Raw genomic sequence first — 72,089 nt, forward strand, 5'->3', positions numbered from 1 at the left:
CTTGTAGGCCATGTCTCCAACTCACTAGAATATTTTAAATGGCCCACAATATCTAGGAGATAACTTAGGTGTATGACCAATTTTTAGATTGTGTAAATGGTCTAGAATATGAAAGAATACCCCTGCATATTCCAATGATCTTGGATAAAGTATTTGACTTGCTGGATTATTTTTGTAGTGAACCCCATCATTAATGGTGACTTAGGTGGAACACCGTACATAAGCCTCAACAATTACTTCACTTGTTTTGGCTAAAATGCTTCGTAATTAGTAAAATGAATGAACTTTTGTGCCGCTTTAGATATTCCTTTGCTATACACTAGGGCCCATAGCCCCTAGTGTGCATGCATTAGCAAATACTTATCCGATCTATGACAAGGAACAATGGTGTGCGTGTTGGCATTATTAGGATACAAGTTCGCATTTTTACATATGACAAGGTTAGCTGAAACTTGAATGTATCAACACCATTGTAGCCAAGGACTTATCTTCCTACTCTTTACATGCATGACATACCCATTTGGTGAACTTCATTTCTATACAAGGGCCTTTTTTTTGCTTCCACTATGAAATAATGCATGCTATCAATGACAATTTATTATGATTGTTGTGACAAGGTCTACTCTACTTAAGATATGCTCTATGCACAAGGTGCATCTACTAAGAAGCATGTGGGAATGCTTGTCTTACATCAGTTGAGTCTACATCTCTTGCATGTTTCTTGCTATAGACAAGGCATTATGGAATGCCCATCATTTCTTATTATGGTCATTTGTGACATCAGTTAGTGTTGAGCTAGTGCTAGCAACTGTATGCTAGTATTTTAACATTCATCTTGTTTAAGCTATCATTTAATGTCAATGACATTCTTTGATCTACATATGTATACACTCAGTGTTCTTAGACAAGACAAAATCAAGAATTCTTTTAGTAGAATTATAATAGTATGCTTCTCTCAAGTGTTTCAAGGGAGTTGTACTTGTACACTTTTCTCAAATTTTTATGTGTACTCTATTTTTATTTAGTGCATGTTTCGTAGGTCAAGGTGCAACAATAAATGCATATCTAGTATGATATTGTTGCATAAATTCTCTTGTATGCAAGTGAAATGGTCATAAATAGCTACATGGTAATAGTTATGAGAAGGATTAGAGGTTATCACAATGAGTTCCTCCTCTAATAATTTTCCTTATAATGGAATTGGGGGTCCACTTTAGGTATTAATAATATTTAGGTCTAAGATGATTATATGCACAATAGGTGGGCATCATTCTTTGGCACATGTTGTCAAACACATAGTTACAACATGGTTTGGGAGCTCAAGGAAGCCAGTGTGAATGAAGCTTTAGTAGGGTCTCTCTCACTCTTGTCATTGAGAATTTAAGTTACCTCCACACACAATTACTTCTTGTACTAGCTAGATGTCACATTTATTGACATTGCTATTTGAGACGTATTCCACATGTGGAGATTATGAGTCTGGGATAGAAAATGGCACTGGAAAATGGTGCATTTTTCTTAATTATGTATCTTCATAACAAAGTTCCTACGTGTTGGTCAAATCCATTTATTATGACATTTCAAGCATGGGGTATTAGAAACAATTTGAGTGGCCAAAAATTGTTGGGTATCTAGTAAGACTTGTTGATGTAACAAGCACTGCAAACAACATCAATAGATGGTCGTTTCAAATTTCTTGGTTGGAGTAATGTATACCTATTTTGTACATACCAAAGGCTATTTCATGTCAATGAAAATGTTTCATTTGTTGATCCTAAATATGATTTATGTTCACATTCTATCGTGGTTTGTGCTTCCTTGCATACAAAATTGGCCACTTGGCATCATATAGACCATCTGATGCTTGCAATTAATCATTAAATTAATTAATCATTCATTCTTACAATGTCTACAATGTCATGTCCAGTCAATTGTTCGTTCTTATATTGTCCTTCATTTCATGTATCTTAGATCGTTTCAAGCATTGCATTCCTGACGAATTTCTATACCGTCACCCACCAAGCAAGACTAATTTCCCCCGCCTTGTCGGAACTAGGCCTTAGACGATTGTGGGAATTTTGTTAGAAAACCAACAAATTATCTTCCTCTCTCTTAGGAAACGGCCGGGGTTCGATCTGTCAATTCTTCTCTTCTTCTCCAGATTTACTCGGGAAGAAGCGTCCATGGCGAACTCAATTTCAATCGTCTCGCTATTTCTGTTGATTTGTCATCTTCTGTCAACCTCCAGCGCGTCTCCGACAGCCCCTGCATTTATCTGGTCGAATCACAGGTACATGTCTTCTTGATATTTCAGAGTCAGAGAGAGAGAGAGAGAGAGAGAGAGAGAGAGAGAGAGAGAGAGAGAGAGAGAGAGAGAGAGAGAGAGAAAAGATCTTTTTCTGAAGAGCTTTCAGTGCTTCTGAAGTCATATGGGCTGCAATGCTTTAACATTGGATATGCGCAATGTTGTTATATGAGTTTGCGTGAGGGGCAATCAAACGATATCCATAGCTAAAGCGATGGTTAAACCCTTAGCGGCATCGAATGCAATAGATTTAATCAAATCAAACTTGCATCTGCTAGTAAACACCGGTTGTTCCTTTTATGACCCCAGTTTACATGTTGAATGGCTTGATAGCACAAAAGGATAGAAGTTGAGTTTACATGCACAAATGCAATAGATTTAATCAAATCAAACTTGCATCTGCTAGTAAACACCGGTGATTCCTTTTATGACCCCTGTTTACATGTTGAATGGCTTGATAGCACAAAAGGATAGAAGTTGAGTTTGGGTTTTTATAGTTTGCAATGTTACTTTAGTTTGCAATGCGCTTCTTCCATACTTAACCATAAAAAGCCTGCAGATTTGCTGGTTTGCATACACAGGAAGCGGTTGATTATCATGTTCTCACCCCAAAAGCTTTAGTCAATACACTTATGCAAAAGCTTGAATGGTCTAGCTTGCTGGTAAGAGAATGATCTTTCTTTCAATGCTGATTTCAAATACGAGCAAGGTTTTATATGTTCACAAAAAAGAAGAAAGTGGAAAGCTTCAGTTCAAGGCTTTCATTTTTGAGGAGGGTGTAGGGCCTTAAGTTTTGTACCTGTTGTTAGTGTAATTCTGATTCTGGAGAAAGTGAAAAGTTGGATACAGTGGTGGCATTTGTTGGCAATGAGGTAATAGTTTGATTCATTGTTATGCATTTCTTTGAGATGTTTAAAATAATTACATTTTCTCACAAGCAGCTACAATTGACAGTTTTACTCAGAAGATGTTGCACACGATGCAAGGGTAGACAGCTCACCTGTGTTAAGAATATTGAAGGTATCTGATGGTTTTTTCCTGAAGATTTTACTGGCATATCTATGTGTGTCTTATATGCAACATTGTTTCAGGAGCATTTCATGTCTTCTAGGTACTCTTTGGCATTTCCCTATGTTTCAGTCACTACAGGAGGAGGGGGAATTCTGAACATACTGGTATCCTCTATCAAGGATAGCTGCAACTTGAAATCTAGACCTGGAAAGACATTGATCGTGGGATCATGTGTAAAAGGAACATTTGATCCAAACTCACCAATCTTGACGGAGGGTATTGAACTGGTTGACACAGTTGAAGATGTGGAGGTGCTTTTTGCAAGCTTAGTGTTTGTTGCATCCTATTTTCTGATTAGTTGGCTGGCTGATTTTGATTCTAGCTGGCCTCATGCTGCAGGATTTTATATCCAGACGAAAAACAAGTCGAAAATCCAGTGAAACAGATGTCATCCTCACATGCCCAGTATCAAAACATGGACTGGAAGAGGGAGAGTCTGAAGGTACAAAAACTGGTTAAAAAAGTGTGATTGAGATTTCTTTACCCCTTGAAAGCCTACATGTTGGATATGCAAATGAATGTGAGTCACTCCAAAGTTGACATGACCAGTGCAACCACAGGTGGTTAATTGGATTTCTTCATTCATTCAAATCATGTTGTTAACCCTAAAGTCTATTTGATTTTGTTTCAAATACGTCATTCAGAATTTATTCTGCTCCTTCATTTTAGGGCACTACCATATTCTTTACCTCTATGCATAGAGACTCTTATGTGTACTTCGGGCTATGTAACCGGCTAGCCACTGGCGAGCTGGTGAATCCAAAGCAAAATAAATGACTGTACTTGTAAAGTTGTTAGCACTTGCACTATAGGGAGACTCGGAGTGGTAGAATTTATCTCCCAGATGCACTGCCCGTAAGTCAACTGCCCCTTTAGGTGCTTTTTTTAATATTTTATATTAAGTCAAGTCACAGAGTACAACTGCTAGGGAGTTTGCAAGTGTGCAACCATGCAATGATCTGCCAAAGTGAGCTCCCCCAAGGCTCATAATTAAAGGCATGATGCCTAAAAGCATCATTGCTAAAAACAAGGCGCCCCAAAAATAACACTGCTAAAACCGGCGCTCCAAAGTTTTAAGTAAATTGCTTTTCATAACTAGGTTGAAAAAGTAGCTTGTGTACAGCCATGTCAACACACAAAACGTCGCATCAATAATGTGTGCGATGTGTGTCACAGACTGATGACGTGGCAGCCCCGCCCGCTGATGTTGTCACAAAGTGATGACGTGGCGGACAGCAGAAACCCTAATTTCTGCCAGAAACCCTAATTTCCGGAAATCGCGGAGGCGGAATATATATATATATATATAGGGAAATTTTGAGCGACGCAAATCTCAGCTTTTCGCTTTGATTTGGGAGAAAGAAAGAGAAAAAGAGAACTTGCTTTTTACTAAAACCAGTATGACTTGCTCGACGATGAAAGCAAGAAAGTCCGAGAGTTTAAGGAAGGTGGCCACTTGATCAAGTTTGATACTTTTTCAGGATACTTAGATGCTTCGAAGGCTTTGTCTTTTATACAGCAGTTTGACATCGCTTTCGCGGGAGGACACTATTCAGAGCACTCCAAGATTCGGAGAGCTGCCTCTTACTTTAAGGGGAATGCTCGTACTTGGTGGTCCACGCTTCTTTTAAACAAGACTGCGCCAGTTAAATGGCTGAAATTTAAGAGGCTTTTTATTTCTTCTTGGTTGACTCAAGAGTTTGAGTGAGATATACGAGCTGCTTGGAACCATCTTCGGATGACCAAGAAAGATACAATCAATGCTTATTGTGAAAGATTCTGGAGCTCTTTTCTACTTGCCTCTTCATTCAAGAAGATCTCGTTCAGAGAACAGATTGAGCGGTTTACCTTGGGTCTACCTACAGAGATCCGAGATCACTGCTTGGAACAGAAGTCAGCTTCTATTCAGGAGTTGATGAGTCATGCGAAGCGGGGCTTTGCCATTCACTCTGGTAGTCTGACCTACCCCACAGATGAGGCCATGACACAACGAGCCGAATAGACTTTTGGGAATGAAAGTAGAAAGAAAAAGAGCAACCCAGAGAAAAAAGGATGCACGACCCAAGCTTACTCCTGAGGAGAGAGCTCGCTTCATCAGAGAGGGGAAGTGCTTTGGATGCGGGGAACAGGGACATATCTTTGCGAAGTTGTAACTAAGTCAGACTTTGTAAATAATTAATTTATTTACGAGAACAGAATCATCTAATTAGTTGTGTGTACACCAAAATAGACCTAGCAGTTCTAAGGCCTCAGGTGAGCCTAAATGGGGGCCACAACATCTCAGAGGGACCTTAGCAGAAATTACCCTGAAGCCCTAGTGATTGAGAACTCGGGTCTTCAGAAAGGGGTAAGCAGTAGCCTCAGATTTTAGGCTCAGGAAAAATACGCGCGTCAGTACAAGCACATGAATGAGATGGGGTCCTTAGAACAGTGACCCTAAGGCTAATAAAGCTAATAAAGCCTTAGGGTAAGTTTCGTTAAATTAAATTTAACAGTCCGTGCTCGGGCAGGTGGCCGGACAAGTGTGAACAGGTAAAGGCGGTGCAGTGCCAGTGCGGCATTGCGTCGGCAGACCTTTGGTGTTCTCATAAAAGAATCATTGGTAGCATTTGTTAGTTAGTTGCACATTTTTAATTAATGAGCTAGAAGTTTTTAAAGTCAAAAGTTGAATGGTTTTTAAGTTTTTCAAGTAAGTGTGCCAAGTGGCACACTTACCAATGCAAACTAACTCTCTCTCACTCTCACTCTCACCCTCTCTCTCTTCCTAGCGCCCCCTCTCCCTGATGGCTATTTAGGAGCCTCACCCTCCCCCATTTTCAGGGCTGGCAGTGCACCTACCCCCCCTAATGTGAGCGTGCTCTACGCGGTGGAGCCCTCCATTGAAGCTTGAGAGTAGCCCCTTGCGACATATGTGGTAGCCTTGTGCTCCCATTGTCAAGAACAAGGGATCTCACAGTCATAGACACCTTCTGGTGAAGTTTCATCGCGAGAAGCTGCCGTAGACGCTCTCTTAGCAGAGTGCGGCTGCTGTAATTCTCTGTTTTCAGCCCCTAATCACCTCGATTAGGGCTGTTTTCAGCACATCAGCCATAGAAATTCTCTTCTCTCTCCTTATCCTAAGTCTTCATCAAGTTTGGCGTGATTCCATCGCGAAGAAGACCTCTGTTTCGGCGTAGGGGTGTGCACAGGTAAGAATTTCAGGTTATGTGCAGAAAATTACAGCAAGCATGTGCGTGTGCATTTTGCTTGTTTCTCTTTTGTGTTCGATGCATGAATGAATGAGCATGAAGGCAACACATAACGGAAGATGGACTCTCCTCTGTGAGAGCGTCCGATGAGCTGTTTTGGAAGATAGACTCTCTTTTCGAGAGCTTCCAACCAGTCTCGCAGAAGAGGGGAAATCCCCTAAGCAGAAAGAAAGTGGAAACACTTTCTCAGTCAGTAGTCAGAACATAACAAAAGAAAGAATAGAGGACGGGCGTATGTCCCGTTCCTGTGCTTGTAAAGATTCTCCCTTACTAATAAAGATATTCTCTTCATGGGGGGGGACCAGCCCATCTTCTGGTCCCCAATGGAGTGTCAAGTTTTCTCTCTCCCTCTAATTGTCTTGAGTATTTGAAGTGCAATTAAACGTCAGTTTACGCTTCCGTATTTTTGTGACAGTGGTATCAGAGCAAGGTCCTCTCTCTCTTCCTGAAGGGATTGACGACTCTTGGCAGACTGTAGAAATGGGAGGACGCGAGATAGAGTTCTCTCTCCTTCAACAACAGGTGGAAGAGTTGCAGAAAGCTCTCTCCCATCCAGAAGTCCAAAAGATTCTCCATACTCTTGAAAAAGGGAAGGACAAAGAAGGAGCACCATAAGAAGAAACACCATAGGCAGAAAACATTCAAGTCGGGAGATAAAGATGTGAAATTCGACACCTACAATGGGCGGCGTGATAATGACAGCTTTGGCTTTCATCCGCCAATTTGAAGTTGCATTTGCAGAAGGGAATTTCAAGGAAAGATCCAAGCTTCGCCATGTCAATTTGTACCTGAAAGGCACCGCCAGCAATTGGTGGTTAACCCTTATCCTGGAAGATCGCAAACCCCAAGATTGGACTGCCTTCAAGGAGGAGTTCTACTCACAGTTCCTTCCTCCAGACTATGAGGAAGAGGTAAAGAAAGAATGGGATCGACTTTCACAGTCAGAGAACGAAACTGTTCCACGCTATGTGGATAGGTTTTGGGACGTTCTCTTGAAAGTCACTCCTTTCAAGAAGATTTACGATTCAGAGAAGATGCGTAAGTTTGAAGAAGGTTTGCATGAAGCCTTGCAAAAGGCTATGAAGCTTTATCCTCGAGGTAACTTGCACATACTTATGGAATCAGCCCGCATAGCTGATGGAATACATGACAAGGGTACTCCCAGGAAGATGGAGCAAAGCACTTACCATGCCAAGCAGAAGGCTCTTCATGAGCAGCCTACCTCTTCTACTTCTTCTCAAAAGAAGAAAAGAACCGCCTCCGAAGCAGAAGCAAAGTCAAATCAGCCCAAGAAAGGGAGATATCTCTCTCCTGCTGAGTTGCGAACCTACATTAGTGAAGGAAGATGCTTCAAGTGCGGACAAGTTGGTCATATGAAGGGTGACTGTCCAACCAAACCTCCACAACCACCCTCTTCCAATGCAGTCCCAGATGTACAGGGAAATACAACCAAGGATGGAAAAGAAAGAGCTCTTCTCAAAGCATGGGGTAGTATTATCAACCAGCGGGCTCTTATTTTGTTTGACCCTGGTAGTGCAGACAACTTCATCTCTACCAAGCTAGCTGACGACCTGAACTTGTAACCCAATCGTTTTGGAGTCTCTATTCAAGCGCAATCTGCTTTCAAAGGGCAGGACTCAAACTCTACTCCAATCATAGGGAAGTTGAATCTAAAGGTCGACGACTACAAGGATCAAGAGTCTTTCTTACTAGCTTCACTTGAAGGATGCGATGTTATCTTGGGAATGCCTTGGCACTACAAGATGCATCCCATTCCTGACTATGTTCAGAAAACCTTATCTTTTGCTCATAAAGGAAAGGAGTATCTTGTACTTGCAGATGCAGGTGATTGGCGTATTCCTATCGCCAATCACATTGCCATCAAGAAAGAAATGAAAAAGTGTGTTTTAGCGTACTTGATTTTTGCAAGAGAGAGAGATGTGTCTGTTTCACAACTTTCTTCCTCTTTAGAGCAAAAAAGACTTAAGTTAATAGAAAGATATAAAGATTGTTTTGTAGATGAACTTCCAAATGAACTCCCACCTTCGCGACCTGAGGATCATACAATTGATTTGATCTCCGGAAGTTCTCCTCCAAATCAGCCCCCTTATCGAGTTAGTCTAATGCAGCAAGAGGAAATTCTCATGCAGGTTAACGAACTTTTGGAGAAGGGCTTAATAAGGCCTAGTACTTCTCCATATTGTTCACCTGTCTTGCTAGTACAGAAAAAGGATGGCACATTCCGCACGTGCATAGACTATAGATCTCTAAACAAGATCACAATCAAGAATCGATTTCCAATCCCTCGGATTGACGACATTCTTGATAAGTTACAAGGAGCCAGTGTCTTTAGTCGTATAGACTTGAAGAGCGGTTATCATCAAATCCGCATAGCTCCTCAGGATGTGCATAAGACTTCATTTAGAACAACCTTCGGGTTGTATGAATTTCTAGTGATGCCTTTTGGGCTCACTAATGCACCAGCTACATTCAACAGAATGATGGATAGAATCTTCCACTCATACAGAAGCTTTACAGGCGTTTTCTTTGATGACGTCTTAATCTTCTCAGAGACGGAAGACGAACACTATAAGCATCTCGCCTTAGTGTTTGAAGAATTACGCAAACACAAATTATTTGTGAATGCTAAGAAGAGCGAGTTCTTTCTAAAAGAAATCCACTATTTGGGCCATATAGTATCTCACAACCAGGTGATAATGGACCCTGATAAGATTCAAGGAGTTGTAGAATGGCCTACGGCAACTACAGTACATGATGTACGAAGTTTCCTTGGCCTCTGTTCTTATTATCGGCGTTTCATTCGAGCTTTTGCCGCGATAGCAGGTCTCCTCCATGACCTGACAAAGAAGCGGATTCCATTCCATTGGGGGTCTGGACAAAAACAAGCTTTCGAAAAGCTTAAGTATCTACTCAGTCACGAACCTGTTCTCACCGTCCCTGATCTTCGCAAACCTTTCGAGGTATACTGCGATGCATCTGGAGATTGTGTAGGAGCAGTTTTGAACCAAGAGGGTCACGCGATAGCCTATGAAAGTCGGCGCCTTAAAGATGTAGAGTTGCATGCCTCCATATACGAAAAAGAGCTAATGGCAGTAATTCATGCTCTTTCCATTTGGAAACACTATCTATTAGGAGCTGATTTTATTATCAAGATAGATCATCAAAGTCTTCGCTACTTTCTCACACAGAGAAAGTTATCAGAAAAGCAGATGAGATGGGCCAACTTTCTTTCAATGTTTCATTTCAGATTTTACACACTTCTGGAACAAAGAATGTAGTTGTAGATGCTCTCTCCAAGCGTCCAAAGATCAATGCACTAACAACAATTTATCATGAGGAACTAGAATCTCTCAGCGAGATGTATCCTCAAGATCCAGACTTCGCCACAATTTGGGCAGATCTTCAAGCTGGTCACCCAAAGCCACCTTATTCTATCAGGGATAATACACTCTATCGTCAATAAGCAATATGCATAGCTCAGCCCTTACGACAAAAGGTGATGGATGAAGCGCATAATTCTCCTTATGCCGGGCATCGGGGAATTGCTTCCACCACTAGTGCCCTCGAAAGGTATTTCTTTTGGCCAACACTCCGTGCGGACATTGAAAAACATGTACGTGAGTGTTTAGTCTGCCAAAAGGTAAAATATGACAGACATAAAGTTTATGGCAAGCTTCAGCCGCTCCCTGTGCCTAACACGCCATGGGAAAGTATTGCCATGGATTTTATTACGGATCTTCCTCGATCCAAGAATGGAAATGATGCAATCTGGGCTATAGTAGACAGATTCAGTAAGCAAGGCCATTTTCTTCCAGTAAAGAAGACGATCAAAGCTGATCACATGGCTAGAATATTTCTAGCTCAGATTTTTAAACACCATGGATTGCCAAAGACTATTGTGAGCGACAGAGATCCCCGCATGACTAATCTAGTTTGGCAGGCATTGTTCGAAAACTTGGGAACTAAGCTTGATTTTTCATCAGCTTATCATCCTCAAACAAATGATCAAAGCGAAATCGCTAATGCCACTGTTTTAGATCTCCTCAAGTGCTATGTTTCGAAACGACAATCCGAATGGGAACAGTACTTACCAATAGTTGAGTTTGCGTATAATAATACCATACATTCCTCAACTGGTAAAGCCCCTTTCGAAATTATTTATGGGAAGCCACTCTTACTTCCTATTATGGTGACCAAAGAAAACATCTTCGCCGCAGATGAATTTGTGCGCAATATTAATATTGCCCATCAACAAGTAAAGCAAGCGATTCTTCGTACTCAAGAGCAACAGAAGAGAAAAGCAGACAAGCACAGAAGGAATCTCAATCTTGAAAAAGGACAATATGTCCTGCTTCGGTTTGAGAAAGCTAGATTGAAAAAGCGGGTCGGCAAAGGGAAAGTTGTCAAACTTTTCCATAGATTTTACGGCCCTTTCAAAATTACAGATAAAGTCAATGATGTGACTTTCAGATTGGATTTGCCTTCTAACTGGCGCATCCTCAATGCTTTTCATGTCAGTCTCCTCCGACCATATGTTGGACCTCCTCCAGTGGCGCCCGTACAAGAAGATCCTCCAGAAGTCGAAGAGACTGAGGAAATCCTTCAACCTGAACAGATAATACACCACTCGGAGAGACAACTCAAGTCGGGGAGTCTACATCGAAAGTATTTAGTCAAGTTCAAGAATTACACTCCTTTAGATGCAAAGTGGATGATTGAGTCCGATCTTAAGGACTACACTGACATCTTGCATAGTTATGTTGACGCTCTACAGTTGAGGTCAACTGTTTAGAACCAAGAGGGATGTAACTAAGTCAGACTTTGTAAATAATTAATTTATTTACGAGAACAGAAGCATCTAATTAGTTGTGTGTACACCAGAATAGACCTAGCAGTTCTAAGGCCTCAGGTGAGCCTAAATGCGGGCCACAACACCTCAGAGGGACCTTAGCGGAAATTACCTTGAAGCCCTAGTGATTGGGAAATCGGGTCTTCAGAAAGGGGTAAGCAGTAGCCTCAGATTTTAGGCGTAGGAAAAATACGCGCGTCAGTACAAGCACATGAATGAGATGGGGTCCTTAGAACAGTGACCCTAAGGCTAATAAAGCTAATAAAGCCTTAGGGTAAGTTTCGTTAAATTAAATTTAACGGTCCGTGCCCGGGCAGGCGGCCGGACAAGTGTGAACAGGTAAAGGCGGTGCAGTGCCAGTGCCGCATTGCGTCGGCAGACCTTTGGTGTTCTCATAAAAGAATCATTGGTAGCATTTGTTAGTTAGTTGCACATTTTTAATTAATGAGCTAGAAGTTTTTAAAGTCAAAAGTTGAATGGTTTTTAAGTTTTTCAAGTAAGTGTGCCACTTGGCACACTTACCAATGCAAACTAACTCTCTCACTCTCACTCTCACCCTCTCTCTCTTCCTAGTGCCCCCTCTCCCTGATGGCTATTTAGGAGCCCCCCCCTCCCCCATTTTCAAGGCTGGCAATGCACCTACCCCCCCTAATGTGAGCGTGCTCTACGCGGTGGAGCCCTCCATTGAAGCTTGAGAGTAGCCCCTTGCGACATATGTGGTAGCCTTGTGCTCCCATTGTCAAGAACAAGGGATCTCACAGTCATAGACACCTTCTGGTGAAGTTTCATCGCTAGAAGCTGCCGTAGACGCTCTCTTAGCAGAGTGCGGCTTCTGTAATTCTCTGTTTTCAGTCCCTAATCACCTCGATTAGGGCTGTTTTCAGCACATCAGCCATAGAAATTCTCTTCTCTCTCCTTATCCTAAGTCTATATCAAGTTTGGCGCGATTCCATCGCGAAGAAGACCTCTGTTTCGGCGTAGGGGTGTGCACATGTAAGAATTTCAGGTTATGTGCAGAAAATTACAGCAAGCATGTGCGTGTGCATTTTGCTTGTTTCTCTTTTGTGTTCGATGCATGAATGAATGAGCATGAAGGCAACACATAACGGAAGATGGACTCTCCTCTGTGAGAGCTTCCGATGAGCTGTTTTGGAAGATAGACTCTCTTTTCGAGAGCTTCCAACCAGTCTCGCAGAAGAGGGGAGGAAATCCCCTAAGCAGAAAGAAAGTGGAAACACTTTCTCAGTCAGTAGTCAGAACAGAACAAAAGAAAGAATAGAGGACGGGCGTATGCCCCATTCCTATGCTTGTAATGATTCTCCCTTACTAATAAAGATATTCTCTTTATGGGGGGGGGGACCAGTCCATCTTCTGGTCCCCAATGGAGTGTCAAGTTTTCTCTCTCCCTCTAATTGTCTTGAGTATTTGAAGTGCAATTAAACGTCAGTTTACGCTTTCGTATTTTTGTGACAGAAGTGCCCTAAAAAGGCACAGAAAGAACAACATGATAAAGAGGACGACAGGTCTGAGAGTTCGAGAGCAGCTGAGGAACGTGGCAGATAGAAAAACAGAACTTGTACCACATGGCGTGGGACCTGCACCGAATCTAATGAATGAAAGTACAAACTTTGCCGCTTTTGGGGCAAAGTGAAGGATCAGGAAGCTCTTTTGAAGGAGCCAAGGCCAACTTCTTTTCACTTGGAATTGGCGGCTCGATTTGGAATTACGCCCAACAGACTGACGCCATGGGCGGAGGTAGTTCTACTGGCACCCGGATGGGATGTTGCCATTACACCGAGCATTGGCAAACTTTGTTTGCAATGACAGGGGTGTTCATGGCACGCGAGTGACGTTCTACCCGGGATCCCTTGGTACCACAAGAACTACGGCGTGGTTGACTACCGGGCCGAGAAAGCGACTTTGATAAATGAAGGGCTTAGAGATTGTACTTGATGAACTTCAGTTTCTTACTCATTCTTTTGGAAGAGAACTGAACGATGGATAAAGGTTGAATATGTTTTGACCTAATCAAAAGAACGCCAAGATTTTTCTCCACACTCATGCCCATTGCTTTTCAGATGGCCTGAAGATCAAACCATTGATCTGATACCTGGAAGCACGCCACCGAATCGGCCACCTTATCGTGCGAGCCGAGTACAAAATGAAAAGATTATGAACCCAGTGAAAGACCTCTTGGAAAAGGGTCTTATCCAGCCTAGTACTTCACCGTATTGCTCTCCAGTGTTGTTGGTTTTGAAGAAAGACGGATCTTGGAGAATGTGCATCGATTATAGCACTCTCAAAGAAATCACCATCAAGAACAGATTTCCGATTCCTAGGATCGATGATATACTTGACAGGTTACAGGGATCCTCGTGCTTTAGCAGGATTGACTTGAAGAGTGGATATCATCAGATCAGGATAGCGCCAAGAGATGTCTACAAGACAGCTTTTCGGACGACTTTTGGGTTATTTGAGTTTTTGGTGATACCTTTTGGCTTAACCAATGCTCCTGCGACATTTAACTGGATGATGGATAGGATTTTTCGAGAGTACAGGCTATTTGTTGGCACTTTCTTTGACGACATCATTGTTTTCTCCAAGAATGAGGTAGAACACAGAGATCATCTGCTTCAAGTCTTTCAGGCATTACGAGATCACACGTTAGTGATTAATGCAAAGAAAAGTGAATTTTTCCTACCAGAGATACACTTTTTGGGACACATTGTGTTAGCAGCAGGAGTGCAAATGAACCCGGCCAAGATAGAGACTATCCGTGATTGGCCCGATTTGAGGAATGTCCATGAAGTTAGAAGCTTCTTGGGACTGTGTTTGTACTATAGGCGGTTCATACGAAAGTTTGCAGAGGTTGCTTCCCCTTTGCATACCTTGACACAGAAAGGAGTACCTTTTTTCGTGGGGACCCACAGAGGTGACTGCCTTTTGGACATTGAAAGAGAAATTGACTACGGGACCTATTTTGACTTTGTCGGACTTGCAGAAGTCATTTGAAGTATTTTGTGATGCTTGTGGTCGTAGTCTGGGTGCGGTCTTGATGCAAGAAGGCCATGTCATAGCTTACGAGAGCCGTTTTGTTCTCTAGGCCGGAGATGACAGCACAGATCTCTGAGAAAGAGCTTTTGGCGGTTATCCATGCTCTTACTCAGTGGCGGCATTACCTACTCGGAGCGGATTTTGCTGTCTTTACAGACCATCAGAGTTTGCGCTACTTCTTGTCACAGAAGCAGCTTTCGGAAAAGCAGATGCGGTGGGCGAACATCTTGTCACAGTGCCACTTCCAGATTGTCCATGTGAGGGACAGAAGAATGTGGTGGCAGATGCTTTGTCTCGGAAACCTTTGGTTCTAGCTATTTTCGCGATACATCATAGGAGCTTCGAGGATATGGTCGATCAGTATGCCACAGATACAGATTTTGCAGATATTTTCACACGGATACGGGATGGGGAGACAGTAGCTGGATACTCCCTTCGGGAAGGCTACTTGATGAAAAAGACTATGTTGTGCGTTACACAGTCGTTGAGGGAAAAGGTTATGACTGAATGCCACTGTCCACCTTTTACGGGTCACCGCGGCATTGCTACCACCATGAAGGGGGTAGAGAGATACTTCTTTGGGCCGAGACATCAAAAAGGATGTGGAAGAGTTTGTGCGCAGTTGCTTGGTATGCCAGAAGGTCAAGTTTGACAGGCATAAGGCACAGGGATTGTTACAGCCTTTACCCGTACCCACCCACCCCTGGGAAAATATTGAAATGGAATTCCTGATTATGATACTGATTTGTTCTTGACTTCTTGTGAGTGCAGGAACTGATAGCCGAAATGACTGCAGCATTTTGGTCTGATTGATCTCGAATAGACATGGTTGCAATAGGGGTTAGACAATCGGACATCGTTGAGGTCCCGATTGGACCTAGGTGTGATTGCTAGCTACATTGCCGATAAATCATGGTCTAAGATCCGAATGAATGTTGAATGTCATGTGATGTCTGGTGATGTCCTGTGATGTCGTGTGATGTGATTGTCGATGTGCTAGATGTGTGTTCCTAGTACGTAGGTACTAACAGTTAGTGTCTGCTAAGACGGTTTATGGCTTTTGTCGGTTTTGCAGGCGTAATCGCGGTCGATTACAATGCTTTCAAGAGGGGGGTATGTCACAAAGTGATGACGTGGCGGACAACAAAAACCCTAATTTCTGCCAGAAACCCTAATTTCCGGAAATCGCGGAGACGGAATATATATATATATATATATATTTTGTGAAATTTTGAGCGACGCAAATCTCAGCTTTTCGCTTTGATTTGGGAGAAAGAAAGAGAAAAAGAGAACTTGCTTTTTACTGACTCTCATTGAGAGAGAGAGAGAATCTGCTTTTGGGCATCCCTTGTAACCTTTAAATTGGTGGTGAGGGCCTCACTTCTCAGAGCATCTGGACGCAGAGTCTGAGAGTGAAACCCTAACCGCTCTCTTGTACTTTGATGATTGATTAATACAAAAAGAAATACCGAAAGGGGCGCCAGTCTTTGGGGCCAATATCTCTAGGCACGGAACTCCGCCGGGCCAGTGCAAATCTATTGTGATCTGTGAATTGTTTTGAAGTGGTTATTTGGTGCTGTCGCGGTTGATTCTTGACTTAGAGTGTCCAAGTCTGTTACAGACGTGGACAACAATACGGATTTCCACAGATTGCGTTGACAATGCTGACGTGGCAGCAGTACGGACCTCCACGTTTTGTGCTCACATGCCACATGGCAGGCTGTACGGAATTCCGCGATTTCTGCTGGCTGCTTTTTGGGCTAGTAGCTTTTGAGTTGGCAGCTTTTCATGTAACTGCTGTTGATTTTGAGGCCAAGGGCCTTTAAATAGAACCCAAGGCCCCTCCTTCCCTTAGTGTACTGACGAGCAATTGAGCTGCCAAGGTTGGTTGGTTCAACTCTCTCTCTCTCTCTCTGTGCAACCGGCCCGTAGGGCGGTAGGCGTTGGCTTTCACCCGAAATTCTTTACTTTAGACACACACACAGAGCACTTTGCAAAGAGAACATGTGACGGGAATTAACACTTGAATACATAGCTCGAAAGCTAGAATGCTCGAGTAGACACCGACAGCCTGTAGGCCCCAAAATTGGCATCCCTTTCGGTATTTCTTTATTCTTTAGGAGGGTAAATTACAAGGTAAGGTCGTGGGAATCCTTCACGTGTATCCACCTAGATACCATTTGATTTGGCCAAATTTCGGCAGCATAACAGCCCCAAAACTTGCACGAAACCAATTCCCCTGTTGGAACTCACTTGCACTGGCGTATACCCTCTGATTCCTGCCCAAAAACAGTAAATTCAGCACGCTGTATTTACTGGTTTTTGCCCTGTTTTCAGCCCCAAACAGTCCCCGAACTGTCCTCTGCCAGTGGGGCACGATTCCCAATGGTCCTGGCGTCCGTATGGCTGAAAAACAGTAAAATTACAGTGCATACACAGCGCTGATTTTGCACCTGTATGGTGAGGTTATGACCCTCACCAGTGCCTGCTTTGGAGTAGCAGTTAGCTACCCCTGTTCCTGCTCAAGGAGGCTCTTGCCTCAGCACAAAAGCATGAACCCACACAGCTGTACATCAGTCAAATGAGGAGCCCTCTTGTGGGGCATCACATAACTGCACGTAGGGGAGAGAGAGAGCAGTGTGTAGCGTGCAGGGCATCACTCCTGGCACCACACTGTACATGAGAGGGAAAGGAAGCACTCCATAGCTCTTAACCTGTGACAAAAACTGAAATGAGGCCTCTCCCAGCATAAAATTCAGCGCCACTTCTTCTGCAAGAGGAAAGTGCATGAAAATTCAACACTTGGCACATTTACAAGCATTTGCCCGTTTCGGGTTCGTCGCTTAAAAATATCCTGACCGGTTGCCCAGTTGACTTCGCGACAGAGTTATAAAATGTTCCCCTAGTCATACCGGAGGTAATGACGCGAACACATTTCACTGCCCAAAATAGCAGTTCCCTAAATTTTAGGAGATGCTTCCGTTGGGCTCCCACTGGTCTTCTGACCACCTATCCTCATTGGGACCGCATCCAAAAGTGCAATGTGGCCCAATTGTCGGATACTTTTTGTTGGTAGTCCCACCTTGACTTTACGCCTTAATTGAGTTCACTTCCTAGTATCCACCAACTTGCTAAGTGCGACGGGGGGGGGACCTATATGATCTTGCTCTGAGCCTAGACATCCTCTTACCATACAAATTCCAGTGCCGACCACTTCCCGTCTGCGGGTGAATGTACCGTTCACATTGGCCATACAATGTCCGACCGTTTGCTACGTCAAAAAGAGGGTCTCAAAACAAATAAAATAAACCCCATTGGAAAGAAACCAACAACCAAGGTTAGCAGTTGCCACATCTCTGTGACATGGTTAATAACTGCCACGTCCTCGTGACACTCTCTCGATCGATATCCAGAGTGCAGATGAGGATGGATTCTAGTAGTAGTATCTAGTTCTTTTGTACCCAGACATGGTATTAGATTCACCATTTTGTAACAGATTGGTCTCATAGGTCATTTTGGTCTTTTGAAGACGTTAATATTTCGTTTCATTTCATCTCTCTCTCTCTCTCTCTCTCTCTCTCTCTCTCTCTTATTCTCCCCATTGCTCTACTTTTCCGCATCATCGACTTTCACATGGTAACTGAGTTTCGTGCTTGAAGAACTTGGAGGAGACTTGCACGCGTTGAGAAGAGCCTCATTGAAAGCCTTGGAGTTAAAACGCTGGCGTTTTTCTTGAACCTTGCGGCGAAGAAGTAGAGGCTCTGTCGGAGAGTGTCACAAATTGGTGACATGGCAGACCTCCAGGACATAAACACACACATTTGCTGACATGGCAGATGCTCGGGAAAGGCGCCGACAGGCTGAGGTGGCTGGCTGATGACGTCGCAGCTGTACAGACGCCCGCAATTTGCGCTGACATGCTGACGTGGCAGCTGTACGGAATTCCGTAATTTGCGCTGGCTGCTTTGGTTTGGCAGATTTTGAGTGAAAGCTTTTGGGACAGTTTGCTTTTAATTTTAAGAAGCTTTTGGGAGCCATTGCTTTTGAGTTTCAAGCTTTTGGGGATCTACTCTTGGCATCCCTTGTAACCTTTATAAGTGGCCTTAGGGGCTCACTTGTCAAAGCATCTGGACGCAGAGTTTGATAGTGAGCACCGGCGGGCTCATTGTACTTTGCACACAAATTAATCTAAAAAGAAATACCAAAAGGGGCGCCAGTCTTTGGGGCCAATACCTCTTGGCATGGAACTACGCTGGGCGGTGTCGTCTTATGTGAATTGTTTTAGAGTGAATCTCTACTGTGTCGCGGTAGAATCTTAACTTGGGTGTCCAAGTTTGTTACGGTGGTATTAGAGCGCGGCCGATTTTGAGTTCTCTTCTACCGGGAAATTTGTTTCTTTTCTCGCGACACTTACGGATTCCAAGATGAATTAGTCGACTTCTCATTTGCTGATGCTGGAGGAGATCACGAAGAAGATTCAACCAAATTAACAGAAGAAGAGTACGGGCCACCTCGGCCTACTCAGTATGAACTTTAAGAGATGGAATGTCGACAGCAAGTTGACGAGTGCACAAAACAGTCGATTAAATTTGCGAAGGATCCTCAGTTTGCAAAATTTTTCTCAACAATCCATCGCAGAAGTGCACACCCAGTTGGTAGAAAGCCACAAAACCACCCATCAAATCGGCAATCAAGAAACCTCCTTCTTCTAGGATGTTTACTGAACAAGAATTATAGAAGGCGGTTCAGACACAGATCAATTGGCTTTTGGACGCGAACAATCAATCTAAAAAGCAAGTGAAAAAGTGCAAGCAGGGGACTGACTCCCCTAGTTATTTGGGCCATCAATCTTCTTTTGCTTCTGCAAGAAAGCAGAAGAAGCGTGTACGATTTGAAGGACTACCCAATTCTTCTTCTTCTGACAATTCTTCTAGCTCTTCTGACTCAAGCAAGGAGGACAAAAAAGGCAAATACATAATGTCCTTGTAAGGTTGTGACGTCCCCTAGGAGTCCCTTGGTACCATAAGAACAATGCCGTGGTCGATTATCGGGCAAAGAAAGCAACTTTGACGAATGAAAAGGGCGGAAAAATTGTACTTGATGTAAAACTGAAGGGAGAGTCCGTCCCTATTGTATCGACTACGGCCATTATTAAATTAATGAAATCCAGTCTCTTTGTTTACTCGATCTACTTGAAAGAGTTAAATGATGAACACAGAACGAACATGTTTGAACTTGATTGAGAACGCCAAGATTTACTCCACTCTCAAGCCGATTGCTTCTTTGAGGGCTTGCCAGGCGAGTTGCCCTCTGATACCTGGAAGCACACCACCGAACAGGCCACCTTATCGTGTTTGTCGAGCCCAGAATGAAGAGATCATGAACCAAGTGGAAGACCTTTTGGAAAAGGGTCTTATCAAGCCGAGTACTTCACCCTACTGCTCTCAGGTGTTGTTGCTCTTAAAGAAAGACGGATCTTGGAGAATGTGCATTGATTACAAAGCTCTCAATAAAATCACTGTCAGGAACAGATTTCTGATTCCAAGGATCGATGATATTCTTGACCGACTTCAGGGATCCTCTTGTTTCAGAAGGATTGATTTAAAAAGCGGATATCATCAGATCCAAATCACGTCGGGAGATGTCTACAAGACAGCCTTTCGGACGAGCTTCGGTTTGTATGAGTTTTTGGTGATGCCTTTTGGCCTTACCAATGCTCCAACGATTTTCAACCGAATGATGGATAGGATTTTCAGAGAGTATAGATCATTTGTCGGCACTTTCTTTGATGACATGATAGTCTTCTCCAAGGATGAAGCAGAACATATAGCTCTTTCAGGCATTGCGAGATCACAAGTTAGTTATCAATGCCAAAAAGAGTGAATTTTTCTTGCCAGAGATACACTTTTTGGGACACATCGTCGCAGCAATAAGAGTACAAATGGACCCGACCAAGATTGAGACTATATGTGATTGGCCGGATTCCAAGAATGTTCATGAAGTTAGAAGCTTCTTCTGTTTGTGTTCTTACTACTGGCGGTTCATTCGAAAGTTTGCAGAGGTAGCTTCCCCTTTGCACATTCTGACACAAAAAGGAGTCCCTTTCTCGTGGGGACCCACAGAGGTGACTGCCTTTAAGACACTGAAAGTGAAATTGACAACTGGACCAATATTGACTTTGCCGGATTTACAAAAGTTATTTGAAGTATATTGTGATGCTTGTGGTCGTAGTTTGGGAGCGGTCTTAATGCAAGAAGGCCATGTGATTGCCTATGAAAGCCGATTGTTTTCAAGGCCAGAATTCACAACACAAATTTATGAGAGAGATCTTTTGGCCGTGATCCATGCTCTTACTCAGTGGCGACACTGATCGTTAGAGTTTACGCTACTTCTTGTCACAGAAGCAGCTTTCGGAAAAGCAGATGCGGTGGGCTAACATCTTGTCACAATTTCACTTCTAGATTGTTCATGTTCAGGAACAAAAGAACTTGGTGGCAAATGCGGTCACAAGACTGGCACCACGTGCCAATAGAAAAGAACAGATTGAACAGACTTTTAGCACTTCAATAACAACTGAACTGAGAGAGAGAGAGAGAGAGAGACGACATGCGATACGGAGTGGCGGAATTCCACCCCAGAGAGTATTGGCCCCAAACCTTGACGCCCCTTTCGGTATTTCTTTATATTGCATCAACACAGTACAAGCGGGAACTCCATACTTTGCACCTTCTCTAGGAAGTCAAAAGCATCTGGTCCAAAAGCAAAGCCCAAAAGCTGTCAGCGCAATTTACGAAAATCCGTACAGTCCTGCCACGTCAGCACCGCGAGCGTGAAAAGCGGAAATCCGTACAGTTCTACCACGTCATCAGGCAGCGTGATTTTCGGAAATCTGCCACGTCATTAGCCTACTTCGCAAGTTCTTGTGTGTGTGTGTGCCCTGCTTTATTTCCTACTGCTCTACCTCTTCACTTAGGGTTTAGGCCCCTCGGCCCACATCTTCAAGTTGGCTCCCTTCTTCAGGGCTTTGACACATCATCAATTTGTTACATGCGTTGTCTCGGAAGCCTCTAGTCTTGGCTATTTCCGCGATTCATCATAGAAGCTTCGAGGACATGGTTGATGAGTACGCCACAGATCCGGATGTTTCGGATGTATTCACTTGAATATAGAATGGGGAGGTAGTAGCGGGATATTCTATACGGGATGGCTACTTGATGAAGAAAACGATGTTGTGGTTACATAGGCATTGAGGGAAAAGGTTTTGACCAAGTGCATTGTCCACCTTTTACGGATCACCGCGGCATCGACACCACCTTGAAAGGTGTGGAGCGTTACTTCTTTTGGCCGAGACTCAAGAAAGATGTGGACGACTTTGTATGCAGCTGTTTAGTATGCCAGAAGGTCAAGTTTGACAGGCATAAGACACAAGGTTTGTTATAGCCTTTACCCATTCCCACCTGCCCCTAGGAAAGTATTGCAATGGATTTCATTTTTGATCTCCCGAAGACACAGAGTGGGCATGATGGCATTTGAACTGTCATCGACAGATTTAGCAAGCAAGCTCACTTCATTCCCGATCATTTAACGATTGCATAGATTTTCGGACTACATGGCATGCCTGAGACAATAGTCTCCGATAGAGATCCCCGATTCACGAGTTTGTTTTGGAGGACTATTTGGAAGAACATTGGCACACGGTTGCAGTTCTCCTCATCATTCCACCCGCAGACAGGTTGGCAATTTGAGATTGAAAATTCAATTGTTCTGGATTTATTGAAGTCTTACATTTTTTATCAGAAGACTCAATGGGAATTTTTTTTGCCCTGGGTGGAATTTGCCTACGTTAACACAATGCACTTTTTGACAGGGAAGGCACCATTTGAGATCATAGAAGGTGCTCCGAAGGTTTTACCCTTAGCACGAAAGATAAATTTTTTGAAGCCGACCAATACATGAGGGACTTGGACACTGCATTTGCAAAGGTCTGGAAGGCTTTAGCGAAATCTCAGGAATGATACAAGAAGGCAGGAGATCGACACCGTCGCGATTTGAAATTAAAGGAAGATGATTGGGTGCTCTTACGTTTTGAGAGGGCACGCCGAAGAAAGAAAAAAGGAAAGGAGCGGCTTTTTCCAAAGCTTAGCATGAGGTATTATGGACCTTTCCAGATAAAAGAAAAGATAAATGATGTCTCCTTTAGATTGAAGCTGCCCGATACTTGGAAGATTCACAATGCTTTTCATGTGAGTCTATTGAAGCCTTTTAAAGGTGATGTGTCCAATGATGGGGAGCCTAATGAGCAACCCGAAGTGGAGCAAAGCGAGGAGATACTCGTTCTAGAACAGATATTGGCACACAAAGACAGAATGCTGGACCAATGTTGACTTTGCCGGATTTGCAAAAGTCATTTGAAGTTATTGTGATCCTTGTGGTCTTAGTCTGGGAGCGGTCTTAATGCAAGAAGGCCATGCGATTGCCTATGAAAGCCGATTGTTTTCAAGGCGAGATTTAACAGCACAGATATATGAGAAAGAGCTTTTGCTAGTGATCCATGCTCTTACTCAGTGGCGACATTACCTACTCGGAGCCGATTTCACGGTCTTTACTGATCATCAGAGTTTATGCTACTTCTTGTCACAGAAGCAACTTTCGGAAAAGTAGATGAGGTGGGCTAACATCTTGTCACAGTTTCTGTAACCGGCTTGTTAACTTCAAAAAGGGCGGTAGACTTTACTTCAAACCTTGATTTAGCTTTCACCCATTATTAGTCGTCTATTCTACCTGTGCTATAATGACACAAGAGAGGGGAATGGGATACAGATGCTAGAATGCATCTGTATGCGAAGACCGACACCAGACTGGCCCCTAAATAGGCGCCCCTTTCGGTATTTCTTTATTCTTCAAAAGAGGGAATAAAAGTTGTGGTTCCCTACAAGCTGCCCCGCACAATGTGGGCTGAATTTCTTCTGTTCTGGCCCGATTTCGGCAGCATAACTGTACTAGGACCCTTCACAGTCAGTATCCCCACGCATTAGATGACTTTCCCGACGCATACGGACACTTCGTAAAACCTGGCGAGAATCTGCAGCACGCTGAATTCTCTGTTTTCTGCCCTGAAAATGCGCCAGATCACCTGTACAGCGGTCCCCTTGCGTCCCCGAACCTCCTGGGGGTATTAGGGTCCGTTTAGGGCCAAAACCCTAAACCTGCAAAAATACACAGCAGGCTGTAATTCACTGTTTCGGTCGGGCTCCGTTTCGCGTGCTGGTCGCATCCGTAGCAAGTCCTCGAGCTCCCGCACCTGTAGGGCTACTTGCCCTTTGAATCGGACGAGATTTCGCACGTGAAACCTCTCCGAATCACCTGTACCTGCGGGGGATTAGCCGCTAGCTAATCCAGTACCTGTGCAAGAGGCTCTTGCCTCGGCAATCGCGCATGAACCCACACAACTGTACATGGTCAATCGGATGAGCCCACTAGAGGGGCATAACCATAAAGAATAGGGGAGAGAGAGAGCAGTGAGAGGTGTGCAGGTCATGACATCCTACACCTCACTGTACATAGAGGGTAAGCGAGCACTCCATTGAAGCTCTCCCACCTGTGATAGCACTCAGAAACGAGCTCACAACTGAATGTCACGTTTTTGTCTTCTCTTTAAGTAGTAAACTGGCCTCAGAGTGCCAAGTGTCACTCATTTGTGCATTTTCCCGCTTTAGACCCTCGGGTCTAAAAATATCTCACCTGCAGCCTCTGTTGACTCGGCCACAGAGTAACAAAATGATCCCCATGTCAAACTGCACGTAATGACGTGAAGACATTTTGCCGTCCAAAATAGCAGTCCCTAAAATTTAGGAGTTTCTGCCATTACATTCTTCTAGGTCATCTGACCCTATTTGTACACTGCAGCCACACCCAGAACTGAAATGTAGCCTATGTAGCAAAGGATTCCGCTTTGGCTGGCCAATGACCCCACTTTGGCTAACCATAGTCCTTGTCCAACCTTAGTGCTCTTTAGCCCTCAGGCCTGGACTCTTTGAACAGTTCCACACTGGCTATGCAATGCAGGGCAGTTAGATTTCGAGAGGGGTGTTTCCAAAAGGTAAAACAAACGAAATTCCCCAAAGAAAGAGAAAATAAGAAGAGTATTGGCGCTCGCTGTTGCTACCCGCTCCCTCCCCCTCGCCATCGCTGCTTCTCCCCCTCCTCGCCATCGCTGCCCCCCATCCCAGCCCTTCGTAACCTCCTGCGCGCAAGCCCCTGGCCGGCCCCGCTGCACTCAATCCAGCCTGCTGCCCCTCCCCGTCGCCTGCACACTCACATACACCCCCCCCCCCCCCCCCCCCCCCCCCCCCCCCCCCCCCGCGGCCCTGCGCCCTGTCCTCCCTTCGTTGCTCGCTCAGCCTGCCCGCCCAGTCACCCCCACCCCCGCCGTTGCCTTGTCCGTCCATCTTCCTTTCGCCCGCCTGCCTGCAGTTTTTGTTTTTTTGGCCCTTCCTCTCGCCTTTCCTGCTTGTCGAGCCTCGCCAATTACCTTGGCGTGTTTGGTCCAGCAGGAGCTTCCCCCTTCGTCTTCAACTTTTCGCCTCTTCTCCGCAGCAACAGACACAAATGGAGGCTCAAGCTCCGCCACAGAGGGACTCGCCTGAAGCCCCCTCGCTCGACCCCGCTGAGCCCACCATTCGACTTGCTCTTTCGCCGACAGAGCAAGCGAGCCTTGCCGCACAGGCGACTTCGGTCATTTGCAAGGTTCTCGGCACCCGACCTAGCAGAGGAGAGCTGCGAGACCTTCTCCAGGCCCGCCTTCTCGCAGAGGTGGACAAGATCTTGGATGTCCAGATTCTCGGACGGGGGTACTACCAGATCGAGTTCGAGACTTCCGAGATGGCCTCCAAGGTCATAGCTATGAGTCCACTGGCCATCCGAGCATCACGCGCCCACTTTCGACAGTGGCGACATGGTTTTGACCCGACTTCGGATGTGCTAATAGAGGAGGCAGACATCCCCATCTCAGTCTGCTTTCCGGGTTTACGGAGGGAGTATCTTCCACTTCTCTCCAGGATTGGCTCCACCATCGGGACTGTCCTGGAGACACCTCGTACGGCAGCATCAGTAGCTACCAAGGCGGCTGGCATCCCTTCAGTTCGAGTTTTGGTCAGAGATACCCACACGCTCCCGAAGGTCATTCTTCTACCTCGGGTGAGTGGGGGTTGGTTTAGACAGAGTGTGGAGTACTCGGGTCTCCCGAACCAGTGCTTCATTTGCAGACAGATGGGCCACCTAGCAAAGGCCTGTCCACGGAGGAGGCCACGACCTGCACCTCAGCCTCAGCCCCAACCTGCCAAGGTTGGGCCGCAGCCACAGCCACAGCCAGCGGCACAGCGCACAGATTCAGAGCCACCCTCCGAGCCTGGGGCTCCAGCGGAGGAGGGGTGGCAGCAGGCCCGCGGCCGTCGACGCCAGGGGCCACAACGAGACAGCCTGGCACTCAGAGTGGCCCTCAGGTGCCTACTCAGCAGCAGTGGGTTTCCACGGGGAACCGCTTTGGTCCTCTTGAGCAGGAGGAGCCCCCTACACCAGCCTCCACCTCCGCTTCACCCTCGCCAGCTGCCCCACCTTCAGAGTTCCCCTCCTCCTCCTCATCCCCCCCCCCCCCCCCCCCCCCTCTGCTCCCGTCCACTCCCTACCTCGCCCCCCTGTCTCTGTCGCCCCACCCAGCTTCTCTTCTCCTCCGCCCCCCCCCCCCCCAGCTCCTTCTCCCCCTCCTCCTGCTTCAGTACCACAGTCGACTCAGGAGATTGGTCCCTCGCCGGCGGCTAGGAGATCTCTTGGCAGCGCCTTTGCCACGAGTCGCCTAGCGAGAGAGGGTCAGCCCTTCTTGCGGCCCCCTCTGCAGATTCAGACATCTTCCCTTGCAGCTATCCCTCGGGGTCTGACGAGCATTGACCTCCGACGCCGCTGGGATTTCTTCGATTACGGGTTCACTCGCTTTCTCGGCGATTCCGCAGCAGACCATGAGACAGCCTGCTTCAGGGTCCATGCTTTGTTTCTCATCGCTAGGGGGACAGAGGCCTTGGACTCAAGAGTTGGTTTCTCCTTCCCCCTCTGTGGTAGGACCGAGACAGAGTGGTCCCTCGACTCAGTGGTGGGATGGTTGCATACACAGGTTCTCGAGTTCTCTCACCACATGGGAGAACTTGGAGTTACAGATTTGCTGCAGACTTTGTGGCCACTGGCCAAGTTTGCGGTGACACCCCCAGACTCAGCAAGATGTAGGCACATTGTGGTGTACTTTTTTGCTGATACGCAGTGTTTGCCTTGCTATGTATACATTCATGAGGACTCCTGGACAGAGGAGGTTGCTTTACGCACGGCTCGCTTTGCTTGGGCTTGGGCCAGGCACTCACTGCAGTCTCGCCTATCTAGAGGACGCTCGGATGCGGGTTACTCCCCATCCAAAGCAGCCTTGAAGATAGCCCGTCTTGCTGCTGCGGCAGCATCTGTTCTCTCTCGCTCTCCATGAGGATCGTCTCGTGGAACGTGCAGGGACTAGGTGGGCCCCAGTTTCAGCGACAGCGGGGCCGATTGCGTCAGGAGCTTCAGCGTTGCCTAGCTCTACAGGGCATGAGAGGGGTGCAGAGCATGTGTCAAGACATCTCAGAGTCAGTTCCAGCTGAGTGGCTCACGCCTCTCGAGCCAGTAGCACCCCGGTGGATGGGAGCCTTCAAACGACTGGAGGTTCTCATTTCAGTCAGGGCTTGCTCAGAGACTGTCCCAGCCCTATTCTTCGAGCTTCAGGGTGGGGGACGATTACAGCGAGTTGCAGTAGAGGCCCCGTAGGTAGCAGAGTGCTGTTTCCAGAGGATCCGAGTTGTGGGCATCTGTGGGAGGACTTGCGTCATAGACCCTGACCCAACAGCTCTTGAGACTGGACATTGGAGGCTATGGGCTTGGGAGTGTTGTCCACTGGCACGAGTACAGTGGGATCCTGGTGAGTGGCTATGGAGGGACCCCTTCTCTTTTGCAGACCGCCCAGGAGTCCCCTTCTTTCAGTACACTGTTTGGCTTGGACGTCATATACTTGCAGCACAGAGAGAGGCCCGCCCCGCTGCAGCACGTCATTGGCAGGAGGAGGGCCTCACAGTCGAGTTCTTGGCAGCTTTTTGGCAGAGGCTGTGGGACTCCAGACAGCCGAGGCGCGTCACTTTGTTTCAGTCGGCTGGTTGCACACAGAGCCACAACAGTAGGGAGCTGGCTTGTGCATAGTGGTCTCTTGGCCGCATGTGCAGCCTGTGACCAGTTGGTGGAGAGTCAGCGTCACTGTCTTTGGGACTGTCCCTCGGCCCAGCAGGTGTGGCTACGAGTTCTTCGGCTGATGCCTGCCCTCTCCACGGCTCGACAGTACACTTGGGGGGTTGCGGCTTGGTCCACCCTCACGGGCCCGGCACTTCAGTTTGAGCTATCTTCCACCGGCAGGATGATAGTGATGCAGGGGGGGCGACCTACACTCCAGCCTGCTACAGAGCTTACTCCACAGGAGTGGTGCAGTGAGAGAGAGGAGTGCTGGGAGCTCATCAGCGGTCTAGCTCTCTGGTTCATCTGGCGGGCCCGCTGTTTCCGCATCTTTGAGGCTCGCCCTGTGCCACCAGCAGAGACTGTTCGTGACTTTTGGCTAGAGCTGATCCATACTCTCAAAGGACAGCTTGAGGGACTACAGGGCAGCTCCGACCGCATGCGGGAGCGCCGCGAGGCTTTCCTTCAACTCTGGCGCCCTGGGCCTTTCTACACTATAGTCCAGGGGGTGCTCAGATGGCACTACTGTCCACCTGTGTGGCTCTTCCCTCCTCCCATCTCTTGATTTAGCCTCATTGTATATATGCTGTTTTTTCATTGGGAGAGTCTCCCCATCATGCTTGTTGTAGCCCTCTCTCGCAGAGGTGGATGTAGCCCTATGGGCAGTTTTCATTAACTAATAGAAGGATCTTTTTCTCAAAAAAAAAAAAGAAAGAGAAAATAAACAAAAATGGAATTGCCACTGGCTGGTGATAGTTTCACTTCCAGATTGTCCATGTTCAGGGACAGAAAAACTTGGTGGCAGATGCTTTGTCTCGGAAGCCCCTAATCTTGGCTATTTCCACGATTCATCATCGAAGCTTCGAGGACATGGTTGATCAGTACGCCACAGATGCTTTGTCTCGGAAGCCCCTAGTCTTGGCTACTTCCGCGATTCATCATCGAAGCTTGGAGGACATGGTTGATCAGTACGCCACAGGTCTGGATTTTTCCGATGTATTCTCTCTACAGAATGGGGAGTGTAAGGTGCAGCGGAATGAATGTTGTTCTTTCTCAAGATGAGTGCTCCGAACTGTGCTCAAGGTTCCTTTTGTTCTTATGGAAGGGAGAGCCTTCCGTTCTTAATGAGAGAGTGCTATGATCACAAACAAAGTGAATGGACACTGTGCGTGCAAGTGTATGAGACTGAGAGATAGAGAGATAAGAGAATACGACACCAGAGACGTTGTAAAACCCTCCTCCGAAGGCCCCACTCTCTATGGCAAGAGCGGTCTACTTTATGATTGCACAAATCTCTACAATGCTTGTACTTGCCGACGATGTCGACGACATGAGGACGACGACGAGACGGGCTGAAATCTGAAACTGCTAAGGGCTGAAATCTGCAAATCTTTATCTGCTGAATTCTGACTCTATGTCGATGACGACGGCGGTGACGACGATGCAACGACGACGCACTGAAAACACAGATGCTGAAATCTGCGTTTTCCGGGCTGAAACTGTAAACCTTGCGGAAACTGACCGTGCGACGAGAAACTGCTGCGGGAAGGTGAGATCTGTGAGGTTCGGGACTTGATTTTCTGTGTCTAAGGGCTGAAAACTGAAAACGCTGAGGTTTCTTGATGTTCCGTCGCGGTGAATCTGCAAAACACTGGGTTATGGTGCAGATGCAAAACGCTAGGGCTGAAAATCTGCAAATCTGTCGCCAGTTGTCTTGCAAATGCAAAACGCTAGGCTGATCTGATGTTCTGCTGTCGCCGGAATCTGCAAGTGCAAATCGCTGGGCTGATCTGGTCCAACTCTAGGTGGTTGCTGTGGAGCAAAAACGCTAGGGCTTGGGGTTCTGCTGAGAAGTTACCGAGTGCTCCTGCTGCCTCTTCTGCCAATTAGTGCTAGTCTAGGTTTGCTTATATACAAACTTACTCAATTTGCCCTACCTACTTTCCAACAAAAGTCACTTAAAAATAATAAGTGAAAAAAGTCAAAAATAAGAAAAATAGGCTAAATGCATTGGAAAATTCCCCTGAAGGATTCTGATGGATTCTTATGGGAATGCTTATGATCATGTTGTGTGCAACCAAAGGATATGCATCTACACTAAGTGACTGGGCATGCACGGTCTACGAACAGACTCACAAAAGTGCCAGATCACTTCTAAATCTAGACTGGCTGAACTGAACTGAACCTTGATCATGCTGTAGCTTGTCCACGGACACATAGTGTCGGATGTGTCACGTGACATCCCCTCCTTTTCAAAGTGAGGTACTGGTACCGAACTGTATGGCGTCGAGGGAGATCGCCAATAGCATCTGGAATCCTGGAAAGGACTCTTCGCCGGCCCACTCTGATGTGTGGGTTGTGCGATACTTGAACTTCATAAAGGTCTGCAACGCTTGCTTCTTTGGGCCGTGCCGAAAGCGACAAAGTCTCCTGTGGCTCCTTCGATGCTTCAACTTCGTCTTTAGTCATGCTTCTTTCTTCTTCAAGAATCTCCATGGCTGAAAATTTTTGAAACCATTTCCAACACAAAAACATGAACATACCCATTCCATATAAAGTGAATGGATTTTTTTTTTTCTTCCTCAAAGATTGTGCATGCAATGTAGATGAACAAAGAGACGGAGTGCCAAACCGTTCACCGCACACACGCAAACAATGAGATCGAATCTTTCTCTTATGATCTAAAGCAATCAACTGAGGCAATTCACAACGGAAATGCCCATGCTTGGTGCTCATACTTTCTTGTGCTCTTTCTACAAATGTGTCATGCCAAGGAAGAGACATGGAATGTGACTTCCTTACATACATACTTTTCAGCTTTTCATGAACAATCAACATACATTTGTGCTCATTCATGAGTGAAACGTGCTCAACAAACAATATGTGATTCCTAGTAAAAGGGATCACATAAAGATGTTGACTGAAATACAGGAAACGATCACGAATGAAACACTCGAACAATGCGTGCGTATGAATCATGCGAACACATAATACTTCCTGTGAGGGTTCTTTGGACCTAGGCTCGAGAGCCAATCTTGTGGGTTCTTGTGGTCTTGGGTTCTTAAGTTCACGAGGAACTTGGGTTCTTGTGGGTCTTGAGGTTCTTGAGGTTCTTGCGGGTCTTGCGGTTCTTCTTTCGCTTGCAATCTGTGTTTGAGAAGGATCTTCTCTTCACTCGAGTTCTGCTCTTTTCCGCGGGCGCACCCCTTGGCGGCCTTGCGCTCACACCAAGGTTGCTTTTTACCACCCCATGTCGATTGCCGGTTGTCAAGTGCACGGTCCGTTCTCAATGAGTGAAAAGAGGCACAAGGGGAGGCTGGACAAGCCGTTTCTTCCTGGGATTCTTGTCACTCTTCAAAAACACGATTAGGAATCGACACGCCCAAGGGAACTTGGGTTCGTGCGACCGCAACAAGCAAAAAAAATTCTTGTGATTCTTTCCTTGAGTGATACAGAACATTGCCAAAGCTTCGATACCAATGTAAGGTGCAGCGAATGAATGTTGTTCTTTCTCAAGATGAGTGCTCTGAACTGTGCTCAAGGTTCCTTTTGTTCTTATGGAAGGGAGAGCCTTCCGTGCTTAATGAGAGAGTGCTATGATCACAAACAAAGTAAATGGACACTGTGCGTGCAAGTGTATGAGACTGAGAGATAGAGAGAGAAGAGAATATGACACCAGAGACGTAAAACCCTCCTCCGAAGGGCCCACTCTCTATGGCGAGAGCGGTCTACTTGCCGACGATGTCGACGACGAGACGGGCTGAAATCTGCTGAAACTGCTAAGGGCTGAAATTTGCAAATCTTTATCTGCTGAATTCTGACTCTATGTCGATGACGACGGCGGTGACGACGATGCAACGACAACGCGCTGAAAACGCAGATGCTGAAATCTGCGTTTTCCGGGCTGAAACTGTAAACCTTGCGGAAACTGACCGTGCCGCGAGGAACTGTTGCGGGAAGGTGAGGTCTGCGAGGTTCGGGACTTGATCTGTGGCGTCTAAGGGCTGAAAACTGAAAACGCTGAGGTTTCTTGATGTTTCGTCGTGGTGAATCTGCAAAACACTGGGTTATGGTGCAGATGCAAAAACGCTAGGGCTGAAAATTTGCAAATCTGTCGCCAGTTGTCTTGCAAATGCAAAACGCTAGGCTGATCTGATGTTCTGCTGTCGCCGGAATCTGCAAGTGCAAATCGCTGGGCTGATCTGGTCCAACTCTAGGTGGTTGCTGTGGAGCAAAAACGCTAGGGCTTGGGGTTCTGCTGAGAAGTTACCGAGTGCTCCTGCTGCCTCTTCTGCCAATTAGTGCTAGTCTAGGTTTGCTTATATACAAACTTACTCAATTTGCCCTACCTACTTTCCAACAAAAGTCACTTAAAAATAATAAGTGAAAAAAGTCAAAAATAGGAAAAATAGGCTAAATGCATTGGAAAATTCCCCTGAAGGATTCTGATGGATTTTGATGGGAATGCTTATGATCATGCTGTGTGCAACCAGAGGATATGTATCTACACTAAGTGACTGGGCATCCACGGTCTGCGAACAGACTCACAAAAGTGCCAGATCACTTCTAAATCTAGACTGACTGGACTGAATTGAACCCTGATCATGCTGTAGCTTGTCCACGGACACATACGGTCGGATGTGTCACGTGACACCGAACTGTGCTCAAGGGTTCCTTTTACTTACGGAAGGGAGAGCCTTCCGTTCCTTTAGTGAGAGTGCAAATGATCCCAAACAAAGTGAATGACACTGTGAACGAAGGTGCTGAGATTGAGAGAGAGAGAGAGAGAGAGAGAGAGAGAGAGAGAGAGAGAGAGAGAGAGAGAGAGAGAGAGAGAGAAGAATACGACACCAGACGGTTGTCAAACCTTCCTCCAAGGGCCCCCCTCTCTATGGGGAGAGAGGTCTATGCTATTGATTGCACAAATCTGGTACAATGGTCTAGATGCAATGGACTTGCCGACGATGTCAATGACGAGACGGGCTGAAATCTGAAAACGCTCGGGGCTGAAATTTGCAAATCTGCTAACTGCTGAATTTTGACACTATCGGCGAGGACGGCGATGGCGACGACGCGACGACGATGGGCTGAAAACGCAGATGCTGAAATCTGCGGACAACGTCTGAAACTGAAAACGCTGGCTGATCTGACCGTGCGGCAAGGATTTGCTGCGGGAAGGTGAGATCTGCGAGGTTTGGGATTGTACTTGCGCAGTCTAAGTGTTGAAAACAGGAAACGCTGATGCTAGGGGCTGATGTGATGTCGGCAAACTGCAAAACGCTGATGTTGATGTGCAAGTTGCAAAAATGCCAGGCTGATTTGGGATCTGCAAAACGCTAGTCACTGTGCAAACTGGAAACGCCAGGTGAACTGTAGCAAAAACGCCAAGGCTGATTTGCTGCAGAAAACACTGGGCTGAAACTGCTGGTGAAAACGCCAGATGGTCTTGATGGCTGAAAACGCTAGGGAATTCTGCCGGTCTTCCTGAGAAGGTGCACTGCAAGTTGGTGAACTTCTGCTGCCTCTTCTGCCAGAAAGTGCTAGCGCTAGGTTTTATTTATTCCAACTTAGCAAATTTGCCCTACCGAGTTTCCCAACAAAGTTACTTATTAATAATAAGTGAAAAATGGATAAAATATGGAAAATGGGTTGTGTGCACTAAAATGCTCACGATGGGTACTGACTGTCATACTGATGATCTTGCTGTGTGCAACTTGAGGATATACAACTACATTAAGTGCCTGGACATGCACGGCCTGCGCACAGGCTCACAAAGGTGCCAGAACACTTCCTAAGCCGACCTGAACCCTAGACTTGAAGTAGCTTGTCCACTTGCACATAGGGTTAGATGTGCACGTGACAGGGAGGTAGTAGCGGGATATTCCATACGGGATGGCTACTTGATGAAGAAAACGATGCTGTGTGTCACACAATCGTTGAGGGAAAAGGTTCTGACTGAGTGCCACTGTCCACCTTTTACGGGTCAATGCGGCATCGACACACCTTGAAAGGTGTGGAGCGTTACTTCTTTTGGCCGAGACTCAAGAAGGATGTGGACGACTTTGTTCGCAGTTGTTTAGTATATCAAAAGGTCAAGTTTGACAGACATAAGGCACAGGGACTCCTACAGCCTTTACCCATTCCCATCCGCCCCTGGAAAAGTATTGCAATGGATTTTATTTTGATCTCTCGAAGACACAGAGTGGAGATGATGGCATTTGGATTGTCATCGACAGATTTAGCAAGGAAGCTTACTTCATTCCAATGAAGAAACAGTCCAACCGAATCACTTAGCGAGACTGTTCATTGCACAGATTTTCAGACTACATGGCATGCCGGAGAAAATAGTCTCCGATAGAGATCCCCGATTCACGAGTTTGTTTGGAGGGCTGTTTGGGAGAACATTGGCACACGAGCGCAGTTCTCATCATCATTCCATCCGCAGACAGATGGGCAAGTTGAGATTGCAAATTCAATTGTTCTGGATTTATTGAAGTCTTACATTTTTTATCAGAAGACTCAATGGGAATTTTTTTTGACCTTGGTGGAATTTGCCTACAATAACACAATTCACTCTTCGATAGGGAAGGCGCCATTTGAGATCATTGAAGGTGCTCCGAATGTTCAACCCTTCCTTAGCACTAAGAATAAGATTTTTGAAGCCGACCAATACACGAGGGACTTGGACATTGCTTTTGCAAAGGTCCGGGAGGCTTTAGCAAAATCTCAAGAACGACATAAGAAGGCAGCATATCTACATTGACGAGATTTGAAATTAAAGGAAGACGATTGGGTGCTCTTACGTTTTGAGAAGGCACGCCTAAGAAAGCGGAAAGGAAAGGAGCGGCTTTTTCCAAAGCTTAGCATGAGGTATTATCATTTATGGCCCTTTCCAGATAAAAGAAAAGATAAATGACGTCTTCTTTAGACTCAAGCTACCCGATACTTGGAAGATTCACAATGCCTTTTATGTGAGTCTATTAAAGCCTTTTAAAGGCGATATGCCCGATGATGGGGAGCCTGATGAGCAACCGGAAGTGTAGGAAAGCGAGGAGATACTCATTCCAAAACAGATTTTGGCACACAAGGACAAAAAGATAGAAGGTAAAGCAATTAGGCGGTTCTTGGTTAAATTCAAGAACTATCCTGCATTGGATGCGAAGTGGATGGAGGAGGAGGACCTAGCAGATACTTCTGAGATTTTGGAACTTTGCCTTGAAGCATTCGGTTTAGCACAGTCTACTCTGATAGAACCCCGAATTCGGCGTGGGTGAATCTAGTGCAACGGTTTGCACAAGAGGGGAGTCACTCTGTCACAAGGCGGGCACCACGTGCCAATAGAAAAGAACAGACTGAACACACTTTTAGCACTTCAATAACAACTGAACTGAAAGAGAGAGACGACACGCGACACGGAGTGGCAGAATTCCACCCCAGAGAGTATTAGCCCCAAACCTTGGCGTCCCTTTCGGTATTTCTTGATATTGCATCAATGCAGTACAAGCCGATCCTCCAGGCTCTGCACCTTCTCTAGGAAGCATGTCAGAGAATGAGCCCTAGTCTCATATTTAAAGGCCCTTGGCTTGAAAAGCAGTTACAGTAAAAAGTCTTTAAAACTCAAAAGCTTATGGTCCAAAAGCAAAGCCAAAAATCACGGAAATCCGTACAGCTTGCCACGTCATCAGCCAGCGCAAAACGCGGAAATCCGTACAACCTGCCAGGTCATCATGTCAACGCAATTTTCGAAAATCTCCCTGTTGCTCTTAGGGTTAGGGTTAAGGTTTCTGCAGTTGTAGGGTTTCTGGCAACAGAATTAGGGTTTGCAAGTTTCAGGGTTAGGGTTTCTAGAATTAGGATTTCAGCAATTAGGGTTTCTGGCAAAAATTAGGGTTAGGGTTTCTGCTCTCGGGCAGCCACGTCATCACTTTGTGACAGTTTAGGCCCCTCGGCCACATCTGTAAGTTGGCTCCATTCTTTAGGCTTTGACATGTCAGCAGTTTGTTACACACTCCGCTCCTTTGTCAACGGATTACTCCGATTTTGAATAGTGTCACTGGTAACCCCTTTGGGTTTCAGGGATACTAATGGGTTGAGTAGTATTCTGCTTTATGACTTTATGAAAGGAATTTCCGAAAATGAATATGATTGATTTGTACTTGACTTGGTTGAGTGCAGGAATTGAAAGACGAAATGACTGCAGCATTTCGGTCTCATAAATCTCCATAGACATGATTGCAATAAGGATTAGTTAACCGGGTATCCGTGAGGTCCGGAATGGATCTAGATGCGATTACTTAATACGTTGCTGATGGCCATGGTATGAGATTTGGAATGAATTTGTCTGTGATTTGTCACGTGATGTCAATTGATGTCCTATGATGTGACTGTCGTTTTGTACAAGTGCTAGATGTGTCGTGTCTAGCGAGTCGGCAGTAACAGTCAGTGTCAACTAAGACAGTTTATGGCCTTTGTTTGTTTTGCAGGCGTAATCGAGGGCGATTACAATTCTTTCAAGAGGCGGGTATGTCACAAATTGATGATGTGGCATGTCCTACTTATGGACCTTTGCCGAGGGGCCTAGGTGTCATTAATAAGAAGCAAAGAGCATGCTGATGTGGCAAAACTCTACGGAATTCTGCGATTACCGCGATTTCTTCGATTTCCGTTGACTGCTTTTGGCAGCGCTAGCTTTTGGGAGACATTGCTTTTGAAGTTTAATGCTTTTGGGGCTCTGCTTTTAGCAACCCTTGTAATACATTTTTAAGCTACCCAAGGGGGCTCACTTCTAAGAGGATCTGGACGCAGAGTCTGAGAGCGAGGACCCGCGGGCCGGTTGTAATTTGCTCAAAGATTCTTATAAAAAGGAATACCGAAAGGGGTGCAGTCTTTGGGGCCAATATCTCTTGGCACGGAACCATGCCGTGCCGTGTTGCTTCTCTTTTTTTTTGTTCTGTCAGTTAAAGTGAAGTGAATCTCTGCTGTGTCACGACACAGTCTTGACTTGGGGTGTCCAAGTTTGTTACATGGGGTCCCAAACCCCCCTCCAAGGGCCCCCTCTCTATCGCTAGGGAGGTGTTTGCTTTAGATTGCTCAAATGCTGATGCAATGGATATGGATGTTGAGATGCTGATGGGATCTTGTGGTAGATGCTTGGATCTGCGAAGCTAAGGGCTGAAAATTGAAAACGCCGGGCTGATTTGACTTGGATTTGCAAACTGATGACGAGGCTAGGACTGAAATCAACGCTAGGCTGATTCTACTTGTAAGGTGCAGCGGATGTGAATGTTGAACTTTGCTCAAGATGAGTGCTCCGAACTGTGCTCAAGGGTTTCTTTTACTTATGGAAGGGAGAGCCTTCCGTTCCTTTAGTGAGAGAGTGCAATGGACACAAACAAGTGGTAAACACTGTGAATGAAGGTGTTTAGACTGAGAGATAGAGAGAGAAGAATACGACACCAAAATGTTGTCAAACCCTCCTCCGAAGGCTCCACTCTCTATGGCGAGAGCGGTCTACTATTGATTGCACAAATCTCTACAATGCTTTGGACTTGCCGACGATGTCGACGACGATGAGGAGGACGACAAGACGGGCTGAAATCTGAAAAACGCTAATGGCTGAAATTTGCAAGTCTTTATCTGCTGAATTTTGACTCTTATGTCAGTGACGACGATGCAACGATGACGCACTGAAATTGCAGATGCTGAAATCTGTGTTTTCCGGGCTGAATCTGCAAACTGCGCTAGATGTGACCGTGCGGCGAGGATTTGCTACGGGAAGGTGAGATTTGCGAAGTTTGGGATGTTTACTGCGATGTGTATGTGTTGAAAACTGAAAACGTTGATGCCTATGCTGGTTCCGTCGTCAATCCAAAAACACTAGGGCCGATTTGCGGCTTGATGCAAAAACGCTAGTGATCTGCTGTGTCCTGCTGTCGCCAAGCTGTTGCAAATGCAAAACGCTAGTTTGATCTGCAAAGCTGAAGAAACGTTGGCTGTTCTTGGTTGAAAACGTTGAGTCTCCTGCCGGGGGGGGGGGGTCTTGCTGAGAAGGTGCATTGTTGGATGTCAGGTCCCTGTTGCCTCTTCCGCCAGAAAGTGCTAGCGCTAGGGTTTCTTATATACTTGGCTTGCTAAATTATGCTATCGAGTTTTCCAACAAAATTGGCTAAAATAGCGAAAATAGGTCTATGCACTATAAAAATGCTCCTCATGGGTTTTGACTGAAATCTGATGGTCATGCTGTGTTCAACCAGAGGATATGCATCTACTCTTAAGTGTCTGGACATGCACAGTCTGCGAACAGACTCAAAAAAGTGCCAGAACACTTCCTAATCTAACTGAATTGAAATGAACCCTACTCATGAAGTAGCTTGTCCACGTACACATAGGGTTAGATGTGTCACGTGACACTGCTGCTGAAGCTGGCACTGAAAAACTCTAAAGGTGCTTCTGTTGCGGGTACTTGTACTACGGATATTGGATGTCTCTAGAGAAGAGACCCCCAGAGTCACCTATATGGGTAAAAATGTAACAAACTGTTGACGTGTCAAAGCCTAAAAATTGGAGCCAACTTACAGATGTGGACGAGGGGCCTAAACTGTCACAAAGTGATGACGTGGCTGCTCGAGAGCAGAAACCCTAACCCTAATTTCTGCCAAAAATCCTAACTGCTAAAACCCTAATTTTAGAAAATCCTAACCCTAAAGCCTGCAAACCCTAACCCTAAAACGTGCAAACCCTAATTTTGGAAACCCTAACCTTGAAACCTGCAAACCCTAATTCTGCTACCAGAAACCCTAAAATTGCACGCTAACCCTAAGGGCAGCAGGGAGATTTCCGCGTTTTGCGTTGGTTGATGACGTGGCAGGCTGTACGGATTTCCGTGATTTACGCTGGCAGTTTTTTGGCTTTGCTTTTGGACCAGAAGCTTTTGAGTTTTGAAGGCTTTTCACTGTAATTGCTTTTCAGGCCAAGGGCCTTTAAATATGAGGTTAGGGCTCATTCTCTGGCATGCTTCTTGGCGAAGGTGCAGAGTCTGGAGTATCGGCTTGTACTATGCTGATGCAATATAAAGCAATACTGAAAGGGGCGCCAAAGTTTGGGGCCAATACTCTCTCGGGTGGAATTCTGCCACTCCATGTCACGTGTCGTCTCTCTCTTTCAGTTCAGTTGTTATTGAAGTGCTAAAAGCGTGTTCAGTCTGTTCTTTTCTATTGGCACGTGGTGCCTGTCTTGTGATAGTGGTATCAGAGTATTAGGCGTGTGCTTTTCTGAAAGCATGCCGGTCCTACAAAAGAGCAGACAGAGCTTTGGAATTTTAATCGGGGTATCTTGGCCCTCCAACCCGGACTTATTAGCCACTCCCACCCTTACTTAATCGAATCGGGCGCGCTCCCGTCTTCACCGCTCATGTCTTACAGGGCATAAGCCATTAAGATCGCTTGCAAAAGAAGAATCCCTTGATTTGTTTCAAGTCACTGTTTTTCTCAGAAGCAGTGCCATACAGATGTTGATGTCTACAGCTACCAACCAGCCACACTCCAAGGACTTGGCAAGCTTTCAAGAAAAATTTTGTCCGAAGTTATATGGTTTCTAACATCTTCCTTCAGAGTGCAACTTCTGGCAGAGTGGGGTATCCTGAAATGCTTGCCATGGAAACCCTAACAATTTATAACTTGAAATTTCTTGACATCTCTTAGTAGATGTCTCTTCACGAGCTGATGACCTTGGAGGTCCGATGTGACTGATATATCTTGGGACCTACCATCGCCACCAACGAAAACACTGTTTGTCCAAGAGCTGATGGACCATGCTGTGCTCAGCCATGACCCTATGGAAGAAACCTAACCCTAATTTTTGATGCAGGTTTCAGGATGGAAAGTCAATCGACTTTTCGAGCTCAACTGATGTCGAGATTGCTTTTTAAGTTCGAGTTCTGTTTGATCTTGTTTGGTGATCGTGTTTGAAATTTGTTTGAAATGGATGGTATCTGTTTTGAACCTGTTTTGGTGCCGATTTGAATTGTTTGATTTTGGTGTTATACTGGTTTCAATGATTGGCGATTTTACTCCCGGGTGGAGAAGTGAGAAATTATGTTTGAGACTGCTTGTTCATACTCATGGCCCGGACCCTTGTGGTTATTTGTGGGGGGAGTATTAAATGATTGAAAAGTGCTGTTTTTTTTTTACTCATGGCCCGGACCCTTGTGGTTATTTGCGGGGGACCTGGATGGTTATGCGGGAGGAGTATTAAGAAGTCTGAGCAGTGGGTACTCTCAGCACCTCCAAACGACGCAGGTTGCGGTCTGGGGGGCATTTGGTTGTAAAAGGCCTCTATATCTCCCGGCTAGGATCTTTTTAGGTTATGCGGGAGGAGTGATGAGAGAGTCGTTGAATATCTCCCTTGTTAGGTTATGCGGGAGGAGTGTTCATCGGCGGCTTTATGTTTCTATATCTTGTAACATGCATATGTAAGCATCTGTGTTGCATTGTGATGTGCCAACTACTGAATATTCCTAATTGGATGAAATTGCCTGGGTATGTAATTTTAGTGCATCAAGACACTCGGGGAAGATTAGTTCGGTCTGGGTGTGATGGCTAATTTTACTACGCCGGAATATCAAGAGTTCCGATCTGGACGAAAGGAGAAGCTAACTCCTTGATCAAAAGAGTAGAAAGAAGAAGCTAACTCCTTGATCAAAAGAGCAAACTGATTGTCCCTTGGAATGTCCCTCGGAAATTTTTGGGCTAACTTGCGTTGTTTTGCAGATATGCTGTAATCACGGACGATTACTCTCTTTCAAGAAGGGGAGATGTAACGAACTGCTGACGTGTCAAAGCCTAAAGAATGGAGCCAACTTACAGATGTGGCCGAGGGGCGTAAACTGTCACAAAGTGATGACGTGGCTGCCCGAGAGCAGAAACCCTAACCTTAATTTCTGCCAAAAACCCTAACTATTGAAACCCTAATTCTAGAAAACCCTAACCCTAAAACTTGCAAACCCTAATTTTGGAAACCCTAACCTTGAAACCTGCAAACCCTAATTCTGCTGTCAGAAACCCTAAAACTGCACCCTAACCCTAAGGGCAGCAGGGAGATTTCCCCGTTTTGCGCTGGCTGATGACGTGGCAGGCTGTATGGATTTCCGTGATTTATGCTGGCAGTTTTTTGGCTTTGCTTTTGGACCAGAAGCTTTTGAGTTTTGAAGGCTTTTCACTGTAATTGCTTTTTAGGCCAAGGGCCTTTAAATATGAGGTTAGGGCTCATGCTTCTTGGCGAAGGTGCAGAGTCTGGAGTACCGGCTTGTACTATGTTCATGCAATATAAAGAAATACTGAAAGGGGCGCCAAGGTTTGGGGCCAATACTCTCTGGGGTGGAATTTCGCCACTCCATGTCGCGTGTCGTCTCTCTCTCTTTTAGTTCAATTGTTATTGAAGTGCTAAAAGCGTGTTCAATCTGTTCTTTTCTATTGGCACGTGGTGCCCGTCTTGTGACAAAAAAAGGCTGGGTTGAGCAGAAATAATGCTAGAAGGCACCCACGACCTTCTAATTGCTTGCTAATGTCACTTATTAATGAGTTAAAAATCCCTTAATAAGAGGTGCTTCGCATGTAGATAATTCCCTTGGCTTGGTACTATTGCTACTGTATGGGAACACTCCCCAATGCTACTGTATGGGAACACTCCCCAATGCCTACACCTAGCAGACACTGTTGTGCGCATGTGCAATCAGAGGGTATGCAACGACTCTAAAGTGCTTGGACATGGACGTCCTACGTATAGGCTCACAAGGGTGCTAGAACACTTTCTAGGCTGTCCTAAACCCTAGAAGTAGGAGTTAGAGCTTGTCCACATGCATCTAGGGTTAGATGTGCGTGTGACACTGTTGGCAGCCACTTTCAAGATCGATTTCATTGCAACAAGTAGGGGGATACCGGCTGTAAAAAATTCCAAAATAAAAGCGAATCTAACTTGATGCGAGCGAAGGCGGAGGTGTCAGGCGAAAGCTGAAGGGTGACGGTGGGCTTGGTAGCAGTGTAGCATGTATGGAAAAAGCAGGTACGGTTGGAGGAGGCGGGCGAGAGGAATCGGCAAGCTGGTAGCGCATGGGGGAGAGAGGTTTGGGGGTGGGGTGGGGGGTGGGGGTGGTAGGGCTCTGAAATTCCTTGCATTCTCAAATCTGAGAGAGAAATTTGTAGCAATGAGCTGGGGGACATTGGAGTGGTCTACGACAATCGTACAGCAGTTAAACTTCTGCGGGGGGCTGGGTTCGACTCTCATTCCAATCCATTTTAGAAGGTGAAGCCCTCAAGCAAGGCTGGGAGTGAAGATACCGTTGGGGGTGGAAGCATCTTGATAAAGTATGAATAAAACGCGATGAGAGCCAGTAGTAGGCGGTAACAAGTAGAACCTTGTATCTATCATCATTTCTGGGTATTGGAAACCTTTTCTTGATGGTAAAATAATGTGTGTCCGATAGTCTATGCACATCCTCCAAGGTCCGTCTTTTTTTTGCACAAGTATCTGGTGAATAAGAAGTCGAAGAACCGATGCTGGATAAAAACAATCAGCATGAGCTTGAAGGAAACTTTTGACGCTTCGTATGTGACAAATTTGAATCCTCACATTCACTCATAGATTTTACAAAGATCGAGTAAGCAAAAAAATCTGATTTCATTAATCTGGAAATGGTCAAAGCCGATACAATAGGGACTGACTTGCCACATTAATGACCACTTTTTTATCTTTACTAGTTTTCAGTTGAAGTTTCCTAGCCTTGGACGGTAACACTACATCATTCTTATAATGCCAAGGCATCCCCAAAAGTACACCCCTCAAGTGGCATGATGTGGAAGTCCTCATGCCCTATTTAACCTTGAGAATGCAAGCAAAGCTTGCCAACGAGACGAGGTACAGGGACTTCATGCGCTTGTGCCGCCAGCACTGCATCCATCTGTGGTCCTATATCCTCAGGCTTGACTCCTAAACGAGCCGCCATCTTTGAAAGAGATTAAGTTGGCCTTGGCTCCCATGTTGAAGAAAACTAAGGCCTCTTGGTACTCCGTCCCACTCTCTGCAGAGGTCAGTACTCTCATCTTCGTGGGCTTGGGCATCCCCATGAAATTTGGTACAAGTTCTGTTTTAGTTTTCCCTTTCTTAGCCGCTAGCTCTTTTGCCGCTTTAGATGTCTTTGGCTTATCCTCGTACTTTCCCTCCTTTGGACCTACTTCTCCACACCCGCAACACGCTCGAAGTACTTTGCCTTCTGTTCAGCAGACATCTGAGGGATGGTAGACATCTTCCTCTCTATAAGTTTCTTGCCCTTCTTCTTCCCTTTGGAAACTTGTATCTTTCTTGGAAGATTTGGATACAAGGGTACCACTTCAGGCAATAATGCTGGAGCTCGTCAAGTAAACCATTATAGTACTGCTCCATATGCTCTTTCAAAGAGACCTTCCGGAAAGAAGCTATGGGGAGAAAAGTGCCAAATCTTTGACTATAGTGGAAAGTGTATCATCCTCTGTCATTTTGAGATGGTTCCTTGCCGTCAAAACTTTGGCTTCATCAACCATAGAGAAGAGTCTCTTAAAGCGCACCCAATTGTGAGGTGTTTTGTCGTGCAACGAGTCTTGTTAAATAGATTTTAATGGTGAGTTTCTCTTACCCAGATTCTTGTGCGTAGGTTGGTGATAATGTTGGTCACATGGTTGCTTGGTATTTCTTTCGCTTGCTGTGTTCCCACCTGTAGGTGATAAAGCTGTCTTCACTGCTTCAGAGCAGCCACTCCAGAGGATAAGACCTACATGTTGATGGCCATGTGCTGAGGGTAGCAGATGCCAAAAACTGTGATCAATGATGGACATGCCTTTTTTCTATTGTAGGATCTGCAGGTTGTGGTTTTTCGCAGCATGTTCAACACAGCCCACAAGCCCTTATGTATAGTTAACAAGGAATGTCTTGTACTAAGAAGCTTATGCAGTTCATATTTCAACTTTTCAAAATTCTACGATACTTCTTGCTACACTAAGCTTGATGTATGGTTGTCAAACTGTCATTGGGCTCATTGCACTTTTTCTTTAATCATGCAGTGGAACTGTTAGTCTCTGTTCTCTCTGCGCTCCGCCAGTCAGGCACACGCAATGCAGTCTTTTATGCATCTGATCCTATGAGCGGTCACGAATACAATGGGCGCATGCTTGCCTCAAATACAACAAGCACGAACACGACTTGTGATGATATTTGTGAAACCATAGCAGGTGTTTACGAGGGTATAATTGTGGTAGGTGTCTATACTTTTCATACTTTTCAATGTTAGGTACTCTCATTGAGTAGAATTGCACCTATCATGCTTCTGTTGTATTTGTAAAAGGTTTCACCCACTAAAACTCCACTTTCCATCTTTCTTGCATTATTTTAATATAAACACGTCCGTACTTTCACGCTTTCAAGGAATCATGCACAAAACACACTTGCTGGGACGTAGAGTTGCAGTTGTGATATTGCTGCTGCTGAGTTTGTGTCCTGTCTGCAGGCTGTTACACTTTTGATTATCTTGATTTCTGGCTTATGCTGCATGATGGGTATCGATACACCATCGAGGTTTGAGAGCTCCCAGGAATAAGCTGTTCTTGAAGAAATTTGAGGTGGAATTTATGAGTGAAGGCATTGTGACCAGCTAATAAGTGCTTTCAAGAACACTGTAAATTATGGGCATGGGGGGAGGTGTAATAGCTGCCTACTTTCTTTTGTAAGCTCAATTTGTGGTTGGCTATTATTCATTAATGTAGTTGGTGCTTCAAGGCCAGGCATGGGCCTTGACAAGTAGTCCAATGCTTCCGAGGTTATCATTCTTAAACAAGAAGTTTGCTTTGCCGTAAGGCTACCTTTATTGTTAACCCACAATTTTAGTAAGAGGTTATCAGATTGTGTCTATAAGCTGAGAGGTTTTTGTGCCTATGGAGCCTGTGTATCCACGTGTCCCACCTATAATTGGATCCACTGCAAATTTTGTGAGTTTGTGCTCTTTTTCACAAAAGTGGTTAGTACCAATGGTGTGTCTGTAGAGATGTAAAGCTGTCACCTGCCAAAGAAGGATCTTTTCTCGGGAGAATATGGAGTTGTCTTGTTACTACCAGCTGTGGCCAAATTTTATTGTGGTGACTGATTGGCTGAATTGATACAACGTATAAAATGTTGCCACCTCAGCTGCAATTACGATTAATGTGAAGGCTGCCGTCTACAAAATGATAGCTGAAAACTCCGGAACAGATTTGAATTTTGATAATATTTGGAGATGGTTTTTTAAAACATTTTAGAAAGCCCATGTTGCCGACTCCAAGCATTTTCTTTGGTAGGCGGCAAAAAGATACTTGGCTTTCGAATATCACCATTCTTACTATCGCTTAGGTTAAGTCTCAAATTCCACCGCTTGTTAACCACCTCATCTAATTTTGATTGGCAAATTATTTTGGCATATGAGACAAATGAGCATGTGCTAAATGATACTTGTTTAACGTGTACGGTGGAAAGGTGGAAAGTCACACAGTAGGGGCTTCAATTCTTTTAAAGGGAAAGAGCAAGAGAATCAAGGTAGATTCTCTTGCACAGTTGTTTAAAGAGAATCGTCAGACGTTGCAGTTCCTTACATGCAACGTGGTGGGTGTGATTGCAACTCGATCGCAGCATGCAGAGGAGAGAGAAACGGGAATGTACAGCGATGCAGCAAGCGGAGCAAGCAGGCGTATGCTAGGCAACACTTTTTTCTTATTATACGACAGGCCGTAAGCTGCAAGGCGACTGAGGCACTGAAGTGGTTTACGAGAGCAATTGCAGGATAAATCTTGCCTAGGCGGGGGTTCGATTCCGAATTACACTTTTGTAGGGGTAGTGAATCCCTCATTGGAGAGGAGACGGACGGAATCTCAAAGAGCATCTCAAGCAGTATTGAATAAAATGAAAGGAGAGCGAGGAGGAGTAGCTCTCTGTGTAGTCTCATTGGATGCTTGGTAGGGTCATCATTGTCTACACTTGTGGATGCCTTTTAAGTGCTATGATATTCACAAGTCCTTGCTCGGCAGAGGTCAACAAAACAATAAACTAATGTAAATATTTGTAAAATACTAAGCAAGTTTGAAGACGTGAAATTTTGTGTGACCTCAGTGATCTAATTCACCATTTCTTTATGTAGATCTTTTACTCGAGGAATATGGTATGAACAATTTGTGCGCGGAGAGAGAGAGAGAGAGAGAGAGAGAGAGAGAGTATATGCAAACTTTTTTCTTTGTGTGAGGCACATCTCTTCTTTGAAGAGGTATTTGTCTACACTACTTAAAAGAGTAGGTTAGCAACCTTGAAAAGGTTATTGTGCCAGGACCCACCTACTACTGGCTTCAATGGTGATATGTCAAAACAAATAAGGTAGATTGGTGGGAACTTTACGTAGTATTGGCTCATTGGACCTCAATGGTTTTAGCTAACTTATAGCATCAAACTTGATACAATATTGGCGTGGCGTATGGAGTGAAGGGTTCCCAAACTTTGAGCCACATTGTTGTGATGTGACATGTTGGGCAAAAAGGTCGTCTACTTCACTTGGATTGGTTTATCATCCGACAGTGGATTGTCTTCACCAAAAGTTTGCAGTTCTCCCCATCATCAAGGAGTCTGGCCAATTCATTCTTCGAAGCTATGCCTTTGATGGAATTCGACAAGGGTTTTTGGGACCTTACGTCATGACAACATAAAAGGTGAGTGATTACTTTTGTCACTAGATTTATATTTTGGTAAGTCTAAGTTTTGTGTCATCCATTGTAGGAACTACTCTTGTCCTCACATTATTACCACTTGGGAAAACAAGCGTTGCTCCTTGGAAACAAAGACGGGGAATTTCTTCTCAAGAACACCATGGTTTTCCCAAGTGGCACCTTCTTCACATGTATCTTTTTGCTTGTGTGGTACGTGATGACGAACATGATGTGTGTTTTTAACTCATGAGAATCCATGATTCATTTTGGTTTATGCGACCAACTAGGATGAACAACATTGTCGTTGTGATGGAAGAATTGTGTAAAGGACTTACATAAAATACCGGATGGATGCAAGCTTGTGATTGAAGAGCTAATTTAAAGGCCATTTCTCCGACTTTGTATCTTAAATGGACCACCATAGCTTGGCAATAACTTAGGCGTGGATCATGTATTTAGACTTTTTGAATATTTTGGACCCCTTAATAAGGCCTCATCACCTTCTTTGAAAGTAACATGTCGTCTCTTTTCATATGCATATTTAGTATAAGGATCTTGAGCTTGCCAAACATTTTGGCAAGTTGTAACATATCAATGTGGTCCTAGAGAAAGTCCTTGAAGTTTTTCTATGGGTAACCCTACTAAAATCGTGATCTAGGTTGAAAACCATAATAAGCATAAATGGAGACAACCTTGTAGTCGTACGTTTTACATTATTGTAAGAAAATTTAAGGATAGGGAGTTAATCTTCCTAATGCATTTGCTTCTTGTTGACACGCACTTGTAGCATAATCTCAAGCACTTGGTTGACCCTTTTGTCTTGGCCATCTGTCTCTAAATATCAAATGAATTGAGATTGAGTTGCATCCCAATCTGTTAAGAACAAGCCTCACGATCGCTTATGATGATACTAAGCAAAACATAAAGCTTGTTAACATGCTCCACAAATAGCCATGCTAATTTGGAAATCTTTATTGTAGACTCAGTTGGAATAAACTCACACATATGGGCAACATACCGATAGTAAACCATATTGAATCATGCCTTTGGAATATAGTAGGAAGATTGACGATAAATTTCATATAAATAATTTCTACATGCTTTCACATGCTTTCAAGCACTTTGCTTTGTTAACTTGATACTTTTGACAATACAAGGCATAGTCTTGAATGTGTCTATGTAAACATGGCTAGTGAAATTGTCATCATATGAGTGCATAAGTATTCCTTATGCCTTGATGCCATGCACTTGTATTGTCATGACATTCGTAAAAAAATTGGCATTAAATGTCTTTGTTTTTTGATGCACATATTTTTCTCTTGTGAAGTAGGTACCCATCATTGATAAAAGAATTCATCCATTGACTCAATAGAGAAAGAGCTGTGTGTGTGGAGAAACTAGAAACACTACCAATATTTGGAGTGAGAAGGGTCCCTCATTTGAACATAACTCCACATCTTGGAGTATGCCTCGTCATGATTACATTTGGCTTTTAAAGATGCCAAAAACTCACTTTGCATCTCTAAGAACAAAAGAGAGTTAACTTCTAGTATTCTGTTGAGAGCATCCTATAATGTTAATGTCAACCTTTTCAATACGGTAGTCGATCGTCATACTCTTAAAGAATATCATCCCATTTGGTCTTTTGACACTTCAAACCTGTTTGATTGGCAATAGTCCCATGATCAAACGCAATCTTGCATCGGGCTCCATACAAGAATTCTCTACTTTTGCAAAGCTTAAATTATAGCATAGAGTTCTCTTTCGTAAGCATAATAATTCCGTTGAGCACTATCAAGTTTCTCACTCTCAAAAGCCAATGGTGTCCCTACTTGGAGTAGAACTGCACCAATAGCTCTAGAATTAGCATCTATCTAGAATTAGCAAGTATAGGTGTTGATGCTAAAGTTGCTTTGAGCTTGTCAAAACTATCTTCTCCCTAAAAGAAAGTTTTGCCTTTTTTTTTTTTTCCAATTGGTCAGTCATAGGAACAATCAATTTTTCATAAGATTTGACAACCTTATTGCAAAACCCTACCAATCCTAGGAAAACTCAAAGTTCTCCCAAATTAGTAGGATGAGTCTAGTGCAAAATAGCATCCACTTTGGAAATGTCCAATGTTATACCATTTTCTAAAATAATACGACCAAGGTAGTGCACTTCTATCTTAAGAAAACCACACTTACTCTCCTTGACATAAAGTTTGTGTTAGTGAATAAGTTAAATACTTGCCAAAAGTTTTAGATACTCCAAGTTGATAGCACTAAAACCAAGAATGTCATCAAGAAAGACAATAATGAACTTGCCCAAGTAAGCCTTAAATACTATCCATAGGTATTATAAATGTAGATGGGGCATTGGTCAAACCAAAAGGTATAGCCAAAAGCTCATGTGCCCAAACCGTGTTTGAAAGACAACATTGGGTATATTGGCAAGTGTATGCATATCATAGATCCATTTTGTAAAATAATGTCTCCATGAAATTAGCTAAACAACTCATCCACCCTTGGTATCGGATCGTTATTCCTAATACCAATCGAGTTCACAACCCACAATAATCTATACACATATACATAGTACCATCTTTTTTCTTTCACCAGTAAAATAAAAGAAGCCCTTGGTGAAGAGCTCGATTGAATACAACCCTACTAAGGTGGTATGCTAGTTTGACTAAGACGATAAGGAGCTTGCTATAGGTTTACTAGATGCTTGGGGGGTACACCTTGAATTATCCTATGTATCACGTGCGATCAAAGGTTAATTAAAAAGCCTTCTCTACAAATTTTATAAATTCAAATAAAACAACCACTCTTTCTTCATAAACCTCTCTTTCTTAAATCTTTTTTTTTGAAAATCGATTTAATGAGTCCCTCATGAACGTAGATTTAGGAGAGTGAAAATGTACCACTGTGTCGAGTGTACGTGATACACCTACTACCACATTTCACTTCTAGTGTAGGTGGTAAATCAATAGGCAAATCATTAGAAAAAACATTGCTCTATTCTCCAAGTAACTCCTTGAGTTACTATGACTTATGCCATATCTTCAATGATTGTGTTGATAAGTAAGTAGTTAAGCTCGTACCTTGAAGAGTTGAGGTTGTTCATTGTTTAAAGTGTGAGTTATGAACCATTGTCGAGGAAGAAGAAAGAGAAGGATGCAAAGTTGAGGAAGCACATTTACATGAACCATTTCATTACCAAAGGTTGAACTTGAAACAAAAGCAAATAAAAGATGACACAATGGGTAAGAAGGAAAGACCTACAAAACCAAGTTGAAATAGTTCAACTATACAAATGAGTTCTCCCAATAGCAGCACGTGCGACCCATTAGCTTCAATCATAAGACTATTGTGCTCATAGCTATGATGTAATGATGGACCCAAGCCACACAACCACTCTTGGTTTTGAACCACATCTGCCCTATGCATGTTCATAATTCAAAAATCTAAGTCATAGTGTGCCCTTGCACTTTGAGGGGGACTTCATTAACTTGAGTATGTCTCACCTTAGTGTAAGGCCCATTGAAAAACACTACATTATAACGGTGTGAGCTGGGAGTTTGTGGCAGATTAAGCCTCTTAACTAACTTATAGTTAAGAAAATTATGGGGATGTACCATCATCTACCAACATACACATCTTGCACTCTTTGATGGTGACATGCATCTGCACAAGACCGTGTGATCCAAAGGCCACCGAATGCCACCACATAGAGGCAATACAACAACATTCCACATTGGCATATCTAGAGAAGAGTCTAGAGAAAGTAGTTGCAGTCTATGCACTGCTCTATCCTTCCCAACAACTTATGCTTTTCCCTTGAGGGATACCTTTTTACCAGATTCTTTAATAAACAATGGAAACAGAGATTCTCTTTCTTGGCATCTTGAAATCCTGTTGAGAGAGAGGTTCGCGAGGCCCCTTTTTTTCATTGTTGGGATCATCATGGATATGGGCTTGATTTATGGAATCTTTCAAAGGTTTGGGATTTTGTGTTGTGAACTACTTCTTAAGCTCTAAGTTAAGACCTCTAATAAACCCGTCCAGTTTTAAGATGACATCCCAATAATGAGATATGTAATCCCATTCAAACCAATTTTGATCCTTCTCATTGAGTGGAAGGAAATCCTTTCAAATTACTTTCTCAAAATTAGTGCACAATTCAGGACGATTGTGGGTTTTGTACGTCATCCACCACTTGTCGGGCTTGCCTTCAAGTGCAAAACTCGTTTGCATTGCCTTGAATGCATCAAGAGTATGACATAATCTATGGACATCTCCCCATTTACTAAGGAAAGTATCCACGGTGTCCTTGTTATGATGCTTGTACTCAATGTAAAATTTGGGTAGTTTTATGCTCTTAAGAAATTCTACCACTTCTTTGGGTCCAAAGACGATAACAAATCAATCTGACTAGAGTAGAGTTTGCAAGGTCAATGCGGTGGGTGAGCCATGTTCAAAAGCAAAGTGGTGAATGTTTAGAATATCTAAAGTAATGTGCATTGGTTGCAAAGGAGAAACTTTTCTTCAATTGTCTCAAATTTGTGTAAGTTTTTGCCAAAAACCGATGTATGTGCTTGTCGCACCTTGACAATTGCGGAAGCTAGCATCATTGTTATCTTTGCGTGCAATCTTTAGAACTCATAGTCATAATCTGCAATTGTGCCGAGAAGAAGACTTTCTAAAAATAAATCCCTTTGATCACAAAAAAATGATATACTTCAAAATTTCTGCAATATTTTTGGTAGGCTTTTTCATCCGAAAACTTTGTGTCCCACCTGGTGCCATAGCTTCCCTTGCTAGAGATCTCACTACCCTTACGATGCACCTTTGTGAGTGTTTCCTTAGGGTGTCCTTAGGGTGCCCATTAAAAAAAAGTGTGAAAACAAGTCCTCTATGGCAATGGTGGCAAACTTGCAAATGAGGGAGGCAAATATAAGACGGTGTTGCTCTTTTCAGGGCTTGGATGATGAAGGCCAAGAAACAAGAATGGTTCCCCTTGCTAGGTTGCCCTTGTAGAGCCCAAGAACCCCCAATTTTGTGTGGGTCCTTGTGGCCTCCTCCTTGTGTGCAAGGGGCTCTAGGCTTGGGGCCAAACCCGAAACTAGAGGGAGAGAGACCATGGCTTTGCATGAGGATGGAAAATTGCCAAGAATTTTTCCATCTTGTGCTCTCATATTAATGAGATGAAATGGGTCTAATTGGCCTTACATGCCACAAATTCAACCACCTATTTGTAGAAAATAGGGGCCCCTATGCCACCATTCGCTTTTGTAGGACCCTTGTTCTCACAATACTCTTTTGTTTCTCTTACATTGTAAGCTATAAATTTATCTTTATAAATGGAGAGTATATAGAATAGATAAGAAATTGTTATGTAGAATCTAGATAATAAATAGGCGTAGACTAAAAAACAATGACATTAACACAAAATATATGAAAAGATAGAGATATATGCTACTAGGCATTCAAAAAGATGCCGACAATAATTATCCAAATCTTTTTTGCAATCACTTGGCATCGGTATTACCATCGGTAATATCGATGTAATTTTAGGGTAGAAATTTTTTGAAACACTATTGTGAACTCATTTTGAGCTCAAAGTGGAGAGAGAGAGAGAGAGAGAGAGAGAGAGAGAGAGAGAAGTATTTGTATGCCTTTGCTAACTTTCTTTTAAGTGCAATCTACCATCCTCAAAACACACCTTTAAGATCCAATCTTGCAAGAAACTTGCCATATAAGGAAAAGAACTCAAGTTTCTCTCATTGAAGAACTAGAATTCCTTTGTAAGGAGGAAACCATTCTGAAGCTTGTCCGCTATGAAGTCTCCAAGAACCTTGCAGCCCACCCCTTAGGTTGTACACCTACAAGCAACTTTTGATACATAAGAGATAATTTTATGATAAAAGTGCTACATAACACTACAAGCCATGCTTAACATTAGCGACGCTCATATTGCGACGTTAAAATATGAAAATTGTCGGTGTCGCTATTATCGTCGCTATGTTACTCTTGACATAGCGACGGTAATAGCGACGCCGGCAGGGTTAAAAAAAAAAACCGAGGGCGTCTGAAAACTCAGATCTCAAATCTAAGTTTTCGACGCGCGCTCAAACAAGCAAGGTAACGCTCTCCCTCTCTCTCTCTCTCTCTCTCTCTCTCTTTCTTCTCCACACACACACACACACACACACACACACACACACACACACGAGAAGAGGAAAGAGAGCCAAGTATGCTCCTTCCCTCTCCTCACTCTCATGTTCCCTTCCCCTGTTTCTCTCTCCTTCTCTCTCTCTCTCTCTCACACACACACACACACACACACACACACACACACGAGGAGAGGAAGGAGAGCCAGGTATGCTCCTTCCCTCTCCTCACTCTCATGGTCCCTTCCCCTCTTTCTCTCTCTCTCTCTCTTTCACACACACACACACACACACACACATTGTGTTTTTGTGAGAGAGAGAGAGAGAGAGAGAGAGAGAGAGAGAGAGAGAGAGAGAGCACAATCATAAACAAAAAATGCACACACACATGCATACACAAAGAAAGCACACACACATTGAGAGAGGAAAAGAGAGAGAGCTTGCATAAACCAAAAATGCGCACACACACATGCATAATCAAAGAAAACACACACACATTGAGAGAGGAAAAGAGAGAGAGAGAGCATGCATAAACCAAAAAACCGCACACACACATGCATAATCAAAGAATGCACACACATTGAGAGAGGAAAAGAGAGAAAGAGAGAGATATATATAAAACAAAGAGAGAGAGAGATAAAAGAAGAAGAAGAAGAGAGTTTTAACATCGTAGGAAAGTATCTCAAGAGACCTTAAAGATCTAGTCGACAAGAGTTGAACTCAAGACATGTTATTCATAAGGAAAATGGCATAACCAATCTATCACACTTCGGTGATAGAATAGTTATACCATTTTTCTCCTATTTTTATTGGCGTGCACACACACTCAAGAAGAAGAGAGTTTAATTGAACGTCGTAAGAAACTAATTAAAGAGACCTAAAAATCTAGCCGATGAGGAGTTGAAACCAAGACTTGTTATTCAAGAGGAAAATGGCATAACCAATCTACCACACTTGAGTGATAGAAAGGTTATACCATTTTTCTCTTTTTATTGGCACACCCACACCCACACACACACGCACAAGAAGAAGAGAGTTTGAACGCCGTAGGAAACTATCCCAAAAGACGTTAAAGATTAGGGTTTTAATAGACATAATTACGTTAAATTAGATCTAGGTTTATTTAAATTAGATTAGATTAGATTAGATTTAGGTTCATGTTTAGTTAGATGTACGTTAGATTAGATTTAGGTTTATTTACGTTAGATTTAGATTTACGTTATATTAGATTAGATTTAGGTTTATTAATTTAGATTTATATATGTTATATTAAATTAGATTTAGGTTATTTAATTAAGGTTAGAAGAAATGACGAGAAAATGGCGAGAAAATTTCTTGCGCTCACAGCCTCGACAGTCCATGCGGACGAGCAATTCCACCTGCATGTTCGACTGCTGCTACCATACAATAAGCCGTCATGTTCAGCTAATGGAAGAGCAAATTGAGCATACACAGAAATTAGTGATGCAAGATGACGATTCCAAGGGTCACACACACACACACACACCACATCCCGTCAAATCTAGAATAAGAATTAAGTGCCTTGAGCAGACATCAACTACATTGCAAGAATGACGTACCTGCATGCTACAAACAAAGATCTACTATGAAAAGATGTTAAGATGCTGTGAAATGCTACAGCTAGAGAAGAGGCAAAGGGGTTTTGTCCACTACATGCAGTATCATGTAGACGTGGGTGTGTAGATTTCTTGTACCCACAAATATAGGCATTGACCAATAAAGACGAGATTATAACCCGGTGGTTCTGATCTCCGTGCACCTCTAGACCGAGGTGTGCGGGGATTGGACATGACTAGAGAATGTGAGGTAGTTTACAGTGTGAACAAAGAGAGAGAGAGAGAGAGAGAGAGAGAGAGAGAGAGAGAGAGAGAGAGAGAGAGAGAGAGATAAGACGAAGAATGTCAATAGAAGATTAAATTTGTTATCCAAGTTATAAGATTTTTTCTCTCATTATGAGTAGTGACTAGGATGTGGGGCCATCCAACCGAAACACCTATCTCTCAACGAGGATCTTATGTCCCTGTAACCATTGCAAGCATGCTGTGCGACGGACAAGACGCGTTTCTTTGCAGCAAGTTCGCGAATTTGGCCAGTTGATCCATCTATTATAGATCGAGTTGTTGCCAATTATAACTCGTCGGACTTTGACGCTGGCCAACAGGCAGCAATCTTGCAACCCAATAGACGTGTTCGCAGGCGCTTTGGTCAAGCAGCATATGTGAGGCCACAAAATGTAGCCTCTGACAGCTCGGGGGATGATCATGCAGACCACATTCCCAATGAGGCAATGTTTGAGCCCGAAATTGATGAAATGATTGAGACGATCATTGATTCAGAAAGGCTTGTCTATGATGATATGAAAAGTGAAGCCGATACGCCATTGTATAATGGAGCACGTGTGTCTAGATTGAAAGCGCTCCTGGTTCTTCTCAACATGCAGACAAAGTTTGGATGGAGTGACACTAGCGTCACAGCGCTTTTCAGGTGATCTATTACAATAATTAGTTTACTTTAATAAAACTCTAAATGTATAATGATCTGATAGATTTTTACTCAATTGTACCGTATTTTTATATTGTGTAGATTGCTCAAAGAGCACATACTACCAGTTGATAATGTGATGCCAGATTCTCGAGAGGAAGCAAGAAAGATTTTGCGAAACTTGGGGATGGATTATAATTCGATCCACGCTTGTCCTAATGACTGCATTCTTTTCAGAGGGGAATACATAGACATAGAGAAGTGTCCGAAATGTGATTCCGAAAGATATCGAGTAGATCTCCACGGAACAAAAATTCCGCAAAAGGTTTTGCGACATTTTCCTTTGCTTCCAAGCATTTCTTCGAACGTAAGTCCATGGCCGCCCTAGCATCATGGCATGAGGAGAATAAATCTTCGGATGGTGTGCTACGGATTCCTGCAGATTGTGCAGCCTGGAAACATATAGATGGAACATGGACGGATTTTGCCAGGGAAGCTCGAAATTTGCGCTTAGGCCTGTGGCTATGGATGGCGTAAATCCATTTGGTCAAAGATCAACATCTACAGTGTATGGCCCGTTGTCATCGTCAACTACAACATTCCCCCGTGGTTGACTACGAAGAAGGGGCACCTATGGCTAAGCTTGATTGTGCCGGGGCGATATAAAGTGAAGAATATGGATGTGTATCTTTGTCCACTATTGGAAGAGCTACAACAATTGTGGATTGGCATAGAGGTGGTGGATACGAGCCGACACACAGGTCGACGAAATGCTTTGATCAGAGGCATTCTAATGTGGACCATGCATGACTATCCCGGACTAACAGAATGCTCAAATGATCTATTTACACTCCTCACTCAGACACTGTAAATCTTGCTTTTTCTCAAGTTGATCTATTATCATGTGTATACATGCAGGGCTTCAAACAAGCGGATACAGAGCATGTGTCACATGTGGACCTAGACTGAATGCACGTAGGGCGCCCTCACTGAAGAAGCAAATCTACGAAGGTCATCAAGCGTATCTTCCAGAGAATCATCTGTTATGCGATGGCTTTTTGGGAAGAGAGCCACCGAGGATGTCTGCACAAGCATGGTTAGAGCAGAAGGAGATGTGTGATGACGGATTGCCCCCAGGGATGAAGAGACTATCTCTATGGTACAAGTTACCATACTGGCCCCGACTCATGATCAATCACTTGCTCGATCCAATGCACATATTCAAGAATGTGGGTAATCTACTATGGGACCATCCAACCGGCAAGAAAGATACTTTGGGAGCCAGAGTTGACCTTAGAAATGTGGATCGTATGGAGCAATATTGGCCTCAAACAGCGTCCGATGGATCGATAAAACTCCCTAAAGCACCATGGATTTTCACAGGAGCCCAAGAACGCAAAGTAAAAGAGACCATTCGATCTTTGCGGACCCCCACTGGCGTAATGCACTCGCTCCAAACGTGTTTTACTAAAGAAGGAAAGCTTACCGGTTTGAAGTCACACGAATGGCATAAAATGTGTCAGGTATGTTCATAGTGGAGTATATCATAGTGAGAATTGTGTAACAAATTCGTGTGTGGACGTACTTTAATATCATTGCTGCACGTGTTTTGCAGTTTATTTTACAGGTTTCCATTGAGGGATGTCTGTCTCTTGACATCCGTAACACAATCTACAAACTTGCGAAGTTGGTACAATGGATCTCACAAAAGGAGATCAACGTAGACTCCATACCATTCGCCAAACTAAACGCTGCGGAGGTTGTGTGTATGTTTGAGAAACATTTTCCTACTACCATGCTAACCATTCAGGTGCATCTTCTTGTTCACATAGTTCATGAGGTGGAAATAGCCGGCACAGTACATTCCAGATGGATGTTCTTTTTAGAACGTTTCATGAAAACTCTTAAGGGATATGTGCGTCAGAAGGCACGTCCGAAGGGTAGCATGGCAGAAGGTTGGCTGGTATCAGAGTCCCTAGTGTACATTGGAGAGTGGCTAGACGGATTTGATAAAGCCCGAGACACGCTAGGGCGAACCATAGATGATGAGCGCATATCTGGAATTGTCATGTGCAATCTCGGTATTGAGAAGAAGATGACGGAAGATCTAGAGGCTAAAATCAACCGATTTTGCATGCTTCACAATCGAGTCATGCAGAAGTGGATCTCACAATATGAGGATGCAAAGCAAGAGTGACAAAGGGCAAGAATCGAGTGGAGATGGGGAAGACGACCACCGATGCACTATCCGACGGGTCTGGAGAGCCTACCAACATTCATGAGCTTAAGATGGTTGCACAACCAACTGAAAAGCGCACAACAATGCGGTGAAGAAGTGACTGAGGAAGAGTGGGAGTACTCTAGGGGTTGCGCGACCAAGGTAAGTTTGCAATGTACGACAATAACTTTATAGATGTTTGAACGGACACTCATAATCTTTGTTGGTTGTAGTATAAGTCATACACAGCAGCATGGTGTAAAGGTCGACATTTTAGGGTGGAACGGATCGACAAAAAACGTTTTACTCAAGATTGTGGAATCATGGAAAAATTTGAACAGTCTAGTCGACGACGGTCCTCTGATGCAGATCCTGTGGTGGCGAAACTCACTTACTTCGGCATGCTACAAGAGATTTTGAGGATCGATTATAGAGGATTTTTTGTCGACTTGTTCGACGTGCAATGGTTCAAGATAATCATGGAGGGTTTCAACGCTACTGTGCGTAGAGGAGAGTCTGGTTTTCTTGAGGTGGATTCAACTAAGAAATGGACTGACCTAAGAGACACTTTTGTACTACCCAAGCATTGTGAACAAGTAAGTATGTAAATAGTTAACGTGTGTTTTAGAATTTATGTGCTTGGAAGCTCTCATGTAAGTTATGTGGCTCTGGCAAGTGATATTTCATCCCACAAAGTCTGCATCAAACTGGTGGTACGTCATAGAGGTAACCCCTCGTAGTGCACGGACGTATAAAGGCTACCATGTGCCAATCACAGCGACATCAATGGAGGAGATCGGAGAAGATGCTCAGTCAGAAGCCGTGGAGGTGGTGCTAGACGAACATCAACCTGCTACTCTCTATGGGGTGCATGCAGAGGATCTACAAAATGAAACAGAGGACATCTGTTTAAACGGAGAGCTCTATATAGATATAGGAAGTTATGCTGAGCTATGCGAGGATGAGAGAGAGATCTCTTAAAGCCATAAATATTGTTTTGTAAATTCAGAGTTATGCACTTGCCTCTTTCATCACTCAAGTTGAATAGAAGAAAAACGCTTTCTATTGCTGCTAGCCTTTGAAAATTCCAAAGCTACAAGCACTGTAGTGTTCTTGTACGATTCTCTGGCTCTTTAAGTATTTGCGTCATTGTATTTATCTCTCTCTCTCTCTCTCTCTCTCTCTCTCTCTTTCTCTCTCTCTCTCTCTCTCTCTCTCTCTCTCTCTCTCTCTCTCTCTCTCTCTATCTACTTGTCCATGTTTTCTACTCCATTCATTCAATATTAAGTTTAAATGTTCGTGTGTTTAATGCAGGTATGGATGATGATGAGTTTCTTTCTTCTTTGTCACCCCAGCAGAGACAGTGGTACGTGGAGCGTCATCGCTCAGGCACACCATCGCGCGTTCCTACTCCATCCGCATCTCCCTCTGTTTCGGAGTCCTCAGCGCGCTCCGAAGCTTCGATGTCGACGAGACGATCTTCACACTCGTCTAGGCACCGGCGCTCTAGTGGTGGCGGTGGCGGTGGCGGTTGTTGTGGGGGTGGTGCCACCGATGCCTCGACACCGCCTCGTGTTCGACGAGGCTCTTTACCCTCCCCTTCTTTGCCCATCCCGACACCAGCCACGGCATCGCCATCGACACCAGGTTTTGCGCGGTTGAGTGCCGTTCCCCACAGCTACACACCACTAGCTACTCCTCCAGGAGTCACTCCAGTGGATACTCCTTGCTTCGGGGCTCAGACTCCAGTGGAGACACCTGGCGTTCGTACCCCCGTTGACACGCCGTTAGAGACCCCTATCGAGACACCCAGGTTCACGCGTCAGCGGCGAGAGGGATTGCCTTACTCCGTCGACTTCAGCGGCGGAATTATCTTGGATGATGACGGCAAGAAGGTGATTTTGCGCATGCGCGGTCTTTGCTCTCAGGTGTTTAGACACTACATACTAAATACCTGGAGTGAAATACCGAAAGAATTAAAAGACAGAGTCATCAACATGCTTCATGACGAGTTTCCCGTTCCAACACGGGATGACCGCTTCAATGAAGATGTGATGAAGGTTCGAATGCATGAATACTGCAAGCATAAGAGTTCCGAAGTGCAAAAAGCAATCAAGCATGGATGGAACAGACCAGATTGGCTGGCCAAAGAAGATTGGAAGCATGCGAAGAAAGAAGCGCGCGAGAATCCCGACAAGTGGAAGCAACAAAAGAAGGCAGCCAGAGCGCGAGTAGAGGCGAGGAGCTCGCACCACTTGGGGAGCGGCGGGTGGGCATCATTTGAGGCCGATTTTGTAAGTGTTTTCGCATCTATGTTCGATAGTTTAGGGTTTATGGGATTTGAAATTCTAACATAATGGATTCTTTGTATGTTTTGGCAGTGGTCGTTTACAGGACGTGATCCCACTCTGTACGAGCGTGAGTACGCAGGCAGGAAGGGCTTAAACGCCCTTATAGACATCCTGACTTTTGCGGAGGCATGGTTAGTATTAGGGTTTATTCTTTTCTATTTATTGTATTGTTTTATAAACGTCGCTCACTATATGTTTAATTATACTTACAAAAAGCTATCTTATTGTTTTTTTTTGCAGAATCTGACAGATACGCCGCTTGGACGCGATGAGACGTCTGATTAGACGACGTCAGTTTAGCCATAGCTAGATAGCATTAGTTTCTTTTTGTCCTAGCTTATGTATCATGAGACCATGTAACTATGTATTTTTGAAAACCATGTATATTTTTTAAATAATGACAATGGTTTGTATCTATTACATTTGCAATGATTAACAATCAAGTGATTTTGCTGCTATGTACAATTGTCATTTATTTACTTCCATCAATTCACGCTTGTCATTTTTGTATCTTTATTTTGCAAACAACACGTACTATGGATGATGGAGTTAATGATTATATTGTCTTGTGACTGACTATTTTGGGTCTATATTTACCTTTGTACTTTTTTTCAAAGGTAAATTGACCAATGAAACATTCAATATGGTTGATGGGTGAATGCCTTGCCGCCAAAATTTTTTAATCTCGGGCGTCGCTATAGGCGTCGCTACATTGTGCACTGTAGCGTCGCTATAAGCGTCGATATTTACGGCCCTGCAACGTCGCTATATGCGTCTCTATGAGCGTCACTATACGCGTCGCTATATAGCGACGCATATAGCGACGCTTATAGAGACCCCTGTAGCGATTTCTATAGCGACGTTCTCTTATCGACGTTGTTAGCGACGCTTTTTGCGACGCCGGGGGATTAAAAAACCCAATGTATTTTCGTCGCTATAAGCGTCACAAGAGTACAAACCCTCTTGTAGTGTAAGAGGAATTTGAGGCCAAAGGATGTGAAGCCTGGCCTCCACCCAACTGTATGTGTTTATAGGCAACCCTCGAGCCACATAGAGCACTAGACCTTGGCCTCACATTACTCCCCCCTTGGAGAAGTGTTTTCATCCTTGAAAACAAAAGTGGGGTATTTCTTGTTAAGAACATCAATGTTTTCCCAAGTGGTACCTTTTGTAGGTTAGTCTTTCTGCTTAACTGATGCTTGACGATACGCATGATGACAAATACGTAAATCATGATAGTCTAAATGCACTTGGGTTCATGCCGTGGTTCCATGGAGATCCAATGAAATTGACCAAGACCTAATGGGAAATGACATTGTCGTCCCTATGCAAACATTTACATAAATGAATTACATGAAAAACCCGATTAGTATGACAGTGTGTAGGTAAAGAAAATTTGTAAGACATATCCCAACTTGCTTGAGTATTGTGAATGGTAGGGTAGACCACCATGTCTATGCATTACCTTTCGGATAATAAGCCGCCCTTCTTACCTTGGAATTTTCCAAGAAATAACCTCCCAAAAAACTATTGTATCAAGGGCTTGATGGGTGTCCTTGTGGCTTGAAAATGTGTCAAACTTGGCTGCCTGACCTCCATCCTTGCAATCCTTTGTCTTCTTTCTTGTTATCCCATTGTTTGAACTGTCAGAAGAAAACAAGGTCTTTGAACTCCTAGATTTCTTTCTAGAAATTTGGATCTTCTTTTTCTTTGCTTCCTTCATTTTTTCTCATCCTCACTCAAACTAGAGGAAGACAAACAGTCAGAACTCTCTAAAGACGAAGAAAAATTTGGGTCATCCTTGAAATGGACACGCTTCTTGGATCTCGTAGCTTCAGCTTTTCTTTTTGCTTCATTAATGACTTGAGAGGAGAATGAACGGCCTCTCGCTGTCTAGAGTGAACCTCATCAAGTGAGTAATCCTTCAGGTGATTCAAATATTTTGGGCCCCTAGAGTATTTGATCAATCTTTTCATACACGTCTCAACCTGAAGTTGACGTTTGTACTCTAATGTGTCGAGATTCCCCATTGGAAGTTTTCCAAAATCTCCAGAATCCCAAAAAAAAAGGCTTACTCCCATCATTGGTTTCTTTTGTTTCCCTACTGGGATTTGGCTTTTCTTCAGATCCTCGTAAACTAACAGTTAGAGAGGCATCGTCTCTGTCAAATTCTTCACGAGAACCCATGTGTGTTGCAAAAAGGATTGGATCCTCTATAGAAGAAGAACCATCTGAGCTATGATACCATTGTAATATACTTGGACACTCCAAGCTAAAGATCAATAGCAATGATCGAGCCATCCAAATTGATCGCTCACGATGCTCGAGGATGTGAGGATCTTCCATCATATACGAGGTCTACATCAGGGGCTATGGAGCATCATTGAGTGACATATAACACCCCCCGCCCGAGAGGTGACCATGGAGGACATTGATGCCATCCTACAGAGACCCATGAGAGAGTTCATGAGATGACCACCATTGTATACCTTGTCCATTGTGCACCTCATTAGCCCACATATAATTGTAGCCCTCCCCATATGATTTGATCTGATGTATTATGTGATGAGGACGTTGATGATGATGAGGATGTAGGTTAGACTCACATACTTACCCACTCTAGGTTCAACATAAATACCTACCGATTAGACTGACATGCCTACCAACTCTAGGTTAAACATAAATACCTAGCCACTATAGGTACCCTCATTTGTTTTTATGTTTAGGTTATTCAGACACTGTACTTGAGTCACACATGGATATAACCTTTTGGTCTCACAAGTTAGTTTGGCCTTCTGAAGATGTTGATATAGCATTTCATCTCTCTCTCTCTCTCTATGCCTTTTCTTGATATCTGTGTGTTTCTCTCTCTCTCTCTCTCTCTCTCTCTCTCTCTGCCTTTTCTCAATGTCTGTGTGTGTATACATGTATCCATGTGTGTGTGTGTGTGTCTTTCTCTATCTCTATTCCTTTTCTTGATAGCTGTGTGTTTCTCTCTCTCTCTCTCTCTATGCCTTTTCTCAATGTCTATGTGTGTATACATGTATCCATGTGTGTGTGTCTCTGTGTGTGTGTGTGTGTGTGTGTGTGTGTGTGAATGCATGTATATTTGTGTATGTGTGTGTAGTGTTTTGGGGGGGGCGGGGGGAGCTTACCTTGCATGCATTCAATTACATTTGTCTGCCGACTCCCACTCTCTCAGAACTCAAAGAAGGCACATGACCAAAATGGCTCTCCATAGCTTCTTCAATTTTTAAAGGAATTGCAAAAATCACTTTAAAAGTATTTTCCAACTTACTTTGGACATTTAAGTGCGGGGAAAATAAAAGAGAACAAGGGAAGTTGATTTAAGTGCTTATATGTGAGATTAGTTAAAGGCTTGGTACCAAAAGAAGAGAAGTCTATAAACGAGCTCGAGTAATTGCTATTTAGTTATCTCAATTCATAGTAGGTACATGTCAAATAAGGATAAACATATCCCGAGCACCCGTGATCAAAGGTACATGACAAAGGAGGTTCAAATCATTAAAATAACTCTTTAGAGTCTAAGTATGAAGTTTGGGAAGCCATAGCATAGATTTGTAACTTGCCACAAATAGTTTAAATTTAACAAGTTTTGGGAGTAGCTTGGTGGCACCTCCAAAGTACTGTGCTAAGGTTTTGCACAGGAGGTGAAGCTTTAAAGCCCAAGGGTGAGTTTTATTTTTACCCATCCTAATTTAATAGGTCCTAAATTAGCAGGTAGTCTCTATCCCAACTCAGCTTCATAAAGCCTCCAAAGTTTTTGCAAAGGTCTTACACCACCCGAGCTAGTTAAATTAAGGGTAAGTTTATGGTTTTCAATAAGTGAAAGAGAAAATATAAAGTTTAATGTAAAATTAGTCCTTCCTTATTTTAAAAAGTTGACTCTAGTCCTTCTTTTCTAAGCTTGGTTAGACCACATGTTCAAAGTAGCACAAACTTGCTTTATGTGAAGTTAGCAAGTGTGTGTGATGTGTACACTTGCCAAGAAAGTCCAAGGAAGGAGGATGCTCTCTCTAAGTAAGTGGGTGCCCACTTACACACACACACAGAGAGAGAGAGAGAGAGAACAGAAGGGGAGTGAGAGAGAGGGTAGAGGGAGAGAAAAACAGCTCGCTCCAAAAGGGTTTGGTGTGAGGATTTTTTGTTGAATATGAAACGTAAGCAAAAAAAGGAAAAAGCTAGCTCCAAGAGGAAAAAATCTCCCTCCAAAAGATTGCTCCAGATCCCTACTCATGGAGTCTAGACCTCCCCTTATGTGGCGTATGGCTCTTCCTTGGGTTTGCTACTCTGTGTTGTACTACATTTCTATACTGGTTTGTTTGGTTCTCGTTTTTTTATGTATGGCATGCTTTTTTAGTTCCTCAGTATGGGCACATCACATTCTATGAGAGGGAGTGTTGGTGTGGTGTCTCCCATGCTATGGGTTGTGTTGTGATTCCATTGTCTATTGTTGTGTAAAAAGCCTGCTCTAGACTTTTATGTATGTTGGTAAGATTCTTGAGACTTATTATGGTTTTGTTTGGGCTCAATAATGAGCATGGAGTATTTGTAATTGTTTTGATATTGCTAATATAATCCATCACGACTTTTGGGTGAGTATTACCAAAAGAGAGAGAGAGGGCGACTATTACATAGTGAACACACGTTCAAAGTGTTGGGGTAAAGGCACTGCGTCTTTGCTCGAGGTTGGATGTTCGATGTTCGATCGTCCGTCCACCGTGTGTACATACCTTTATTCTTTCTATATGAATAAAGAGCTCCTCAATTACTACACTTCTTGAGGTTGCTCCTCCCACACCATCTTGTGTTTCTCTCCTTCCTTGCACGCACCGCACTCGCACAAATCTCCACACACGTGCACTCACAAGTGTTATCAGAGCTACGGTGGCAAACCGCACGTGCAACCACTTCCTGACAATCGATTTGGAAGCAACGGAGCTCGTCGACTTTGGCGGAGCTTAGAGTTCAACCTTGAGCTTGGTGGTGGCAGTAGATCCGACATGGATCGAGGCTTGATCAGAGGAGATTGGGGATCTCGGTTCAAACCCCAGCATGCGCAGCCCCTTTCGGGCTTGGAGAATCTCAAAGGGAATTCGGGATCTCTGGAAGAAATAGTGGAAGGACAGTGAGAAGTATGCACAACTTGCATTAGGGAAATTGGAGATTTGATGAGAGATTGAATGCTTGAATCAAAGGCAAGCCTTGAGGCTTGTGTGCAAAGGCTTGGAGCAGGACTCGGGGCAACGAGTTAATTGTTGAGGCAGTAGAAGCAATCGAGAAAGCACAAAGGGTAGCGACAGCAAGCCGACCCTCGTCTATAACTAACGCGCGTAGCTGCAGATGGGATCGACGCAGCATGGCAATGGAGAAATCTGGGCCGTGCGATGCCATGGCCACCTTGCTTGCAAAAGAGAATGTAAAAAAGTTCGCAGCCCATTAAATGCAGAGCCGGTTACTAACCACGCGCAGTCCTCTCCAGAGTGCGGACCCGAGTGGGCTGAAAATACACCTTCGCCCGAGTTTACTTTTCTGCAGAGGCCTGCATCCCTCAAACCTTCTTCTGAGTGTTTTTTGGCCATGGCGAGCTTGCTTTCCTGCTCTCAGCCCTTTTCGGCCATGCTTTCCTGCTCTCATCCCATTTCGGCCATGGCGACCTTGCTTTCCTTCTTCTAAGCCCATTTCAACAATAGCGAGCTTGCCCTCCTGCTCTCAGCCTCAGAGTCTATATCTTAGCCCAAGCCTCCATTATATTGCAAGGGCACTTGTGCCCGATTCCTATGCATGAGCTACAAGTACCTCGACCAATTGCTTTCGGCCATGCTGCTTGTTCCTATGCTCTGTGGAAAAAAGCTTGAATATTAAGCTTCAACTACTTCTTTCCTTAGCTCTGATGATGTGCAAGCATTATAGCTTTAACAATACTACTTTATAGTGTGAATTCGGGCATCCGGTTCTTCGAGTGAGCAATCAACGCAATCGTCAAATTGGGTAAAAGAATCAATTTTGGAGGCGGAGTTTGGGCAAAAAAGAGTCAATTTGGTAGGCGGAGTTTGGGCAAAGCACCAAAATCAACACAAGGTCGCAAGTGGGCAAAGTGTTACTCTAAATGGAGGTTGGTACTTTATCGTGAGCTTTTTCGCATCATTGAAGATTTTGAATACGTTTTATTTTGTTTGTGATTAAAGTGGAGTAATATTGTTGAGTGTAAGATGCATTAAGACACTGTAAAATCAAGTATATAATCAATTACATTTAGAATTTTGTGTCTTTAGAATGGGGCTTTTTACATTGAAATGACTAGAGAACGTGACAACACGACAATGCGATATTGTCGCGCATCGGAAGATTGTCCCAATAAGAATAGAGCTTTTCAAAAAAGGATCGATATGATGCGCCATTTAGAGAGTTGTCATCAAATTTTCATCACCATTCCAAAGCTAGCATGTGGTCGACCTAAGGAGGGAGAGATGATTCAAAAACCCACATCTTCTAGAGCTATTCGGCAAACCAAGAAGCGCTTCACTAACTTAGAGTTCAAGATTAAGAGTGCTAGAAACAAGCATCTACTAGATATAAAGAAGAGGGCACCGATCATATGGGAACGTCGACAACATCGACCACGTAAAAAGAAAACCTATGAAACATGTGATGAATGGTTAGATTCATATGTGAAAGAAAAGATGGAGCAATGGGAGAATGGGATGCCACATCGTGTGCAGATGATTGAATGACATATCAAAATTGGCTACGATGACGTGGTATGTAGCTACTAAATTCATTTGTTTTTTTAATACATAGTGTAAGCCAATCATTGAGTGAAACATAACTATTAAATCTTTTGACTATACATCAACAATAGAGAAGGAAAAAAAAAGTAAGAAGGAGATGGAGGAGCAAGCTAATGAGTGATGAGAAGGCACAAGAGGATAATTTCCTCGAGCAAAACCATTGGGAGCCCACTTCTGTAAGCCACTCACCTCATCCAACTCCAAATATACACATTGTATTGTTGTCCAATACCATGTATTAAAACGTTTAGTGTTAATTTTATTGATATAGATGTCACTTGGAGTTGAGAATACACAATCGCCCATGGCTCCGCGAAAGTCTTGTAGAAGATCAATTTCAAACTCACTTTCTTTGATTGTTGCTGGTACACGACATGTAGGGCTTTATATCGAAGTAAGATGAAAATTTGATTTTCATCAGTGCTTTCACTTATGGTTCTAATTTTGTTATGTTCTCCATATTCTTCCTCGTAGGAGCATTTGTATGCTAAACCAAAAACTCCAACTACACCTATAGAGATAAACTCCCCTATGGGGAGTAGTGGGACTAGAGATATCTATGGCACCATTTCTCAAGGTGTTTTTGATTGGAAAATTCCACCTACATCATCTAAGGCTTCCAAGTTGGAAAGGTGACTCCTCTCTCCTTGACCTTTAGCTTTGTTTTTTGTTGCATGCACAAGTAGTGATTGGATTGATGTATTTTGCTATGAGATTGTGGTCTTTATAGTGACATGGTATTCCATTTGAGATCCTCACGTTATGGCATAGCAGTGGATTGCGATATAAACCTTATCAATGACATCGTATCCAGTGAAGCCAATACTCAGTCAATGAATATGTTTGCCTTGTAAGTCTATTATTTTCTTCATTAGTTATTGTTTTTTTGATTGATTGAGTGCTACTAAGTAATAGACCACACGTGGATTGTAGATGGATGGAGCACATTTTTTCTAGTGACATTATTGAGCATGTTTGGTTTGTGGATAGTTTGTGGTTCTCATATATGCTCACAAATACAAGTCAACTTGCTATGGAGAATTTCTTTGGAAAGGTGGACTTAGCAGCCCAAACATTTACATTCTTTCCAATTATCAGTAGGATGAGGAAATTTGTCTCCCCTAAGATCGATAGAGTTCGTCTTAAAGTTTATTTAATAATAGAGTTTGTGTCACTTTAGATCACATTGGACTCTCATGATATTTTAGAATGGCCATCTTCGTCGCTTGTCTGGATTGCCATTTGGGCAAAGTTCACTCTTGTTTTTCGACTCCTTATCCTTATGCTCAATAATTGACTACTTGCCACACATAGAGAGTTACTAGTCAAAATTTATTTGTTGTATGTATATATCCATAATTATTAATAAGTACTTATGTGAAACGAGCGTGATTTTCTTAGGGCACTCGCACATTTCTCCAACTACTGCTCACATGAGGTTATTAAGGAGGAGCTTTTGAAACCTCGACAATATTGTCACATTGACTCAATAGAGGTTTGATAAGTACTTTTGTAGGTTTACTATAACTGTCATTTTTACTTGGATAAGATCTTTCTTAATTGATGCTTTTTGAAATAGACACCTATGCAGCCAAATGGGTTTGATTGTGGCTATTATGTCATGACAATTATGAGATTTCTCATTATGGGAGGTATACAACACAAAAGATCAAGGCAATGGGTATGTTCTTGGGCTTTGTTTCAATCTAAACTAAAAATGTTGTAGTTATTGTGTATGTAATATGAAGAACTTGTGTATGCTAAAATTAGTTGTTTTTTTTTGTAGCTATCAAAAAAAATGTTCAAGCATGAGGATGTGGAGGAGACAAAGAAAAGCTTGCATAGCTGGACCCAAAAGCTCTTGGTTGATGATTAGGGACTTTATATTATGGGCCATGGCATGTCACCTTTTATGGCGTTCCATTTTACTCTCTTATGGCGATCATGATTTTTTGCATTGGCCAACTTTGTAATGGAAACTTTTTGAGAACAAAAAAAGATTTTGTTTTGGCCAATGCCTTGCTATTTTCAAATGGAGCCTTTTGTAGTAGTTCTTTTCAATTAGAGACAATGAGCATGTGGAAGGGATTTGAGTTGTATTTATAAGGTATTGCAATAGAGTTTTTATGCCACATTTTTTGCATTGGTGTATCAATTTTATTTTAAATGGTGGTTGATTATGGTCTTGAGAATTTTCATCTTAGGGCAATAGAGTTTCTATGACACATTTTTTGCATTGATGGTTGATTATGTTCTTTGGAATAAGAGCCAATTTGCACAAAGTTGAGATGTACTTACAAGGTAGTGAAATGGACAGGATATGCCACAATTATTTCTTTTTTGCTTTGGTCTTCTAATATACCTACAAATGTACACAAAGTATCTTCCAAGGGTGCACACTAAGCTTGGGTAAGACGCTGGAAAAAAGTAAACCAAATATGATCCATAGTAAGAGATGTGGCAACAAAGAAATGTCATGGCAAGGTCTATATGTTTAAATCACTCTCAATAATCTTTGAGAATTGAAAGAAATTGAGATCTACAACCACCAAGAAAAGGGCAAATAAAACTTCAAATAAAATCTATTTGAATTGGAATGTGTTCTCTATACACAAGGAGAATCCTCATAATGGAGGCAAGGACCCTAATCTTGTTACAACCATTATCAAGGCTCAATGTGTAGATTCGCTCTTCGTTTTCATAATCGGGATACTCACATGCCACTATTTGACAATAAAAACTATTAGAGTCATCACAAACCTGAGCACCTTGCCCCACGATGCTCTTCTCAGCACCATCAAAGCAATGTTTTTTTGCCAAAGGCAATAATGCATGCCACAAAAATGTATCATCAGGATCTACAATTAATGTCTTAGTACAACAATGAGGGCACCAAACTCGCGCCCTTCCTTCAAAACGCACTCGATGTCGACCTCGTTGATGCTTTCTCCTTAGTACACCTGTGTGATGAGGTGGCTTTGGGTGTTGGTTAGTGACTATGCTCACATGATTGGGTTTAGGGTTATCTTCTTTGGATCTTTCACGATGACCATGACCTAAACGAGTTTGGGTCACATGCTCCTGAATTTGACGCACACTACCACCAGTTGGCATGTCTATAAGAGATGGGGACACCAGTGATCTCAAGGCATCTCTTGCCATTGTCAATTGGTGCATGATTATCTCTTTCTCTTTGACACTCTTTGATGGTAGTCCTTCTTGTATGGCTAAAAGGGTTGCCTGGACTTCTTTGAAGGTAGTGAGCACCTCTTCCTCTTGCAGTTTTTCACCAGCATCAATGTCGTTAGAGTCACCACACATCATCTCATGTGCATTGTCCACTATGGGAAAAATGGTATTCAAGTGGGGAAGGTATTGCATGACTATAAGACGAATGCCATATAAGTGTTTACATTCTGAACCCCAATCTGGACAGTCACAGTAGTTGCTTTGTAAGCTCACATAGTACCATATATTTGGAGTAGTCATGCTCCGTATATGAAATTGCAACAACATCTCATCCACAACTTTCAAGCTTGTTGGGTCCTCTTTGTATCTTTGCAAGAGCTTCTCCTCTTATTTTAGCCGATGTGTGTGCCTTTCAGATGATCCACTTTGCCCAAATCGCTTTGAATCGGCTATCACCAATACATATTTTATGCATATTAGGATAGTTTCTAAGTAACAAGCAAGAGAAAGTCACAAAAACATACCTATTTCTTGCTTTTGTTTGAAGAATCTCAACAAGGTTCCCCCCATGCGATTGCCAGTCTTAGAGTCTCCCACAAGGGCATGTAATAACTCTATAATTGATTGATTGATACGTGCTTCCAAAAGGGTATACTTTATGTACTGCCACAATCGCTCTACTAAATTTGTAGTGTCCACGCTGCCGTGGTTGAAGATCCTTCCAAAATTTGGCCATCGTTTTCTCCACATGCAAGAATCCCCACACCAACCATTTGTGATGTATCGAACTATATTCTGGTAGGATGCATATCTTTGAAGCAATAGTTGGTATCTTCCCACAAAGTCTTCCTCTGTTGCACTATGCATGAGATTTGACATCTCCACGTATACATCTCCGTGCATCTCCATGGGAACTTTCCACAGGAGGAATGTACTATCACAAAAAATACCCGCTATTCACAAAACATGCTATAAGAAAAAGAAATACCTGTGGAAGAAGATTTTCAACCCAAGCCTTCTTGGTGTGGAACCAACACAGCAACACATGGCAAGAAATTTGGGATCGATCACCATTTGCCTCATGTATCCAAACAATGCTTATCTTCCTCCACTACATTGAGTAAGGCTTCAAGTTCTTGTTGCGATTTATCAATAACAAGAGCACTAGGACAAATATGTCCCATTTTTTAGAACACTTTATGAAGTGTTAGCTCTAAAGCTATAACCTCATGGCGACCACCAACATCTGAGGTGCACAACATGAACCATATTGGAATACCCACACAGTTGATTGGGAAGCACAGCCGCAAACAATGGTAGACCAAATGCATTTGTTTTGAAGGTACTATCAATTGCCCACGAGTTATTTTGAGAAAAATGCATAACTATCTCGAGCATCCATTCATCTTGCAATATTAGGATGAATGGTCTATCCTTTGGATCCATGGCATTGGGATTATATGGTTGGACGTACAACACCTACATGTAACAACTTATCAAGACATAGTAGTTATGGTAAAAATACTCTCATTGGTTTGGATCTTACCTTATGTAGTTTTTGCAAGGCTAAAGCTTCCATATACATTGTTGTCCAATCATCATTACTTACTCTATCCGTAAAAACCATACACACATGCCATAAACTTTCACGTTCTATTAAACTCACTAAAGATTCTAATCATAAGTAGTTGTTTAGAAGTACCTTGAATGCGAGCTCGATATGACAACATTTGGATCTCCCCTGGGATCATAAAGAATCTGTAGATTGTGCGCTCCAGTATGGAAGCCCTTTCCATTTGGATCTTTTCTTTGGACAATGACAATTGTGCAACATGGCGAGAGCTTCCAACATCGAATAAGTCATCCAAGCAACATTTTATGACATGTGGGTGAATTGGCAAATGATAAAGATCACTTATTGACCCAGGAACATGCCCTTGATGGACTGGATTGACAATAATACGCACATCGTCGTGTTCCTCTATGAACTCCACATGTACCTTGAATGTGGAAGCTCTCGCCACTTGCAACATGGCGAGAGCTTCCAACATCGAATAAGTCATCCAAGCAACATTTTATGACATGTGGGTGAATTGGCAAATGATAAAGATCACTTATTGACCCAGGAACATGCCCTTGATGGACTGGATTGACAATAATGCGCACATCGTCGTGTTCCTCTATGAACTCCACTTGTACCTTGAATGTGCAGCCACACTTCTTTGATGTTCGCGGTCGCTTTATCAATCCACTCTGCTTGGGTGTTCCTCCTCTATGGCATA

General features: G+C 43.7%; 1 protein-coding gene and 1 pseudogene across 1 annotated transcript; both read left to right on the top strand.

Moving 5' to 3' along the window:
- Nucleotides 1-2,095: 2,095 nt before the first annotated feature.
- On the top strand, nt 2,096-44,794 carry LOC147429101 (uncharacterized). Its single transcript, XM_086495141.1, has 8 exons — nt 2,096-2,290; nt 2,865-2,967; nt 3,115-3,177; nt 3,260-3,325; nt 3,397-3,627; nt 3,716-3,818; nt 43,927-44,117; nt 44,370-44,794. Exons 1-8 carry the CDS (start codon nt 2,184-2,186, stop codon nt 44,457-44,459), a joined length of 954 nt encoding a protein of 317 aa, XP_086351267.1. The 5' UTR covers nt 2,096-2,183; the 3' UTR covers nt 44,460-44,794.
- Nucleotides 44,795-66,297: 21,503 nt separating this feature from the next.
- Nucleotides 66,298-68,494, top strand: LOC147429102 (uncharacterized; annotated as a pseudogene).
- The last annotated feature ends 3,595 nt before the right edge of the window (nt 68,495-72,089 follow it).

The sequence above is a fragment of the Adiantum capillus-veneris genome, chromosome 22 (assembly GCF_014529385.1).
Source record: "Adiantum capillus-veneris isolate H3 chromosome 22, ASM1452938v2, whole genome shotgun sequence".
Taxonomy (NCBI): Eukaryota; Viridiplantae; Streptophyta; class Polypodiopsida; order Polypodiales; family Pteridaceae; genus Adiantum; species Adiantum capillus-veneris.

What these genes read in the sequence shown, in the direction of transcription:
- LOC147429101 (XM_086495141.1), top strand. Translation starts at nt 2,184, where the DNA reads ATGGCGAACTCAATTTCAATCGTCTCGCTATTTCTGTTGATTTGTCAT. An exon ending in GGAAGAGGGAGAGTCTGAAG is followed by an intron (nt 3,819 to 43,926) that starts GTACAAAAACTG and finishes TTAATCATGCAG; the next exon opens with TGGAACTGTTAGTCTCTGTT. An exon ending in TTTACGAGGGTATAATTGTG is followed by an intron (nt 44,118 to 44,369) that starts GTAGGTGTCTAT and finishes TCCTGTCTGCAG; the next exon opens with GCTGTTACACTTTTGATTAT.